This window comes from Microcebus murinus, chromosome 25 (assembly GCF_040939455.1).
Source record: "Microcebus murinus isolate Inina chromosome 25, M.murinus_Inina_mat1.0, whole genome shotgun sequence".
NCBI lineage: Eukaryota > Metazoa > Chordata > Mammalia > Primates > Cheirogaleidae > Microcebus > Microcebus murinus.
Window position 1 is genome coordinate 11,847,503 of NC_134128.1, and position 72,089 is coordinate 11,919,591.

At 35.4% G+C, this 72,089-nt stretch overlaps 1 protein-coding gene across 1 annotated transcript; it reads right to left on the minus strand.

Moving 5' to 3' along the window:
• Positions 1-2,897: 2,897 nt before the first annotated feature.
• Positions 2,898-59,197, minus strand: STAM (signal transducing adaptor molecule). Its single transcript, XM_012748669.3, has 14 exons — positions 58,908-59,197; positions 45,433-45,517; positions 32,116-32,191; positions 31,941-32,036; positions 29,685-29,831; positions 24,691-24,781; positions 22,701-22,893; positions 20,993-21,087; positions 17,302-17,390; positions 13,624-13,711; positions 13,132-13,186; positions 12,461-12,614; positions 10,208-10,383; positions 2,898-4,250 (listed from the first exon to the last, which is right to left on the minus strand). Exons 1-14 carry the CDS (start codon positions 58,945-58,947, stop codon positions 4,019-4,021), a joined length of 1,617 nt encoding a protein of 538 aa, XP_012604123.1. The 5' UTR covers positions 58,948-59,197; the 3' UTR covers positions 2,898-4,018.
• Positions 59,198-72,089: the final 12,892 nt, after the last annotated feature.

Here is a 72,089-nt window from a genome sequence, read left to right on the forward strand (position 1 = left end):
AGAAAATATTAAAATTTCTATTAATAACTTTTTCTCTTATCCTTTTAAGATTTCTATTTTTGGTGTGATTCACAACGTACAACATGCATTAGCACAGAACTTGTACAATTTGTAAATAAACACACATACATAATTTAAGGTTACACACTCAAAAAAAAATGGTTACTCATCAGGGTATCTGATCAAAGAAATTCGATATTACTACTATTCTATAAAATAGATAGAACTATTTTTTTAAAAGTCTCTGACCACTAAAAGATCTTTAAATCAGTCCCTTTTGCTTTTATCCAAGGGTTTACTGGCTTTTCATAATTTACTATCAGAAATTCTAGAAGACTAAAAGCAGCAGCAAACAGAAAATGATGGCAGTGGGAAGTGTTAGCAGATGCTAGGGAGTTAGAAAATCAGCAAAGTACAGTTTGACCACAAGTTACCACCCATAAAATGTTAAATTTTGTTCAGCAAGGAAATATAAGATTTTAAATAATGAGATTTAAAGTGTTCTAGAATGTCATAAGGAAAAAACATTTTTGAAGCTATGAAAACTTCAAAAATATATACTATAAAGTACTATAATTTCAAAAGAAGAGGATACTGAAGAAGAATACATAAAACTGAGATAGCTTTGCTTGAAAACCAGGTAGGCAAGTCATTATAAATAATACAGAAAACAATCTAAGTACTTGGCAAGAACACTTAACTGAATCATGATTTTAAAATAAAGGATAACTGATTTAAGGCTTTTGAGAACATATTTAGGTAAGTTTCTTCTATTTCTTTTATTCTAAGTGGTATAAGCAATCCATCAAACCAAAGAACAAAAACCAAAAAAACTGGAAAATGATACAAGAGCAAAAAATTTAAACTATTGTTTTGTTATTAAATGTTTAAAAACTGATATAACAGGAAGCAAGCTATATTATTAGTACAATTAGTAAGTAAACCAAAGAAATAGATGAGAAAAGGAAGATAGTTATTTTAATGTATATTAAACAGATGAAAATCTGAGCAATTATACCAATAAACCTCATTTTAGAAAATAATTTCTGTAATTTTTTTGAGTTGCATAGTTTATCATGTAGGACACTAATTTGTCTCATACAAACTTGAAGCTTTGGACAAAAGATATTTTCAAGCTGAATTATACATATGTCATATATGAAAGCTGTATCTATCAGAAAAGAATGATGCTGGTCTATTAAGCATTTTAAATGTAAAGACTAACAGGTACAGAAACAAAGTTCCAGAAGTACTTAATATGAAAAATGGAATCTCTAGGCACATAAAAAGGTCCCTCACTGAGTAGGGGAGATAGGTAAGAGTGAAGGAGAATGACAAGCAGAGTAGGAAAAAACCACAAAATCACATTAAATATGTGGTACAGATCACTCCTATTAGGTTTAGGGCACTGATATCTTATCACATCCAATTGGCCATGGGGCCTGTTGGGTATTTATGCTGGATTGTATCTGGATTGAATTTTTTCCATTTAGATGTCACTGTTTTATGGAACACATCTCAAACTTTATAAAAGAAATAAACTGAGAAATAAAATTTGCTTCATAGAAGTTTACATTATAGCTAGTTCATTTTATAAATAATCCTATTCCTTCAAAATAAGGACAGCTATTAATAAAAAATTTTCCAGAAAGTGCAACACACACAGGTTTCAGAACAAAATCATTTGTGATCCTAACTAGTCCCTTCCTATTTCCATCTGTGTCACGTTATTTGAAAGACAGAGAAGCCAGTGCTTCATTTTCATTGGAATTTTTCCACCTGGTATTTTCATTCTTAATAAGTAAAAGGCACAAACTAATATAATATCAATTTGAAGTACTCATCATTTAAACCTTTATAAGTTTAGTGATCAACGGGTAAAGAAAAATATATATGAATTATAAGGATAGTTTTTTTTCAATTCACCACTGACTTTTATAGGGCAAAAAAGCATACTAGAGAATATGTCATTGATTTTACAGCATGAAAGATACCAAAATTAAAATGGGAAAATGATACATTTGTCACTGGTAAATAGGAATTTATCAAAGGACAAAAAGAAAAATACAGTATGAGTTAGGGAAAAGTGTAATCAGTTAAACCATCATATTAAAGTGAAAAAGATTATAATCTGGCAATGTTTATCAAAATATTTAAAATGTGAAATCTGAATTCAAATTTTAAAATTACTATTTGAGGGCAACACACTCTAAACTAGGGTCCTCAAACTTTTTAAACAGGGGGCCAGTTCACTGTCCCTCAGACCGTTGGAGAGTGCAGCACACATTCCACACATGTGCACTGTGGGCCCGGGACGAGTAGGCTGCTAAGCAGGACAGGCAGCGGCGGCAAAAACACCCGGCAGGCCTGATAAATGTCTTCGGCGGGCCATAGTTTGAGGACGCCTGCTCTAAACTCAGGAAAGCACAACATTAGAGTGAAACACTTAAATTGGGTGCTTTAAATTTGAACCTGTGAAATTAGTCACCATTAAGATTACTTGCCACAGATGGAACTATGTGTCAAAAAGAAAACAAGCAAGCTACCTGATTACAATAGTCTTAGAAAATATATATCAAATTTTCATTTACAGTATGTTAGTTGTTAAATCAAGTCATTAAATATAGTGTTCAACTCAACTTTTCAATTTTTAAAATAAAAGTGTTAAAATAATAGTATAGCAAACCAGGGAAATCATAAATATGTCAAAGATTAAAAGTCAGTGGAAAACATTCTTCATAAGAATTAAAAGAAAAGCATTCATTCAAAAATACTCCTGAGTAGAAAGCCAAAATAATTCCACTGGAACTTTAAAAGTCAGGAAAGAACAGCCCGAAAATCCAGTTTGAAAGATAACAATAAATATATAAACTGTTAAGTAAAGCCAGGAATATAGATTACTTTGAAACAGCTACTTATATCCATTTTAATGAAGAATTAAAGGATACAATATGTTAAAGACATATTTAAAAGACTAGTAATGGGATAAGACAGATGAATCATATTTTGTTTATATCCTAAATAATTACAAGAGACTTTGAAAATGTAGTGTAATTCATGTTTTCTTTCCAGTTTAAAAATTTCTATCCATTGCCTCTATCTTTGGTGTCACTGCCACCAATAAACACAGTATACAGCTTAGAAACATAATTACTACCTTCAACTAGGAAAAAGTAAATCAACATTATTTTTTTAAAAATAAGATATAAAGAATGTGATCCTACTTAATTTTGTCTCATGGTCCCACAATATTCTGAAATATCATGCCAAAATGTAAAAGTTCAAAGGGAACATTATCATTTGCTACAATTGCACCAAAAATTTAGCTACTGTACGCTGGTGTGATGACAGCTAGTAGTATGCAGAGGCTACAGAAAGACATAATATATATATATATGTGTATGTTTAGCTCACAATTAGTAAAAGGAAAGTTCAGTTTAATGTGAAACCCAAACATGGACAACAGAAAGCCTTCATGTAGATATGCTACAACTTTGTTTTCTTGCAGTTTAAAAGGATAGTGTAATTATCTTAAATTTACACAAAACATTAAGAAACATGGTAGTTGTTCATGATTAAAATAAAATAGCAATGTAAATTAATTTAACACAGTGTTAAATATATTCACATGATCACCACTGTGATTCAAAATGGCCACTAATGAAGTTACATATCAATATATGTACATTAACATTTGCCACATCAGTTTTTGTAAGTTTGACTTTTTGCAGACCGGGTAATTTTATGAGACAAATAATCCTGTATCACTTCTTTCATATTATGAAAGGAATTAAATGTTGTAAGTAGTTTCATTCCTCTGGGGGAGGGGTGCGGGAGGGGGAGAACCTCTAAAAAGTCCATGTAAATTGAAGAGAGTTCTACCTTCTTGAATATTTGAACTTGCTGACCAGATAGATTCCTATAAACTGAGCATAAACGAATCGTAAGATACTAAACGAATCTCATAACACTGTCAGGGGCATTCAGCCGATATGTGCCAAAGGAGGAGTGCCAGGTCCTATAGCAGAGCCTTCTGTGAATATGGTTGCTGTGGCTGGGGTGGCTGCTGGCTGCCTCCTGGCTGAGGCAGGACTGAGGACGTTAAACTATAGTTTGGCACCTGGGACATATTAGTTCCTGCAGTCTGGTACAGAGTGACATCAGCAGTTGCAGCAGCAGCAGCAGGAGGTGGACTGTATACTGGAGCCTGGCTGGGATATGTATTTCCTTGCACAGAACTGACCATTGTGCTGTGGGGGGAGAAAAACATTCAGTTAGATAAACACTGACTTATAGAGCCAATTTACAGATAAACAGGAAAGCTATTTATTAAACATTTATTCGTACACTCAATTCATTTAATATATTTTTCTTAAATATCCATGTTTGCCAAACATTGTTATTTTAGGCACTGTAATACTATAAAAAAAATAGAAAAATAAATCCTCAACACCATGGAGCTTATGTTCAAGTATGAGGAAAAGGATAATAAATTTATAATGTGTCAAATGGTTATAATTGCTATGAAAACCTAAAGCATAGAAGGGAAGAACAAGAGTACCCAAGGCAAAGGATTCTAGTTTATGGCAGGGGAAGGCCTCTCAGATAAGGGAATATTTAAGCAGAGACCTAAAAATAGTGAAGGAGTGAACCAGATTGTTTATCTAGGAAAAGCACATTTCAGGCAAAGAAAAGCAGCTGTTGAGGACAGAAAATGCCAGGCGTGTTCAAGCAACAGCAAGAAGGCCGTGAGGCCCGTGGCAGAGTGAGCAAGGAGTATGGCACAAGATAAAGTGGCAGAATTAGAGGGGGTGGAAGATAGGATACATGGCGCTTATGCTGTGAGATGGAAAGAAAGTGGTTGGTTTTGAGCATAAGGTTTATGAGAATCATATGAGGCTCACTGTAGGACAAGGATCGAAGCAAGACAGACTAGAGGCTATTACGATCACCCAGGAGAGAGCTGACAGGCAGCAGAGCCATGGCAGTAATGGGGGAGATGAAAGAAAAGGGTCAGATTCTGGATATATTTTGAAGACAGTGCCTTCGAAATTTGATAATGGACAGAGTAGTCCAGAATGCCTGAGGTTTAGAAGTGAGTAACTGTTAGGAATAACTGGTAGAGTGGCCATTTGCTGTAAAGGAGAAGACTACAGATAGGACTACAGTAGACTAGGGGTGGGGATGATCAAAGTATGATCTTGGACGTGTCAAGTAAGATGTCTAGAAGACACACAAAAAAGATAATGCATAGGCCATCAGCTATTCAAGTCTGGAGTCTGGTGGGAAGGAGATGAGTGGAAATACACACTTGGGAGTCATCAGCATACACATGGCGTTCAGTCAGAGAGCTACAGGAGATCCCCTGGGGAGTGACTGCAAACGAAGAAAAGGGCATTCCACATACCGAGCCCTGGACCTTGAAGTCAGGAGGATAAAGAAGTACTAGACAAAGGGACTGAGAAGGAGTGGCAGTGAGGAAACTAAGAGACAATGGCCTCAGCCAAGTGAAGAAAGCGTTTCAAAAAAGAGGAGGAAATAATGAACTGTCAAATGAAGGAGGAAGAGAACTGAGAATCGATCATGGGATCTGGCAATACGGAAATCATGAGTTCCTCGATGAGAACAGTTCCGGAGGACTAGGGGAGATGAAAGTCTGATAACCTCATTTCTCTTATTTTCCCCAAAACATAAAAGCATTTACTCTCCTACCACATTTGTCAACTGTCTGTACCTACGCCCATTTGAACTCCGCTTTGCCTCTAGCTAGATCAGCTGTCAAGTGCTCCCACCTAAGGCCTCCTCTACTTGTGCACTGCTCCTATATCAAGAAAAAAACTCCTACAAAGAGTTGTCTTAATTCACTGTCTCCACTTCCTCTCTTCCTATTTCAAACCTGATATATGAGTTTCTACTGTGTGTAAGACACTAAGTTAGCTATGCAAAGAGAAATACTAAGATGCTTTAATATGGAGAATGTCCCCTACATTAGTAAAAATGTACAACAAGCTATATAATGGGCAATTGTACAAATTTTCAAAATATTGCCTATTTCTAAACTTTCCTTTGATTGCTAAATTGTTTACACATATTAACACAATTGTTGGTGAATTCAATACTCTTATAATTTATAGAAATTATATTAATTCATTATTATTAAATGGTAATTTAATTCTTATAAGAGATGGTAATTTAATGCTATATTCCACCAAGTAATGTGGTGACTTAACTAAGGCATCACCCATCATTATTCTCTACATGTGTGAGATGTAAAGCTGTACCACAAGAAGTCAAATTCCCTGCTGTAATTTACAAGAGTGGGCCACAATGTTGCAATAATGTAATACAGAGACTATATGCTAAGCTCCAGGGCTAGAATGCCTGGTTTTGAATCTTAGCTAAGCAGGACCTTAGGCCTCTCTCCATGTCTCAGTTTCCCCATCTGTAAAATGAGGAGAATAGTACAACGACTTCACAGGTTATCATGAGAAGTAAATGAGTTAATATGTGTAAAGCATACAACACAGTACCTGGCAAATACTAAACCACATAAATATTAGCTATTACTGTAATCATTCTCCATTTATACTATATTCCTCATCCCAGTTTACAGTTCTAACATCCACATATGGCCCAGGGTAAAACCTTACAATTCACCCATTACCTTCCTCTTATCTCTGCTCTGCACCGTCTCCCAAACACACCACCCAACATGCAATTACTTGCTAATCTCCTAAAAAAAACTCTTTCCCATTAGTATCACTGTATCTTACAGTTAGACATTCATCATTTCTTGCCTAACATACGCAGCCTCCTGGTTTCTAATCTTGCGCCTAGGAAGCCATCCATCCTACTTCCATTTAAAGCCTTTATGGGCTTTCTTCTTATCTTTACCTGACATCTACAGCCACTCATTCTTTTTTTTTTTTTTTTTTTTTTTTGAGACAGAGTCTCGCTTTGTTGCCCAGGCTAGAGTGAGTGCCGTGGCGTCGGCCTAGCTCACAGCAACCTCAAACTACTGGGCTCAAGGGATCCTCCTGCCTCAGCCTCCCAAGTAGCTGGGACTACAGGCATGTGCCACCATGCCCGGCTAATTTTTTGTATATATTAGTTGGCCAATTAATTTTCTTTCTATCTAGTAGAGACGGGGTCTCGCTCTTGCTCAGGCTGGTTTCGAACTCCTGACCTTGAGCAATCCGCCCGCCTCGGCCTCCCAGAGAGCTAGGATTACAGGCGTGAGCCACCGCGCCCGGCCCAGAGCCACTCATTCTTAGATCACTGTCAGTATTTCCAAGTGTATCTTTCACTGCCCTACCATATACATTAATCCTTTAGGAACAGTGTACTGTTGGTAATGCCCAACACATCCTATACCTTGCCTGCCCCTTACCTTTGCTCATTCTGTGGGTACCAAGCCATTCCATACTACCATATCTTTGTCGTGACACAACATCCTCCTTTCTCTTTTGTCTCCTAGCTAAGAATAACACAGCTTGAGTGTATTTTCTTGGAAAAATTCCTCAAACTCTAAGGCTCCTAAAGTACCAAGCTTTACTCCTTATTTGTAAAAATGTACCCCTTTTTGTAAATTATGTTGTAATAAATTGCATATTTCTTATGTGTTTGCCCCATTAACCAGTAAGCACCTTGAAGCTAAGAAACTCTAAACCATGCTTAAATATGAAATGTCTTTTCTGCCATTAATTTATAATCATAGATGGAAAAAATAAAAATAAAAAACAAACAAAAAAATATGAAATGTCTAGCACAGTGCTAACATACACTAAACATTCAATAAACATCTGTATAAAAGAAGTAAACTGAAATCATCACAAAAGAGCACATAAGCTTTGGTGACCTTATAATGTCATCAGTTACTATTACTTATTATTGCCTTATAATACTGCCATCACTACAGGTAGCTTTAGAAAACTGCGTGTCACCCTCCCCAATTAACAATAAGATTGTCCTAGGATAGAAGTCTAAAAAAGGCTTAACTCTAACACCAAAATGATATGTAAAAGAATAAGTAATAACCTTCTAGTTAGGAACTAAGGAAGATTCAAAAACATGCCTACCGAAAACAACAAAAATCCTCACTGATCTTGATTTGCAACTAGAAAGCTTCAATCAAATATGCAGTATACCTCTAGCAAGGAGACTTTTAACCCTGACTTTCACTCCTTCCAATTTTGTTATCCTACTTTTGCTCTGCCAACAATTTCCTTGTATTTCCTCATTTACTCATTTAAGCACATACACACTTTTTTTATGCATTTGTATACATATATTATTTACTGTACACTTACATAGATTTTTAAATGGCCTTAAAGCCTTTGCAAAGAATACAAAAATACACCAAACTGGCTCAATATAGCACTTGAAATTGTCATAAATAACACTTTATCAAATACTGATTGAGTTCCTATCCAGTATAAAACTGTGTGTTACACAGTGTGGCTATAAAGGTCAGAAAGTCTCAGTCCCCGCTCTCAAGATATCATACTGGAGGTGTGGACACAGAAAAGTAAATGGCAACTACCAGATAGGAAACAGGCAAGAGTACATACAGTGTCCTCTGACAGCACACAGGAGGGACAGTGCTGAGAGTTAGGGAAGCAAGGAGGGCCTCCTAGTGAAAATGAAACTAAGCCGAGAAGTAAAGAACAAGCAAGAATGTACCAGGATGAGAGGGCTAAGTATTTCAAAGAAATGCTCTTCAAAAGGCACCGGCTGAAATGAACATGCGTTCCTTGAGAGGTGACATTAATAGCTATACTGTATCAGTAGGGTAGGGCCCCACACCAGCAACTGCCTATCCTGACTGCAGACGCAGAGAGTGCAATCCCCAGAGGGCAGCAACAAAGTGCTGCAGCACTACAGACCTTCACAGTGAAAGCACCCATCAAAAGGGTATCTCATTTACAAGGATAATTTCCCCAGATCCTGACCTTCAAGAATAGGTCCCAAGTAATCTCTAGTAACAAGGCATTTAGAGGAGCATGTAACAGTAAAACAGAAGACTAGCATGGGAAACAAATACTAACATGGCTGAAGGGTTCTCACACAACTCATGAACACTAGTCATCTCAACGATTCCTACCTTTTACCCACTGTGTATCTAGCGTTAAGAGCAACATGCTACTCTTCTAATTAGGAATAGCTGCTTGCTTATTTTCCATATAAGCATATTCATTTTCACCAGATTCCAACTTAAAAAAGATCCTGCAATAGAGGGCACTACATTTAACATTTTTTCTAAGACACATACCCTACTAGGGAGCCCCCTGATTTCTGATGCTTATAATAGGCCTCCCCATAATCTTTTTTAAGGTCAGTTTAGAACAATTAGATGTGATCACAGAATAATGCTTGACAATCCCCAAGCACAGCCAACATGTGACTCTTTAAGGATGAATAACAAAATAGTGAGGGTGGTACAGGAGCATTCATGGGCATTCCTGACATTGATGGAAAGGTTTCTAGCAATTGTGTCTTTGCCACCTAGAAACTTCTATTGTGAGTCAGAATATCTACCCTGTATTTGCTTCAAGGGAAAGACTTTAGCTTAGATTCCCATAAAAGCATTAATAAAATTTATATAATTAATAATCATTCAACTATATGATAGCATGATGAGTAAATGCCAAAAGTAGACTGGCCTCTGCCATCACATGTTCAGCTGTCTGCCTGAGCCACAAGGGCACACAGCTTCTTGTATCTTCTCTTTTCAAATGGTGTACCCAGCTATAAGACAAATTCCAACACAGGGCAAAAATAAGAAAATATTTGTCTTAAAGAGATAGCCCAGAAGTATATATTCTAAAAACAATAACAACAGAATTTAGATTTTACATGAAATTTGTGGGAAAATGATAAGTTATAGTTACCAAATTTAAGTTTCATTAAAGACATTATCAAATAGCACCGTAGACTCAAATAAAAACAACAAAAAAACCTATGCTAAGAATATAAAAAAATTCAGAGCTGAAACCAAAACACAGGAGTAGAGTGAGTCGTGAACCAGCACTGGCTTGCCAGCTCCTGCACAACCCACGCGTGACCACAAAGAGAGTCAACTGTACGACAATGGTGAGGCTGCCCACCCCAGATTTTTCTTATCCAGATCTTATAGTTACAGATGACTGGGGGCACTTAAAGAGTTTTAGCAGTACTAACTCCAAACAATAGTCAATAATCAAATTACTTTGGGTAAGAAGCCTGAGTCTGCTGAGTAGGAAGGGCTGGGTTTGCAGCTGGTGGGACGACTCCTTGGCTGAGAGAAGACAGCTGCTCTGGGGGAAGACTGTAGCTCTGGAGATGGCTCATCTGTGCGTTCCCTGCAACCAGGTAAGCACCACTCTGAGGAGGCCCTGGGTACACCTAGAACAGTAAATGAAAAAACATATTCGATTTTACAATTTTAATAGGCATACCAAACTTTCTTGGTAGAGGCATTCAGTTACAAAAAGAACAAAACTTACCACTCTGGAATCTTTGTTAAAGTTACTTCTGTCAACAGGCATTTTAAAAAACACTTTTTAGGAAGTGGGCTGTTGATGGTTTTTGATTTTATTAATAGTTAAATATTAGTTAACCTTACATTCATTTCTTATCTTGAAACTTTATACTAATATAATCTCCCTTTCCATTAAATATATTAAATATTTTCCACATTAATATTTTAAAAGGAATCCCAAAGGATGTTTAGGAAGTATATTTGAATTGCTTTTTAGCCACAGACTGTAATTATCTATGGATACAATTCACGTTTCCTAAATTGCAATTACCTGAACTTTAGAGCAAGCTAACTTTCTAAAGCAGGGGTCAGCAAACTTTTTTGGACCAGAAAGTAAATATTTTAAGCTTTGTGGACCATATGATCTCTGTCACAACTATTCAACTCTGCTGGTATAGCAAGCAGCCATAGACAATGCAGAAAGCAAAGGAGACTGTTATGTTCCAATAAGAGTTTATTTAATAAAAACAGACAGCAGGCTGGATTTGTTTGCCTATTCTTCCACGTAAAAATGTATTTTCTTTTTATCCAAAAAGTTTGAAATCTTAAATACCCAAAGTCTGAAACACATAATGTTCTAATTTTCTGTAGTATTCATCGGATCCTTCTCTCCCCCATGTTTAAAAAGAGAACTTTCATTCTCTATGTTGTAAGACTGTTATTGTATGTTAAGACAGTAACACATCCTCTAAGAGATGAGGACAACAATCATCGTAGTATGTCTGTTAAGGCATAACAAACTCACCATACATCGAGACCCAAAGGACTAGCTATATTAGTCCTCATAACTGTACTTTATCATTCTTTGCAAATTGAACATGAAGGCTTTTTGTTTGACTTAAACCGGGGGATGGTCAAGGCCCCCGAGTGGGTGTCATCTAGCCCCAAGTTTCTCAGGCCTACCTGTTCATGTCCAGGGTGCTGGCCTCTCATTTCAGGGGAAATGGACTATGCTAAAAATTAATCCAAACAAAGTCTGTGCCCACTCTACATGGATAAAATGGAGTGGGCATCCTAGCTAATTGTTCCCTATACCCTGAACTTGCTGAGTTTGTGAAAAAGGGCTCTTGAAATAGTTGGTTGGGTGAAAAAATGGAAAAGAGCTCCATATTGTATTACATGCACATTCATGAAAAAGAGGGGAAATTCCAGATTAAAGCAACTGCTTTCTTTAAAATATGGAAACATATTTTGTTGGTTTATATCAGCTTTTTATTTTTCTTTCTTTGCATGTAAGTTTTCCTTTTAAGGAAGACTAGAAGTTCATTAGATGCTTAAGAGAGTTTTTCTAGCTCTGAAACATTTTAATTTCTGTTTTTTTAAAACTACTTTATGACTGACATACAAAAGGCTGTATATATTTAGGAGAATATGACTCGAGTCTGGAGATAAGTATACACCCATGGAACTACTGCCACAATCTATGCCATAAACATATCCATCACCTCCAAAAGTTTCCTCCTATTATTTTTTTTGTGTATGTGTGATAAGAACTCTTAACATAAGCAGCTCACTATATAAACAAAAACTGTAGATACTAAGAAGAATTTAGTAATAATTAGAAATTTGACTTGGATTCAACAAAAACTGAGGTTCTTAGCCAAATAATTACATATAAAGCTTTAAAAATATGGGCTTCAATCCTGAAGATTCTGATTGAATAGGTCTGGGGCAGGACCAAAGTATCTATATATTTTTTTAAAAGCTTGATGAGTGATTCTGCTGCAAACCCCTATACAAAAGAAATTATTAAAAAAAACAAACCTATTGGTATAATTAGTATATATTGTAATTGTCAAGTAAAAGGATTCTTTTAATTTGATTTTCATTGTAAACATTACTTTTAGAAAGTTTCACATTTCACAAAAACACAGCCTATTCCAAATAATCCCAAACATATATGAGAATTTAAAACAATACACTTGAACTTTTAAAACTTACCTGGGAACCAGAAACACCAGATGATTGCATATAATATTGTTGATTCTGTAATTTTGCATACATGGAATACATTGGATCTTCATTCATTAACTTGGTATACAATGAAAGTGCCTCCATCACTTTAACATTAAGTTCTGAGAGTTCTGAATGTTTTCTGAAACATTATATAATAAATTGAAACATAGTTGTTGCTTAAATGATACAATGCTTTAAATAATGACATATCAAAATAGGAAAAAGTAGTACCAGAAGACATTAAAAATTTGACCTATGACAAAAATATCCTGTATTTTCACCCCAAGGCAACCAATACTGTTTGTTAAGGTTTAGGTACTATGCTGGGAGAACTCTCGTTTATACTGTATCTGAGTTTCTCTAGTTATTGACAAATAGGTCGTTTGTGGGCTCTGGTAATGCTACTTTAGCAAATTAGCAGATTACATTAGTTAATCCTTATTTTTAAAAAGATGAATACAGCAAAGGTCAGTTAAATCCTCACTTTGACAGATGAGTCCAATTCTCCACATCTACTAGAAAAACGAGCAAATGAGCACTAGTTCCTTTGGAATATTTTTTTATTTTTTAAAGGCAGATATAGACCACTCTGCAGTTTACAGAGATAGTTTTAGAGAAGAAGGTATATAGTATAGATATAGCCCATGTTCTTTTACCTATCAATATCTTCCAGCTTTTCATCAATGAGAGGTCCCATCTGGTGACACATTGCTAAGATGACAAGATTTGAAGAAATGTAAGAAAACATAACAAAAGAAAGACTTTGACAGATATTCCTATCATGTAAGGAATAAAAGATTTGGGGTAATAAAAACTGTATTAATTAACCTTAGCTCACAAAACCCAAAAATGATTTTTCTTAAAGTATAACGGTGACGATCTAAAATGTAGATCTCAAAAATTTTAAACATCCTTTTCATTTTCTACAATTCTAAAATGTTGAATAAAATATTTAACCTGGATGGAAAAGTATAAGAATTCAAATTCTACCTAAGATTTAAGCTGCATATAAAAGTGAGCCTTCGTAAAGGAAGAGTGAGAAATGCTACATTTTCAATAACAGTCTCAAAAACCATTCTATAACATAACACTAGATATCAATCCCTAATTATTCTTTATTTGCAAGATAAATGGAAAACAAGTTTTACCCTCGAGATGAAGTAGCTCTGGTAGATCTGGCTGATCATCACTGGGGTCTGTACTTTGCAACATCTGTAGTAACTGGTCCATTTTATCCTACAAGAATTAAATAGTTAACATAAAAAGCAGCCAACTTTTATGCAACACTATGTTCTCACTTCATTAACTAGATAATGGATATAGAACTTTTGTAATTCATAGTAATGGAGATTCCAATTTTGCTTTTATGCTCTTTATTACCACGTGAAGTTAGAGCCTTGAAAGTGCTTCCTATGTATTTTTGAAACTGCTAACAAAGATTCTCTTAAATAAGAAGAGAGCCACATTTAAACTTACAACATGTGGGTTTTTCGATCTCTTATGTCATGCTAGAGGATTTCACTTTGGGAGCAGCTTTAGTTGAGCCACACCAACAGGTATAACCTCTCTCTCAAGAGGACACTACTTATGACTAACAACTCAGTCATTACTTCTCCCCCATGGTGAATACAGCAGCTGTTTCAGTAAGGCAGAGATCAGCTATATTACAGCTGTTCTTTTAAGTGGGGCTCTAAGGATTTAATCTACATTTTCTTTCCACCAGTGTTTCAGTTTGTCATGGAAGGAAGGAGGAAGACTTGTGGTTTCTCTATTCCATATAGGAAGAGCTGGAAGGTATCTCAAATCAGACTTAGATCTCTTTCAGAATCTCTTATTGTAAGGACCAAGGGAACTAATGAAACCATCGTTACATAAATACATCTCTATATCATATAACAGATCTACTCTACCAAAGAATACTAAAAACGTTACAAACCCTTCTCCCTACATGGTTTTTATGTGGTTATGCTACTATACATAGGTACATAGGTACATAGGGCAAATAATTTGAAGACTATTATTTCTAAGCAAAGTAATTATTTGAAACAAAAACTCTGTGCTCTGTGTAGAAGGGAAATAGTTTGAGAAATGAATTAATCATTAGAGAGTGAAAGTGACACAACTGTATTTAAAAAACTCTTCCCAAGTCAAAAGAATTCTGTATAATGATTCACAATTTTCATTTTAAGCAGTCTAAAAAAACAAAGGCACGTCAGAAAGTTTGCCTACTGCACAAAAAAAAGGTAAAATGAGAGTAACAATCAACTGACATGTGGATATTTTTTTGTTTGTTTACAGAATACTATGCACTGTTTAAAATTATTTAGCACCAAAGAAATGGGGTTTCTAACTAGTGGTTAAAGACCACTAGTCTGCCTCTACCTGCATTTTCTTATGTAACACAATTATCTACACGTAACTCCCTAGCCCAGTTGGATCCTTGACTCTCAGCACAGTTTTCTACAGTCTGTTTCTCTACAAGAGTGCTCTTCAAATTTGTTTCTGTCTCCAAAGGAACACTAAAAAACAAACCCCTTCATATATTTTATAGATAATTTCTCCTTTTTCAAAAGCTTTGTTACAAAGGATATGATTTCCAAGACATTAAATATTGACATTTTAAAATAAAACAGTCACACATTCTTAAACATATGCAAAGGAATTAAAATACCACAACAATCTGTACCCACCATTACCAAAGTCAAAGAACAGTCTGTCAAGAATTTCAAATTATTTTTCTCATTGAACTCATCAGATCCCCAATTTCCCCTACAAAATTTTATCCTAATATAATATATTTAAAAGTCTTCTACTGATAATCATATCAAATGTCCTCATAATAAACATATATAAACTGATAATGCCTTAAATGTCAGATAAATTCATCTATATGAGTTAATGATTACTATTAGTATATAATGAGTCAAAACAACATAACTGTATTCCAAATTTTAAAAAATAAAATGAGCTAGGATTCCGTATCGATTCTGTTCCTGTTTTTTGCTTTTACAGTTAAAAATGCAGAGAAAGCTTGTTCATATAAACAGCTATTATAGCAATATTATTGTTTCAGTATTTGGAGTTTTATGTCAGCAATCACAGTGGACTTTCATTAAAAATTATTTTTAATGAACTATTAGCAACAATTCATTTTGGTCCTAATTTTTGATAATATGTGTGTGTGTGCGTGCGTGTATATATATGAAGCCATTTCAGCTGTGTTACCTAGTTACTAGAGTCATCATTTTCTTAACAACCACCCCAATATTTGGAATTGTCCCTGGGGATTTTTACATTTTGGGCAATGCACCACAGTAAGAGTCAGTGTGGGCAAGCGGTAAGCCTTTCTTTTGTAATGTGGGAGAGGAGGACTGTAAAAGGAGAAGAGAAGGGAAAAAATAAAAAATGGTGGCAGAGAGTGTTCTCAGGCAGATTAATTTTAGGAAAGAGTACTTAAGGAATATGAAAATCTGAAAAGATTTCCTTAAAATGATCTCTATCAGGAATCAAGCAAACTTTTTCTATAAGGGCCAGAGAGTAAATCATTTAAGCTTTGAGGGCCATATGATCTCTGTTGCTATAACTCAATTCCGCCAAAGTAGCACAAAAGAAGCCATGGACAAATAATATGTAAACAAATGTAGCTGTGTTCCAATAAAACTGCATTAACCAAACAAGCAAGAGGCCAGATTTGGCCCACAGGTGATAGTTTACACTTGAAAAATCCTGTATGGTTTGCTAGTTTGTTTTACACTGTACTTTTAAGTTGATTCAATAATTGTGTTAATATTATTCCAAAATAGCAGCAATATTAATGAGTTTGAGTAGAAAAGGACAACCACTAACATGCTTGAAGATGAAAAAGGTAGCCAGTTTTAATCTTCTTTTTCCTTATATGTAATAACAGCAGAGATTCCTACAAAGCTTCTTAATTCAAGAAAATACCAAATTTAAATTCCAAAAATACCAATTTAGATACCACTACCTGGTTCCAAAAACTATGCTTTGAGTTACCACCAAGTTGACATATTTTCAAACATAATCACTGAAAATATGCATTGTTGCTTCAGATGTGACAATGAAATATGTACAAATTTAACATAAAATTAGCATAAGCATTTCCCCCAATACTATAATGTGTTCAATACAAGGAGTCAAGAATCATTTCTAATAATATACAATATATTAGCAACACTTTTATGAAATGGTTATGTAGAAGTAATTTAATGACAGTTTAATTTTTAGAGAGAGTAATTTGTTTTATTCATTCAACATATAGTCAATGAAGTGTTCTCTCTTGCATAGAAGTGTGCAAAAAATCTTAATACACTTGTTGAATGTATGGGGAAACAGGATCTCTCACATAGTATCAACAGGAGTGTAAAATCCCATTTTGCTGAACAATTTGGCGGATTCTATTAACCTGGAAAACACATAGATCCTTCAACTCAGCCATTCCACTCCTAAACAGCTACACTAAAGAAACACAAAGATAGACATTCAAAAAAATCTCACTACAACACTGTAATAGCAGTAAAAACCATAACCAACCTAAGTGTCCAACAACAGAATTAAATAAATTACAATAAATCAATTCTATAGAACATTAAGCAGAAATTTAAAATAATGAGGTACTAACATGGTAAAAATGAGATTAGGGAGGAAGTTCCAAGAACAATCTTTGCTTTATCTATATTGCTTAAATTAATAAAAAAAATAGAAAATTTTGCATAACAAAAAAATTCAAGTAATCGATTTTGTTAAAGAGAAAAACATTTAAACTTCAGTACAAAGTACCAACTGCTATCACCATGGAAATCACTTACTTCATCAATATAGGCTGGTTCCGGCTCTGGTTCTATTGTCTCTACCTGAACATCATCACTAAATTGTACCGTCTTCTTCTCTGTTTTAACTGTAAAATATGTAAAAATTATCTTTTCTTTATAATAAATTTAAAATTTTACCTTAAAGCACTTTAAGTTCCAAGAGAAAAGATGGAATTTTTCTTATATTCCCATCAAGCTAAGAGACTCACTTTAAGAAATAACTGGGCTACAGGTGTAGTTAGTAATGACAGAACATTACTTTATAAAACTCTGTCAAGATTTCTTAATTTTCTCTTGTAAAGATTTCACATTTTCCATAAAAGAGACTTCAGTAAAAATAAAGAGTTATATTTCTCAAAGATTAATTACCTACTGGTGGACAAAAGCAAAAGTATTTACAATGGCATAGGTGAATTCTGAAATTTAAAGTAAATCCTTTGCTGGGTTCAGTAGCTCACGCCTATAATCCCAGCACTTTGAGAGGCCAAGGTGGGAGGATCACACGAGGCCAGGAATTTGAGACCAGCCTGAGGAGCATATAGCTAGGACCCATCTCTACAAAAAATAGAAAAATTCTTTTTATTTTTAAATAAATAAATAAAATACATCCTCTTTTTAAACCAGTCATTTCAAAGAAAAATCTCATTTGATAGAAAAACCACATTATTTCAATGTAACGAATTGGAAATCAACTATATGTTCTCAGGCATGCCACTCAGATTTTTTACTAAGAGAATGGCATCCAGACAGGGAGAACTCTGCCAGTGGCCTTGGCAGGAAACTGAATCTTCCAACCATTCAGCTGGTATTTTTCAGTTATACTATACTTTCAAATAAAAAAGTGGTCATTGAGGGACCAGCAAACCATTGGCCAGAAGCACATTTTTCTCTTGTTCAAAGCAATCTTTAAAACCTATTTAATATAACATAAACTAGTAAATATAAGTTATTATTAACATAACAACCTCCAAATAATACTAAGAGGCATACATAGTTCTAAAAGAATAAACTTCCTTTCTGTATTTTTAATCCTTATATCAACATGGTTAATCAGAACTCATAAAAATATTAAGAATCAAGATGGAAAGGGAGATAGAAGAAAGATAAAATTAAGGAAGAGAAATAATATTAAACTATTTAATAAGCTTGATGGAATACTATATTTCCCCAATGAATCTCCAAAACAATCCTGTGAGATATGCCCAATTTACAAATAAGGTGGCTTAGAAAGATTAAAAACTGTTACACAAGAAGAGAAAGCTAATAAATGACAAAACCTGGATTTGAATGCCAATCTATCTTGCTCTTCCAAGCCATACTACTAGAATCTGGCCTGTGATTTTATTCGAAGAACAAGAAATCATATATATCACTTGTATACTCTGTGCTTTGTATTTCCATATTAAATAGAAATATTTTAATTTCCAAGACGAGGAATATATTAATCCCATTCAAAGCAAAATTCTACATTAAAAAAAGGTTTCAGTTGATTCATTTTCCCATGAAGGCATAGAGACATCTGCTATAGACAGTTTTGCCTTTTATATCTTGAGCTATTAAAAAGCAGAGAGCTGGGATAACACTGTACTGGCTGTTACCCATACAAGAAAGCATGGCTGACTTCAAAGTCTAACAGCTGACAATGCACAAGTTTGCAGCCTTTTTTCTCATAGGAACTAATACTATTACTATATATGTGTGTAAAAAATATTAATTATGTATACAACAAATTGTTTTCACAATCTCTTACTGTATCTCCAAAATAAGAACAAGCTAAGAGGGTAGATATTTCTACTTAATGGGTTAAGTGAAGTGGACTGCTATTTCCTCAAAAAGAATGATGTTACAGGGATCATCCTAGGATTTTATTTGCCAACCTTGGGAACTAAAACCCTATTACATAAGCTCTGATGCTCCTGTTTCTTTTTTAGATTATCCAGAATGAAACATATGAAAAGAACTAGAAAACTCACACTGAAGCTGCATTGGTCTATGATGGAAAAAAGGTGATATAGCTGCATGCACTACATGAGATCTTGAACAGCATCCAAGACAATTCTATCCTTTCCAACAGCTGATTCAGGGAAAAAAAGAAAAGCCCCCAAAACAACATCATCACCAGCCCAGGTGATTAAAAAGCCAGCACACTGTGCAATGCAATTTAAACAAAGTTCTACACATTTTTGAGTTCTAGCAAAAAAAGAACTTCATTAAAAGAACAGTTATCAGAAATCTGTCTCTATAGAAGTAACACAAGACAACCTGGCAATCACTATGAGAGGGCATCATTTTATTAGAGATCTGTAATTTTTGGTTTGCTGTTAAAGTCTGCACTTGAAAGAGAAGTATCTCTTTACTATGAACAAATATATTTATCATTTATTCTGTACTTATTTATGTAGTATGTATTATATGTAAGATTCAGCACTAGTTGCTGATGGAAATAAAAAGATGATTTAACCTAAGATCCTTTCTTAAAATTCTTGCAAACTAAAAAAGATCTAAGCATCTGTGGCTTCTAATTTTCTTTAATCGCCTCTACCTGGTGTTATATAAAGCTAATATGAAGCTGGGTGCAGTGGCTCGAGCCTGTAATCCTAGCACTTTGGGAGGCTGAGGCAGGACGACTGCTTGAGGTCAGTAATTCAAGACCAGCCTGAGCAACACAGTGAGACCCTATCTCTACCAAAAAAAAAAAAAAAATAGCCAGGCATGGTGCATGAATCTGTAAGTTCTAAGCTACTCAGAAGGCTAAGGAGAGAGAAAGGCTGAGTTTGAGGTTGCAGTGAGCTATGGTGATGCCACTGCAGCACTCATGCCTGGGCAACAGAGACCTTGTCCCCCCCCACAAAAAAAGATAAGATATTCTGACAGATGACTGTTACCAACTTATAAATAAAAACTCTTCAAAAATTCTAAGCATTTCAATCGCCAATAGAAACCTTTCTAGACTTTAACATATTTTTCTGCTTTCTTAAAACACAGGAAGATTATGACTTAAAAACTTTTCTTGATAACTCAAACTTATCATTATGAAGATTCTTTAAATTATAGTATTATGTAGAAATACAATGAACTGTCTCCCAATTCTTTTAACAGACTGCTGGCAGTTATTTCTCCTGCAACTATTATGCCTGTCACTAATAACACTTTTCCTCCATGGCCCCACTTTCCAGTTTATTTCCCCAAGTCAGCAAGGGTTTTTAAATCAAACAAAAAGCTATCCATATGATTGGTCAAATATCAGTTAATATGGCTCTTTCTGAATATCTGGCATGTTGCTCAGAGGCACTGCTTCCAAGCCTGTGGCTCAACACTAGAAAAATGGTCCTTCCTTTGAAAAGGAAGAATCCTCCATGAGGTGATACTGCACTTATCACATTTATCAACTGATAAGAAAAATACATAACGTATAAATTCCATTAACACCTAACACATCTGCATTTTTACCATGTTATCTGTATAGACGGACATATAAAGAAAAGTCTATGTCTAAAGATAATCTTGGCAGACAGACATTTCAATTCTTAAATTATTTCTGGTAAAGCACGCCTAGGGAGCTGCATGCTTAATAAACACCTTGGAGGTATTAACATTTGAGAATCACTGCAAAAAGTTGAGCTAAGGCATCTGTCATTAAGCTGAGGATAATAAATTATTATCCATTAACAGATTAAAAAATACTTACTCATTTCTGGTTCAGCAGTGAGATCTGCAGTCACAAAATTAGAAGGAAATAACCCTATGCCTTGATGGGTCTCACCTTTCCACCAGTTGGGATCACTATGATGAACAAAAAAGAATGCTTTACTGTAAGGTCAGTATTTCTATAAATCTTTATCTTTCGTAGTATTTAACTTACATTATTACCAGATTTGAATCTAACAATCCAAAGAAGGAGCCCATGAATCTCTATTACAAATAAGACGTCTCTGATAAGGTAAGAAGCTATTCTAAACACATGGTTCATGGTCTTCTTGAATGCTACTGAATGCTCTGAGAATCTCATAAAAAGTTGTGAACTCTTTCCCAAAAAAGAAGCCCTCACACTTTAAAATTGTCAACTTTGGGTGGATTATGGGCTCCAGCATAAAAACCCTTTGTAATAAGACATAAGGTAGGCTCTTAATTTAAATCTCTATTCCTAAGTCATTGCTCTTTCTAGCACACATCGGCACGTTTTTTTCTCTCAACAGAACACATACAAAAGATGGTACGGTTCACAGCACAAATCGTTCATAAGCAGCACACTCCCTGGTGTAAACCCATGTTCGCTACTGTATCCCCAGTGCCCAGCATATGGAAAGTTAGCAAGCACTCAATAAATGCTTAAAATCATTTTTTGAAAGAATGATCAAGGTTTTGTACAGTTTCCAGCTAACCAGCTCAAATTTTACTTCATTTTCTTCCACTCAAATATATATATATATATACACACACACACACATTAAAATATAAGTCTGAATGTTTGTGTCCTCCCAAAACTCACATGTTGGAATCCTAACCCTCAAGATGATAGTAACAGGAGATGGTGCCTTTGGGAAGTGATTAGGTCATGAATGGGATTAGTGACCTTACAAAAGAGACACCAGAGATCTTATTTGTCCCCTCTCTGCCATGTGAGGACACTGTGAAAAGACAGCCTTCTATGAACCAGGAAGTGGGCCCTCATCAGACACCAAATCTGCCAGTGCCTTGATCTTGGACTTAAGACTCCAGAACTGTGAGGAATAAATTTCTGTTGTTTATAAGCCTACCAGTCTATGGTAGTTAGTGATAACAGCCCAAACGGGTTAAGACAGTAAGCATGATACCAGAGGAATAACTTAAAATCAATTTTATTTTTAAAAACCACATTCAAATTTTAGTACTTTGTTATCAGTAACAAGGAATCAGTAACAATATATTTTCAAGCAAAACATCATAAAACTATAGTTAAAAACGAAAACCTGATGCATTGTTACCATGTCTCCTATGATAATGTAAGTGTATAATTCCATGTAAAATGGATTTGTTCCACATGGATATACTGTTCTGTGTAAATAAATTCAACAGTTTATGTATTTCTTACAAATTCCATGAATACACACACATACATAGTATATTTTCTAAGACCTTAACTTTTTAAATAATTTAACAATCTATATTTTTAGATGGAACCAAAAAATAAATAGATAAAGTAGGCTTCTAAAACAAAAAACTAATTAAATAACAAATGAGAAACAGTTAAACTACAAAGTCAGAATCCACATAGTATGACCAAGCAAACCAACCATAACTCAGAAAAAATATCTGGGTCAATATTTATTATTACATTTGGTAAGCGCAATTAACGAAAATACAAAAGTAATGTCACATATTTTCATATGAATGTTCAATTTAATATTATCCATTACCTGTCATCAAGAACTGTAATAATTTCTCCAGCTTTAAAAGTAAGTTCATTATCTTCAGCAGCTTCAAAGTCATATATAGCACGAACTTTTCGGCCTTCATGCTGGTGGTTAGTTAGGAGATTGGATGTGCTGGGATACAAAGTGGAAAGGGTGGTTGACTGCTGCCTTTGTTCCTTCAGGGACAACTCAATGGCTGCAAAATAATGAGTTTATAAACTCATTATATCCAAAAATCCAAAGAAGTACAAAAAATATCTCAAGGTAAAAAGTATTCTTCTTTCAGTAGTGTAGGAAACTAGGACATACTCTGATATAATTAACAAAAATTATTTTGTCAATTTTATTCATTCATTTATAACTGAAAGTTTATAAACAAATCAACTAACAAAAAAATTGAACAGCATAATGACTACTATTTTTACTGAACAAACACAACTGAAATTATTCTGGGTAATAAAAAGACAAACTCTTAGATCTACTTTTTAAAAATTTAAGTACAGATATTTTATATTTTCCTTCATCTTTTTAATATATTCCTATAGTTTAAGGAGTAAAAAATTATCAAAGTCACCTGGGAAGACAAGAGTACCAAGCCCCATTGTGGGCTTACTAAATCAATTCTTAAAGGCAGTATCTAAAAACCTAGATTTTATTGCTGCAAACTCTTTAATCAATGTAAAGACTCACCTGACAAATCCTCCAAAATAGATCAAATATGTCTCCTCTATCTCCACCACTACTCGCCCAGTACAGACTATTTACTGTATATCACTCACGCTCTGCAATGTGATCTTAATGCACTGACTATCCTGCTTTCAACTCAACCTATAGCTCCTCTGCTCCTCCACTTTTGTTCTGATTGATAAAAGAGCTAATATGAAAACAAAACTTTAAAATTATTAGAAGGCCATATAGGGAAATATCTTTTAGGACATCAGGGTAGGGAAAAATATCTTTAAATAGATATAAAATAACAGAAAAGCAAAAAATCTTAACTACCTCAAAATTTAAAACTTCTATTTGATAAAACACACCATTATCAAAGCTAAAGTGTAAGCCAAAAACCAAGAATAGGTATCTACAATAGATAAAACAGGTAACAGATTAATAATTAATATTTAAAATAAAAACTTATATATATCATTATTTAAAAAGCAAAAAGAAAAATAATTCACCTAAGAAATCAAAATAGCTATTTAACATACAATAATGGACTCAAACTCACTAGTAATCATGGAAATAAAAAATAAAATAATTGGACATCACACTTTGAACCTATCAGATTCACAAAAATTAAACTCTAACAATACCAAGTGTTGTCAGGAGGTTAAAATAATAATAATAATAGCTTTCATACATTGCTGATGGAAGAGGAAATCATGCAACCATTTAGCAAAGCTGAAAACATAGCTATCCTATGATCTAATAATACAACATTTAGTTACACATAATAGAGGCAGTAACACACATATATATATACACAAAACGACATGTGCAAGAATACTTACTGCAGCATTATTTGTTACAGTGAAAAAAATCAGAAGTAACCCACATGTCCATCAGTAAGGGGGCAGAAAAAGTATGGTATATTTATTAGTACACCAGAGTACTATATAGCAGTTAAAACAAATTTGATTTAAATGTCTCATCATAAATGAATAGATCTTAACCAAAATGTTGAGTGAAAAAAGCAAATCACAGATGGTACTTAGAGCATACTATTTATGAAAAAATAATTTGTTGGACACAAAAAAGTACTTGATATTGTTTATATAATAGATACATGGTATCATGACAATATAAAAACACACTGAAAGGACACATATAACAACAGTTGAAGAGAGAAAAGGTTGACACTGAGGAGAGAAACAAAGAAGGTTTCAGCTTTAGCTGTAAAGCCCTACTTATTTTATCTTTAAATATCTTAGAGAAAAAATATTCAGTCAGCAGCCTGTCTCCTTCCCACCATCAGGGACGTAAAAAAACGCACCTTTTGCTAAATCTTCTTCTTCTTTTTTGTTAGCCACAGTACCAGGATCCTTGGCTACTAGAGCTGGGCTTGCTTTTGCTTGTTCTGCAGCCTAACACACAAAAAAAGGAACACAATATTTGAAGGTTGGTCTCAAATTCTACTACTCTTAGCTAATCTAAGAATTTGCAAGACCTTTCTCATCAATCTACCATAGATTTCTGAAGAAGAAAGAAATCCGAACTGTAGCAGCTTCCACCTTGAAAGGAGAGGGAGAAGAGTCAGAACTGGGAGACACAGACTCAGAGTAACTGGACATTCAGAGCAGACAGCCTAAGCACACTCTCCCAGACTCATGTGTAAAGAGGGTAAACAGAAAGCAGATAATATGCAAATCAGAGACGACTAGAGGAAATTTAAAATTTTTGAAAAAAATTCTAATACCAGAAAAGGGGTTAGGAAAGAGAAGGAGATAATTACTTTAAAAACAAATAGTTTAAACTTTTTAAAAAATATCTATTTAGTAGTTGTATTTTATTGCTTCCTCCCAGATCAATAGTCAGGATGTTATCTTCAGGAATTCAAATTTATATATAATGATATAAATGCTCATAAAATCCTATTTTATGAACCAAAATACAAGCAGTTAATCCTGACAGTATATCACTGCCTATATTAACATATTTTGTAAATAAGGCAGTATACAAATACACTAATAAACTTATATAAGCTGATTCACACTTCTGGAACTACAAGCTTCTAAGCCTTAAGGCCTCCATGGCCTTTTAGTTTTTGCATAGTGTTCAAGGTATGTCAGAATCCAGCCTCATTTTCAATCGTCCTACCAGTTACCAGAAACTGGTAGCAGTTCCCACAGTCTATATATGGGTACTTCCACACCTCTGACACACGTTTGCTTCTGCTTTTGTTCACCTCCCTCCAGCTTTTTTCACTCCATCCACTTTTTTCCCCCTTGAGCTTCAACTCAGCAGTCACTAAACAGCTAAAATATCACTTTCTCAGTGAAACATTCCTCAATTCCTTAACTAAGAATTCTCTCCTTTTTGTTTCTCTGACAAGACTTTTAAACAAGTTCTCACAATATGGGTGGTTAAGAATGCAACTTGTAGAGTCAGGCAGACAAGGGTTCAAATCCCAGGTACTCCACTTTCTAGATACATGACATTGGGTACATCGAACTCTTGTGTCTCAAGTTCCTCAGCAATAAAATGAGGATAACAGCACCTACACCTCATGGGTACCTCCTAGTCTGTTTAGAGAATTAAATTAATACATGTAGCTTCCAAAATCAGAGGAGATGGGCCCCCCATTTTAAACCCCCCCCCCATTCAGAGTTTAAAACAAAAAGTATAAGATTATCTCCAGGGGTTTATAATGTATATAAAGGTAATACACATGAAAACTATAGTAAAAAGGATGCTGAGGTGGGGAGTAAATGGCCTTGTACAGCTGCAAGTTTTCTGTATTTGACATTAAATATTAACTCAAAGTAGATTGTAAAAAAAGTTATGAATATATATTGTAATCTCCAGAGCAACCAATTAAAAAATGGAATTCTAAAAAAATATTTAAATTATCACGTGTACAGCACTTAAAACAGTGGTTGGCACAAAGTAACGGGCAATAAAGCTCAGCTTTTATTACAATATCTAGTTACATGTCTGTCTCCAAAACCATCTACATATTTCTTGAGGGACTGTGCCTAAATATTACAATCAATAAATGTTTGTTGAATGTATGAAAGGCAAAATATTCAACATTATAGTAAAATACAGTTCTATATTCTTCACTTACTGTATTTCATGCTTTCAAACAAAAGCATAGCCATTTCTTTTTTTAAAAGCTGATAAGAAAAAGGTTTTTTGGAGCTCAATAAATACAACTTTAAGCACTCTCAATTCTGATCCATCTCTAGTTGTAACCTTCTTTAGATAATGTTTTAATTACCACACACATCTAAAAATTGAAGGTAGACTTAGTCAGAAACAACTTTTATCATTTATATGAATTTTTGTTCACAATCTGGTGGATTTCACAATAGAGACATATAGATACTTTCTGGTATCTGAAGGAATCTCTATCAATCAAAAGGGAAGTACAGAAATACGCTGTATTAAGCCTTCCATTCCCGAACTGTACTTTTCAAAGTCCCTTTCTACATCATGTTCTGAGTGTAACAATGATACTTGCTTTATTAACTAGTCAAATACAGTAGCAGTGCTAGCCTCACTTCTATCTCTACATTTGAACTTGGCGCTAATAGATGCTAACAGAGCTATATCGGCTAAGTCAGGTGACTGAAGTATAACTTTTCTTAATATTTTTACATTATTTTATTCTGTACTTGGATGAAAAAATATACTTAGAAAAATCTTTCTATTTTCAGGAGCTTTTGTTGAGTATACACTGACAAAAATCTGATCTGATGAAAATATAGGGGACAAGTAAGTGGCTTTAAAATTTAGAGGGAGTTCTGCAGTTAAACATTGATATTTATTTTTTTCATTAAACATGAAGCTTTTTACATATAGGGTTTCCGATGATAAGATTTTCAGAAACCACTAAAAAAAATATCACTCTATTTCATCCTATTTTACTTTATATATGTTTTATGTATTTCGTGTAGCTGAAAGATAGCAACTATAACAAAATTAGTTTTTACGTATTTTATAACATCTAGTTCAAAAGAAGAGAAGTCAGTCTTGCCTTTACTATTGCTCCTCTGTGTCCTGAACCTTTTGAAGAGAATAACCTAACTTCTCTACTAATCAAGAAATAACGCTCTTGCCAGTGTTCACTCCATGTCTTGTCCTTTGAAGCCCAGTCTGGATAGACACATATCCACTATGGATCCGCTAACCTCTACATCAAAACAGAAGGCAGGATCCAGTAGTGAAAAGAGCACTAGACTGAGAGCATGCTTGTGTTCCAGTTCTGTCAACTAGCCCTGGGCAAGTCACTTAACCATTCTGAGTTTGTTTCTTCTTCTGTAAAATGAGTGGATTAGATTAGAGGATCCTTAAAGTTGTTCCCACAGCTATCCAAGATTCTAGAGTAACCAAACAAGGCTACATATGGAACTGATCATTTAATTCTTCTTTCTTCTTCTATAAAAGCAAGTTCCTTTGTGGACTGAATGCAGTTTTTACTTGTACTGAAAGCTGTACTCTAGAGTGGTCTTCTCAAGTTTCAGTGTGCATACAGAATCCTTTGAGGATGTTAAAATGGAGATAATGAATCTAGAGGTCAGAGATGGCACCGGAGATACTGTATTTCTAACACGCATCCAGATGATGCCAATGATGTTGGTAAATGAACCACATTTTAAGTAACAAATTCTAGAATAGGTAGAGAAAATATTATTCCACTAACTATCTATACTCTTTTGTTCTCTACAGAGAACAGAAGTTTACTCTTTGATAAATGAACATTTTTTTTCTGTTCTCAAAGAATTTATAATATCTTGTATTACTCTGCATAAAATTGTTCTGTAATTATACAGATTCTAGAAATTATTCTGAGAGTAGTAAATGCCAGCTATCAATTATGAATGAATACTTCTCAAAGATAATTTGTAATTTATCATTAAAAAACTAATCATAAACCAAAATTTTTTCAAGTAAAAAAAAATATCCTTTGTTTCCTTCCTTCTTTCTCCCTGATATTGTTTTCGGTATTCACATCTCAAGAGCACTAAGACAAACTGGAAATGCCCTGGGAAGAAAATCTAGATAGGTCTGAATGAATGTAATAATAATTATGAATTAATGAATTATGAATTAATGAATTATGACTCCTTGAAGTGGTCAAAAGACAAAACGTAAGAAAACCCCTCCACACTGAGAGTTTTCTGTTCATGGTTTCACACCCCTCATTATACTCTGCCCCAATCCATAGGGTGGGGAAAGATAGTAAATTACCACATATTTGAAGCCTCTTGATTAGTTGGGCATCCTAAAGGATGGTTACCCAAAATACTAATAGAAAAGGAATTAAAAAATACAACTCTTTGAGTTTCTTTCCCATATGACACAGAGATTTACTGCATTACATAAATAATCTTTTATGGGGGCTGGGGATGGGGGAAGTCAAGCCTTTCAATCAAATCTGCTGGGGGAACGGAAGAAGATTTATGTACTGGTCAGCTCTTATTAAGGAAAAAGGTGCTTCCTGTGTTTCTCTTCCCATTCACTCCTTATATCTCCTTCCCATTTTTAAAATTTTTTTTTTTTTTTTTTTTACTTTTTAGAGACAGAGTCTTGCTCTGCCATCCAGGCTGAGTAGAGTCCAGTGGTGTGATCAGATAGCTCACAATAGCCTCAAATTCTTGGGCTCAAGCAATCCTCCTGCCTCAGCCTCCAGAATAGCTGGGACTATAGGAACATGCTACCACATCTGGCTAATTTTTTTATAGAGATGGGGTCTCACTATTGTTGTCCAGGCTGATCTCAAACTCCTGGCTTCAAGCATAGTGATCTTCCTTCCTCAGCCTCCTGAGTCCTCGGAATTACAGGTGTGGGCCACTGCACCCAGCTTCCTTCCCATTTTTAATACATGTATTTATAAATTTCCTAATCAAAAGAACCTCTAAACTCATCCCTAATTTTCAAGGATATCCTGAGTTTTGAGTCATCATTCTTTGTAGATAAAATTATAGCATTAAGAGCATGTAACAATATTGTCAATGTTACCTGATATAATACAGCTATTTTGTTGATATTATTAAAACTATATTAAAAAATTTAAAAATTGCAAAAGGTTAAATCCATTTACTTATAAAGAATGACAGGGTGAAAGTGGAGGTTAGAACACATTAATATTTCACTATAATATTTTTTTGGCACCACTATTATTATGCACAACTATTATTATGAACAAAAATTCCTCTGACCTAGTAAAAACTACCCAAGAATAGAGGAAAAAAAGAAAAATTCAAATAAATGTAGATATTTTATAGAAATAAACTGCAGCACATACATAACTTTACAAAATACCTGTGAGCCAATAGCTGGGAATGTAACTCCTTGTTCCTTAAGGTTCTTAATCATTGCTGATATTAGACTAAGCTGTGGATCATTCTTAAATTCATCTGTCCATTCAACCATAAGAGCCTTTAATTTTTCACATACTTTAGGATGACCCTATAAAACAGAAAAAAAAAATTTAATAAAAAAGTACCAATTTCCTGACTAATGATTTAATATAGACACTTTTACTAGAAAAACTTATGTTATCTTCACACTATGAAAAAAATAGAAGAACACATCATATATATCTAATTTCAAAATTAAAATATCAAATATGTAATAACATATTAGAGATCAGAAAGACAGGACTTTTCAGAGTATTTTGCAGCTAAGCAAGTTTTGTACATTAGGAAGACAAAAAAAGTAGTTTGCTTTGCTTTGCTTTTTGCAGATCAATAAAAAATATTGAAGGGAAAGAATAAAAGACATAGTTCCTTTATTCCTAATTCCTGACTTTTTAATGGAATTAAAAGTCATGACTGTATGTTTTTCCCATGATGCTTAATTATCTGAAGTCTGGTTTAACATACATTGCATATTAATCAACTTGGAAACTTCATTTCTTCAAAACAGCATCCCTTAAGTAAAAAAACAATATGCTTATTGTAAAACATTTATAAAATAAAGATAAGTCAAAGAGAAGTCCTCTCTCCTATACGTAGTTGTTGTTCAAAACAGTTGTTTACAGTATTAAAGTTTTAATATTGTCTCTTCTCTTCACTTAAATTATAGAAACTATGATATTAGTATCTCTTCATGAACAGTTGTACATCTTGATGGACATTCAAGACATTGCTTATTAATTAGTTAATTAATTATTAAAAAGAACGCTTATTAATTAGTAGAAATTAACTAAATGTAACTGAATAAAGCAGAAGAGGAAAAGAATGACCACATAATCATGTTTGAAAAGTACATATTTTTAAATTTTCATCACATTTCTATATTGCTTTTCTATTGAAACCTAGAATTACTCATTTTTTCCCCAAAACACAAGAGGCATTTTCCTTTTTAACATCTGAAAATTTTTTCTTGATACTCCTCTCACCAAAAAAGCCAGAAATAATTACCTCTACAATGTACAAATTTTACCTGGAAAAACTCACATATTATTTATTTAAATTTTTTAAATTCTTTTTTTTTTTTATTTCGGCATATTATAGGGGTACAGATTTTAAGGTTTCAATAAATGCCCATTTCCCCCCCTTTTTTGAATTATTTGATTTGGATTCTTTATTTCACATGCAATTAAGTAGATGGTTGTAGAGTCCCCAAGTCCCCCTACCCTTCTTTTTTGTGTCCTAATCAAAAAACAGAAAGTGCAGCCAGCTGCATGTTTTCCCCTACAGGTTTGAACCCAACCCAGGGCTTTGAACATTCCTAGGCACTGATAAAGTTGTTCAGGTTGTTCCTGAAACACTAAAAAATGAAATATGTTGCTAAACATGTAAAAACCAGCTGTAGCCCTAAACCAAATTCCTTAAGCCCTCATATAAGCTGCATAACCCAACTCTTTCATTACAAACATACCTGGGCAGAACATCTCTTTTTTCACTGTCCCTCATGAGGACACTGTAGCCCTCCATATGTAAGTTCCCCTAATAAATGCTTTGGACTGATCACCCTGGTATTTAGTGCTTCTTTTTTTGGCATCCCAACTGGCCCCATCTGGGACGGACTGGGGAAGTCTCTTGCAGGAACTCCCTTGCTGTCAACTTTTGGGGCAACTCCAGCTGTGGGTTCAGCTGGTAAGAAAAGCAGGATAGTATTAAAATCCTGTGATGGCCAGGTAGCGGCCTTATTTGTATCAAGATAAAAACTCAAAGTGCCATATTCTTTCAGCAGTATTTCTGAAGGGTTCTATAATAGGAAAATACCTCTGTGGCTATAAAACAGTTACCAAAAAAATGTGTCTAAAATGAACTGATATTATTTAATTACATATAGAAATACATGGTTTTTATCAAATGAAAGAAATGTTGGGGAAAAGAAGTTAAATATACTCTAATATATCTTGAAAAACTCAACTCTCAAAATTATGGGAATATGTATTCTCTTCACCAAAATATACTATTTACTTATATTGAATAGATATAGCCTAGAAAGGGTTTTTTAAAAAGGTACAGAATAGTCTTTCATGATTTAAAATATGAAGAAATGAACAATCAAATACATGAAGAAAGAAGACTGCCTTAATTAATTTCTGGAAATAATGTTTCTTACCTTATTTAATACGTTGCTTACTTCACTAGCAAAATCTCTTGAACATACTTCTAAATGAAAGATTTTGCCGCAATTTGATACACATGCTCCTAAAAGCTAAAGTATAAAATGACAGGTTAAAAGGGCTCAATTATGGCAGATAATTTTGTGGTACAGCTTAAATGAAACCACTTACAGTCAAAGCTTGCATAGCAACATGAGGATCTTTATGGTTCACCCTCCTCATAATAGACCGAAGACAATCTTTAGGTCTAAAAAATGAGAAATGTAACAATTAATTAATAGCACATCTAACTTTTCCCCCTTAACTGTAGGCAACAGACCACCATACAAAAGAGAGAATACAGTAGAGAAGATTAATTTTTATTAATGACACAGTTGAAAAACTGCATATTAATTGCTTTAAAATTTTCAAACAAAATTAACAGGCTCTCTGACTTAGCAATCAGAGATTAGGAATTTCAAGCAAATTCTGGGTGAAAAAAATGTTTTGAAAATAAAATGGTAGGCTACTTCCAAACATGATGGAATAACTGGAACCAGACTTATACTGCTGCTGTAAGTAATTAGAAAACTGGAAATATATTTAAAAGACGTATTGAGGGAACTATTTGGGGACATTAGGCCACAGGCAGGACTGAAAGATGATCCCCAAGAAGAAAAATAAATTAGATAAGCCAAAGGTTGCCTCAACTTTCTGCCTAAAGGCACTTTCCAAATATCTCTGCAGATTTTCTGCCTAAAGGCAGTTTCTCTATCTCACTGCAAGGAAGGTGAAACCAAGAAGAGCTCAGTGTAACTTCTGAAAGAACAAAGTTTAACACTCTTTAACTGGAACACAACAAAACCTGGTGATCAACAATATAAAATTCAAAATACCAAATATTCAACCAAAAAGTTACTACACATGATACAAAGAAGAAAAGTAACACGTAACAAGAAAAAAATTCACTCAACTGAAAATATAGATATAACGAAGATGATGAAATTAACAGTCAAGGACTTGATAAGAGCCATTATAAGTCTGTTAGAAATCATCAACATAATAATGAAAGAAATGGCATATAAAAACGAAACATAAAACTCTAGAGATGAAAAATATCTAAAATAAGAAATTGAATAAAATTAGATGTGAAAGATCAGTAAATTTAAAAACATGCTGAAAGTATGTGAAGTACAGAGAGAAAAAAAAGACCAGGGCAACCACTAAAAATATTTTCGAAAGAGAAATGAAAATAAAACCACAAAAAATATAATTGATAACATAAAAGACAAATAGAAATTTTTAAAAAAGAAGAAACATATATAAATCATCTAGAAAAATGACAGATTAAGATTTTAATCCAACCGTATCAATACACTACTTCAGTAGTTTTCAGAACATGGAATACTAACGGGGAGAAAGAGGGAACATTACATATTAATAAAAGGGTTACCTCCCTCAAGAAAGCAAGATTCTAAATGTCTATATATAACAAAAAAAACTGTAAAATATATAAAGGAAACACTGATCAAGCTGAAAGGAAAGACAGACAAATCTATTGGAAACTTCAACATACCCCTCTCAATGATTTGATAACACAAGAATATAAAATATGGAGATAGAATACATGAACACTATCATGCAACTTGACTTTGCTGACATTGTAAACAATCCATCCACCAATGGCAATAATACATATTTTTTGAACTGCATGGAAAATTCACCAAAATAGACTACATTCTGAACTATAAAAATGTTGACAAATTTAAAAGAACTCAAGTCATATAAAGTACATTCTTCGACCACAACAGAATTAAACTACAAATTGATAAAATGATATCAGGAAAATTCCCAAATATTTGGAAATCAAATAAACACATACCTAAATAACTCTTATGTCAAATGAAATTATAAAACCATAATTTCACTTAAGGACAAGAAAATCAACTACTCTGTATAAGAATGCTCACAGCAGCTCTATTCATAAGAGCCAAAAACTGTACACAACCCAAATGTCTACCAACAGATGAATAGATAAATTTTAATGTAGTAATACCTTTTTTCTTTTTTTCTTTACTTTTGTACAGATGGGGTCTCACTGTGCTGCCCATGTTACCCAGGCTGGTCTCAAACACCTGGTCTCATGGGATCCTTCCACCTCAGTCTCCCAAAGTGCTAGGATTACAGGTATGAGCCACAGCACCCAGCCATAATATGTTCACTGTGGGTTTTTTTTTAAAAAAATAAAATAAATAAATAAATAAATAATAGAGATGAGATCTTGCTATGTTGCCCAATGTGGTCTTGAACTCTTGGCCTCAAGTGATCCTCCTGCCTCAGTGCCCCAGTCTGGGATTATAGGCACCAACCATTACAAACAGCCTCAATACCTCTCAGTAATAAACAGAACTACTCAAACACACAAAACCTTGACTATATCTTAGAAAAATATTCAGTGCTTGACATAAGAGTACTTACTACATAAATTCATTTTATGAAGTTCTAGAAAAGGAAAATTTAATCTATAATGAAAGAACACATATTAGTAGTTGCCTACGGTGGAAGAAACTTTTGGTCGTGATTAAATGTTATCTTGATCAGGTGGCACTTACTTAGGTGTATATATTTATCAAAACTCATCAACTATATACTATACACTTACAAAAGATGCATTAATGATACCTCATTAAAACTGATTTTTTTTAAATAGCAGACCAAGTATGTCGCAAACATCTATTTCATAGGTATGCCAAAAGACAATTAACAATAGCAGTAATGCAAAGTAAACTACAAGCTATGAAACATCTATGTGTTTAGGTTCTCAAAAATTTGTAGAATAAGGAACTCACTATTCAAAACTTTCACAGTAAACTGAGTCTTAGAAAAGTTCAGTTCCTTGCCCATGATACCAGTTACTAGGTAGTAATAGGCACTAACAAGATTCAAATCTGTCACTCTAAACACTCTACTTTCTGACCACAGATTTGCCTTTCAATGAATTAAGATAACATAAGCAGGGAGATGTTTGTATAAGTCAAAGGAAGATAGCCTCAAAATATCAAATCACCAGATTGAAATGATATATATTTTACTCTCGTAACTCAACACAGCTATATAATATTCTACCCCTAAACAGTCTTCTCCAGTGCATATGGAACCTTATGCAGGATAAACAATATATTTGTCCAAAAAACAAATTTCTATAGATTTAAAAGAAGAAAAATCATAGAAAATACATTCTCCAACACAAGGACATAAAGAAATTTAGAAAGTTATAATATGTGAAAATTAAACAACATACTCCTAAATAGCCAAAAGATCAAAGAAAAAAAAAATCACAAAGGAAATTAGAAAATACTTTGAGATGAATGGAAAGAAAAAAATGACAAAACTTTATGGGATGCAATAAAATTAGTGCTTAGAGGGAAATTTTTACCTGTAAACACCTCTATTAAAAAATCAAAGAAGATCTCAATACCACCTCACATCCATAAGATGGCTACTATCAAAACAAATAACAATATTAATAATAAGTGCTGACAAGGATGTGGAGAAACTGGGAACACTTACGCACCATTGGTGGGAATGTAAAACAATACAAATGCTGTGGAAAACAGTATGATGGTTCCTTAATTAAAAATAGAATCGCATATGATTCATCAATTCTACTTCTGGGTATACACCCCAAAGAGAAAGCAGGGTCTTGAAGAGATATCTGTGCACCAATATTCATAACAGCATTATTCACAATAGCTAAAAGATGAAGCAACCCAAGTGTCTACCAACAAATGAATGGATACACCAAATGTAGTATACACATATATGAAATACTAATCAGCTTTAAAAAGAAGGAAATTCCAACATATGCTACAACACGGATGAATGCTGAGGACATTATGCTAAGTGAAATAAGCCAGTCACAAAAGACAAATATTGCATGATGCCCCTTATATGAGGTACTTAGAGTAGTCAAAATCATAGAGACAGAAAGTAGAATGGTGGTTGCCTTGGGCTGTGGGGAGGGGGAATGGGAGTTATTGTGTAATGGGTGTAGAGTTTCAGTTTTACAAGATGAAGAGTTCTGGAAATAGATGGTGATGATGGCTGCACATTACGAATGTATTTAATGCCACTGATCTGTACACTCAAGAACTATTAAGATGGTAAATTTTATGTTACATGTATTTTACAACAATCTAAGAAACCAGACAAAGAAGATCAAACTAAACCCAAAGCAAGCAAGGGAAATAATAAAGATTAAAGAGATAAAAGAAAAAGATGACAGAAAAACAACAGAGAAAAATCAATGAAACCAAAAGGTGGTTATTTAAAAAGATCAACAAAATTGACAACCCTTTAGTTAGACTGACCAAGAAAGAAAACCAACTCAAATTATTCAAATCAGAAAAGGGAGAATATCACCTAAACTTACTGAAATAAAAGGGATTAAAAAATCAAGGCGGGCAGATCGTTTGAGCTCAGGAGTTCCAAACCAACCTGAGCAAGAGTGAGACCCTGTCTCTACTATAAAAAAAAATAGAAAGAAATTAATTGGCCAACTAATATATATAGAAAAAAATTAGCCAGGCATGGTGGCGCATGCCTGTAGTCCCAGCTACTCAGGAGGCTGAGGCAGAAGGATCACTTGAGCCCAGGAGTTTGAGGTTGCTGTGAGCGAGGCTGACGCCACAGCACTCACTCTAGCCTGGGCAACAAAGTGAGACTCTGTCTCAAAAAAAAAAAAAAAAAAAAAAAATCACTAGGAATAATTTTATGCCAACAAATTTGATGGCCTAGATAAAATGGACAAAATCCTACAAAGACACAAACTATTGAAACTGACTCAAGAAACAGAAAACCTGAATAGATCCATGTAACAAGTAAAAATACTGAATTACTAAACAAGAAAATTTCCTACAATGAAAATCCCAGGAAGAGATGGCTTCACTGGTAAATTCTACCAAAATGTTTAAAGAAGAATTAAACTTCATCAAAATTAAAAACTTTTGTGCATCAAAAGACATCATCATTAATGAAAAGTCAACCCACTGAATGGAAGAACATATTTTCAAATCATATATATGATAAAGGATTAATAGAATATACAAAGAACTCCTACATCTCAACAACATACCCCCCATTCAAAATGGGCAAAGGACATGAATAGACATTTCTCCAAAGAAGATATATTTAATAAATGGCAAATCAGCATATGAAAAGATGCTCAACAGTACTAGTCATTAGGGAAATGCAAATCAAAACTAAACTGAGATACCACTTCACACTCACTTTTTTGGGTGGGGGGAAGGGGAAGGAAAATACCAAGTGTTGGCTGGGATGTGGTAAAACTGGAACCCTTGTGCGTCGCTGGCAGGAATGTAAAACGGTGTAGTCACTGTGGAAAAGTGTGACAGTTACTCAAAAAGTCAAATGTAGAATTATCACATGACCCAGCAGGGACTCCAACAGCTATCTGTACACCTATGTTCAGACAGCATTATTCAAAATAGCCAAATATCCATCAACAGATGAATGGATAAACAAAATGTGGTATGTACATACAATAGAATATTATTCAGCCTTAAGGAAAGTCTGATGGATGGACCTTGACAATATCATGCTAAGTGATACAATTCAGACACTACTTATAAGGAAAAATTAGGATAAAAGTTAACATTATTGTCTTTAAGGATGTCCAATTGCCTGTTGGGAAGCATTCCACCTACAGAGCATGGTGAAATGTGGAAAAACAGTAAGCAAAAGAAGTAAGATTACTGAATCTCTTTTATGTGTCAAGCAAATCCAACTTTAATTCTAAAACTCTTTTCTTCTACCTTACTGATTTTGTATGATGTCAAATTTTTTTGATAGCAGCATCATTAGAGTGAAGAAATAACACACTATAACACTATTTATTTATATTTTGCCTTTTTCACAGTAGGGTTTATTTTAGGAGCCAGAATCTGTGACCCCAAGCCAATTTTTGCAGTTGTGAAAACCATACTGACACACAAAACACAAAACTACCATTTCAAAGCACTGCTAAAGGCCAAATATGAAAAGAATTATCTGAATACTAAAATTAAAATCAGTAAAAAGTAATAATCCAAAGATGATTCATCTCAATGAATACACATTTTAGAAAACAATCCTATATACTTGCTTTACTGCAAAATTTTTTAATAAAATTTCTCATGTATTTTGTTTGTAAACCACTTTTTTTTCTTTTAAGGTAAGAAACCTAAACTGTGATAACTGCTACAAATCCAGTTAGAATGCTTATAAGTGCTGATGAACCCTTTTTGTATGCCAACACAGCAGTATCTTTTTAGATATAAAAAGCTGCTCAGTATCTTCTTAGCCCATCAGCATTTGGTTATTTATTTCTATCTTCAACCAGTAGACTATTATATTAGTACTGTTCATGGCAAAGGTTATGCATGCTTTATTGACCACTACATACCCAAAACATGATATCCAATTAGTACTTAAAAGCGTTTGGCAAATAAAACAAAAAAATTATTGATGCAAAGAGAATGAAAACAACTAAAGAAATTCTGCTATGTTAAGAAAGTGAACAAAACGTGGAAATCAGGACCATGCTTTACCAAAAAATCTTTAATTTTATTCTCATTGGAACCCTTCACCTGGTTTAAATTATACAAAAGAATCCTAAATATGAATCGGCTTTCTCCTCAGTAAGCTGAGAAAACCTACAGTTATTGACAGTTGCTGTGATGATTATATAAAATGTTTATAGGGCACTTTAACTGGGCTTGGCAAATAAGCAGTCAATAAATGTTGGCTATAATTCTTAAAAGAGCACTTACAAGACTTTGAAAATTAAGGCTTCAAATCAAGGATATGATTACAAAAAAAAGAAAAGAAAAATAATTGAAAGAGGTTTGTTTCTCTATGTGATGCTTCCCTTTGAACTCTTAAGATGTCCAGGTCAGAGATTATTTTCCCCTAGAAAATCAGGAAATAGTCTATCAACTTCCAGTTGAAGGTCACAACCTACTCCAGTATAAGACAATACAATGCCAACTGAAAGCATTTTTATCAAACTGCTTCCCAAAGGCTTACATTTATATTTTTCACAAAATATCAGTAATGATTATCAAACTATCCTTCTAATTCTGTTTGAATAAAAAAGATTAACTGCCTAATTATATCCATCAAGCAAGTGAAGAAAAGTTACATGATTTTTTCAATCTTCAGTCTTTGCTTAGCTTTGGCTAAGCAAAACATTTTATGTTTACAGTTAACATATAAAATAACAGCACAAATTAATCTAGAGGTCAATTATAGAACTTTAGTTTTAACTTATTGTTGTGGATAATTAATACCTACCCGCACATCTATTTTTACAAATCATAATATAAGCAAACCAATGAAAACTCACAGAAAAATTTTTTATTACGTGAAGACATGTTAAAGAAAACTATTACTATCATTGTGAAAGTTCTCTTCATTTCTAAACAAAAGGAGACTGTTCAGCCCATCATATGACCTACTTGGCTGGGCATTCTTCACCACTTACTCATACACTGGAACTGCACACTACAAATCATGTGAATATCTTGAGAAATCAGAAAAAAATTTCAGAATGTTTTCTAAAGTTTTAAGTTCAGCACAAACATTTCAAGCTTTAAAAAAAAAAGCACCCTATAACCTATATGAAGCAAATAGGGATTATGTCTAGTAGGTTTTCTGAAAATGAGATAATTACTAAAAATTATTAAATAACTTTTATTCAATAACTATTAAAGTGTGGCAAATATTCTACATGCAACCAAAATTGATGTTAAAATAGAAAATGATTTCTAAATGTGTCTAATACTAATAGACATTAAAAGAAATATATAGTTCTAAGACAGGATATATTAAGAAACTAATAACAAATGCAGAACAGTGTATACAACATGCTTATTTTATTTATATATTATATATATTTCAGACTAACACCAATGGCAATAATTTTTTTAAATAATAATTTTTTTTAAATCTTGATTGTTCCCTAATACACAAATCATCTTATAAATATCATTCCAATCTACAATATCTCTCTACTTCAAACTACTTTATCTGAATTTGTCTCAAGAAAACTTATGTCCCCTTTCCCTTCTCACCCCTATATGTCCCAGTCTTCTCTAAAGCACTCAGGTATTTAGAATATCTCACTAGCAGCCTACAACATTGCCCAATATTCTTATGCTACCATTAGCAACCTATATCTAAACACATTCACCTAGGCTCCTGCAAAACATAAACCATATTTCCATAAGTTTTCCATATACACTAATTATAAAATGATTTCAAAGATTAAAAACAAATTACAAGCGGTAAGAGGAGTTAGAGAGAAGGGGAATGAGTTACTGTTTAGTGGACACAGGGTTTGAGTTTAGGATGATGAAAAAGTTCTGGAAATGGACAATAGGAATGCCTGCACGACAATGTGAATGTACTTAATGCTACTGAACTTAAAATGGTTAATTTTATATATATTTTACCATAATAAAATAAAAACAAATGACATACCATGTTTCCCTGAAAATAAGACAGAGTCTTATATTTACTTTTCCTGAAGAAGACACCCTAGGGCTTATTTTCAGGGGATGTGTTATTTTTTTTAAGTATGGTACAACAATGTACATTATTCAAATATAGTTATCTTCTTCTGGAACATCATCCAAACCCCGAATCCATCCCGAATTTCTTGTAACTCTATTTCCTTTAGAACCATTGGCCCCAATCTCTCATGTCGAGCAACAGAGCTCTCATGGAGCAAATGAGAAGGGCTACTGGTCTTCTTTACCACTCTGCGACGAATGCATGGGTTGTGCAGATATGTAGCCACACTCATCACCAGGTCTTATCACCAGGAGTAGGGCTTCTATTGCACAAATGCTTAGAAATCCTGCTAGGGCTTATTTTATGGGTAGGTCTTATTTTCACGGAAACACAGTATTCAGATTGCCACCATAAGTATCCCAGTTTATTGCTCACCTGTAAAGAACCTTAATAATTTTCTATTACTAAGTTGATCTTGGAATACATAACCCAATTCTGTAATTCTTATCCATCAGACATGTAGGCACAGCGCCTTGGGCTCACAATAATTTTAGGGGCATGCAAAAATGTTTTAATTTCTTTTAAAATAAGAAAATAAAATGAACCGGCCAGGCGTGGTGGCTCACGCCTGTAATCCTAGCACTCTGGGAGGACGAGGCAGGCGGATTGCTCGAGGTCAGGAGTTCAAAACCAGCCTGAGGAAGAGCAAGACCCTGTCTCTACTATAAATAGAAAGAAATTAATTGGTCAACTAATATATACAGAAAAAATTAGCCAGGCATGGTGAAAAGAGAAGAGAAAAGAAAAGAGGAGAGAGGAGAGAGGAGGGAGGAGAGGAGGGGAGGAGGGGAGGAAAGGAGGAGGAGAGGAGGAGAGGAGAGGGGAGGAGGGGAGGAGGAGAGGAGAGGGGAGGAGGGGAAGAGGAGAGGGGAGGAAGGAGGAGAGGAGGGGAGGAGGGGAGGAAAGGAGGAGGGGAGGAGGAGAGGAGAGGGGAGGAAGGAGGAGAGGAGGGGAGGAGGGGAGGAAAGGAGGAGGGGAGGAGGAGAGGAGAGGGGAGGAGGGGAGGAGGAGAGGACAGGGGAGGAGGAGAGGGGAGGAGGGGAGGAAGGGAGGAAGGGAGGAGGGGAAGGGAAGGGAAGGGAAGGGAAGGGAAGGGAAGGGAAGGGAAGGGAAGGGAAGGGAAGGGAAGGGAAGGGAAGGGAAGGGAAGGGAAGGGAAGGGAAGGGAAGGGAAGGGAAGGGAAGGGAAGATGAACTTATAGATCAAAAAAATATCTTAATATACAATACTAATATATTTTTCTTTGTAACAATGCATTAATAAAATATTTTTAGTTTTTTATGGAGAAAGGGGCCTTACGAAAGTACTAATGTGGCCCTTATGCTCACCATTTCCTAATATGACATTATCAAAGTAGAGCAAGAAAGTAAAAACATAACTGGACATGGATGCAAAACAGTATTCTTAAGGAGAAATCACATACATGAGCAACTATTGAGGCCCTGACATTTTTTAAAACCTCAAAAATATTAGGATATCTCAATTATTATTTAATCTTTTTAAAAAAACTTGTTATTAAGAAGAGCTATACAGATATTCCATTTATACAAACAAATAAATAAATGCGTGGAAAGTAATTCAATGAGGATGTAAAGGAATTAGAGAACCATAACTGTTAAGAGACAAAAAAATAAGTAGGAGAAAAAAAAGAAGTGAAGGAAGGAAAAAAGGAAAAAGCATTGATCAAAAGAACAGAGCCACCCCTCATTATTGAATTTACTAAAGCTGAAAATACTTCCTAAAGTAAATCCATAGATTCAGAACAACGTCAATGAAAATCCCCAAAGGGTGACTCAAATATTAAGGAATATATTGAAAAACAGTATGTGGTCCAAAAATAAATTTGAAAGAATTAAAAAATGAACATGTATCTACAGACCTATTGATATTGGATAAAAACAAAAAAAACAGACAAATGAAAAATATTTTGTAAAGCTACTATCAGTAAATTTCAAATATGTAAGAAAACAATAAAATAGGAAAAAAAACCTAATAAACAGTTCTGGTACAATAATGTTTACATGAAGAAAAATAAATTAATCTCCATGCCTTCATAATACATCATTCACAATTTCAGATAGGTTACAAACTGAATTTTTTAACTAGAAAAATATGGAATATTTCTAGTAGTGAAAGGGGGTTTATCTTTTGATTTCAAGATACTGATCAGATTATTATAAAAACTGTCTACAAAATGAAGAACACCAAAGTAAAGACAAAAAGAAAACCAACAGAGTGAAAAGAGAGAGGAGGGACTTTGAACTGGAATGGTAGATAAAAGCTTTATCTCCAAAATACACGAGGATGGATCTTGGTCCATATCCAGTCTTCAACAGACAAACTGTCACAAAAAATGACTTCAAACAAAAGGAAGAGGAGTTGCACCCATTTAACCATGTACCAGGTACTATTAGAAACACTATATGTATTAAATGATCTTATAGTCACAACGACCCCTCTATGAAGAAGATACAATTTTATTCTTATGTGGTAAACTAGGAAAATAAAGCCCAGAAAGGTAATTTACTTATCCAGTGTGACAAAGCTAAGTGGATAGAGCCAGGATTTGAACACACACAGCCTCACTCCAGAACCCATAATCTCAAGCACTAAGCTATTTGCTTCTTTCCCATGCAAAGCAAAAATTCATAGACTGTTCATTCTACAAACTACTAGATTTATTACACTTGGTAAATTTAAATTTACTAGATATAAATTACTAAAATAAACTAAAATTCAGAACAAAACACAAATAAGAATGGTTTTGATAGCGTGCATTTGAGAATTCAGAGGACCATGATATTATTGTCAGTAAAGGGGATAAGAAAAGGCTTTGCGGAAGAAATGATTTCTAAATTGGATTTAGAAGGAGATGAGACACAGAGATAGGAAATGAAAGAGGAAAACATTTCATACTGAAGGAATAGAAAAACCAAAAGCATTAAACTAAGGTAGAAGAGCACAGGCAACTCAAATAGTTGAGCTAAAATGAATGGAGAGAAATGATTCAGAAGACTAAGGAGTTTAGACTTAATTCTGCACAAAAGGTAGGTAAATAACAAGAGCACAATTGTTATAGGGCAATTGGGTATAAAAATTAGAAAGAGATGGGAATGGAAAGGAATGCCAGAAGGTAATTCACTAGCCTACGCAAGGTAAGGAATGTCACTAGTAAAGTGAGGCAAATAAAAATGGAAAAAAAGGCCGGGCGCGGTGGCTCACGCCTGTAATCCTAGCTCTCTGGGAGGCCGAGGCGGGCGGATCCTTTGAGTTCAGGAGTTCGAAACCAACCTGAGCAAGAGCGAGACCCCGTCTCTACTATAAATAGAAATAAACTAATTGGCCAACTAATATATATACAAAAAAATTAGCCGGGCGTGGTGGTGCATGCCTGTAGTCCCAGCTACTCGGGAGGCTGAGGCAGAAGGATCGCTTGAGCCCAGGAGTTTGAGGTTGCTGTGAGCTAGGCTGACGCCACGGCACTCACTCTAGCCTGGGCAACAAAGTGAGACTCTGTCTCAAAAAAAAAAAAAAAAAAAAAAAAAAAAAAAAAAAAAAATGGAAAAAAAGGATGTATATGCAGCACGTGGTAGTTACTCAAATTTCAATTAAATTAATTACCCAGGTCAGAAAGAATAAAACTTAACATATTAAAATGTAAAAATGTAAAGACAACAAAGGGGATTGATGGGGCCACATTTGGGAGGGTCTTAGAGAACCTAACATGAGGAGCACATGACGGGCCATAAAGTGAAAAGGTAGACAGGCCCTGAAGACAGCTGCCCCTGCATGATTTGGCCAGGCTCAAGATCTTGATTTAGGAGATTTTATGACATCAACATTTTGAGAGAGATTTGTGAATGTAGATGGACAGAATTAGGTAACAAAATAAATGTGGAAGTGACTCTGAGGCTTTAAGTGCAATGAAAGGAATCCTCTTGTCATTTGCAGAAACAGGGAACAAAGTAAGGAAAGTAGGTTTAATGCAAAAGAAGACAGGAGTTCTGGTTTCTAAATGGTGAGATTAAGGTTTTTATAAAATGATATCCAGAAATGATGTGGTGTCCATAGGACTAGTGCTTGGGTAAGAAGAGTAATAGCTAAAAATATAGATGTCACCCACATAAAGACACCTGGAAGTTGTGAGATTTCAAAAAATATATTAGAAATCAAAAATGGATCAAGGAAGTTTAAGGAACATCTATATTCAGCGGGGAAAGAAAGCCAAAGAAGGCACTGTCAGAGTGTCAAGATTACCCCCAGAAGATTCAAGTATAATGCAGCCGTCTTAATCCTTTCCACATGAAAGTACACATATAAGACAATACTCTTTATGTAGCGCAATGCAGTAAACAAGACTGCTAATATCTGAATGCTATCAGCCCAGGAGTTGAGGAAATCATTCATATCCATAGCAGTTAATCCACTCTCTAAACAGTTTGGACAGCTCTATAATATATGCCCAAAAGTTTAAGACTCTATTTCCCTAATCTGTCTTTCAATAGTCACTGATCAGATGGGTGGAGTGTTGTATATATGACAAAGGAGAAAAGAAATAACCATTCAGAAATAACCATGAAACTTAGTAACTGAGAAATTACTGATGACTCTAAAATAATCAATAGAAAATGTAAGATTTCAGAAGGAAAATATGGAAGAGGTGGTCAATTAAAGTATCAACTTTTTACTAGTCATATATACTAACTAGATATAAAGAGTAACCTAGATTATAGTATGATTTTTCAAATCTTTTTCGTAATGACATTCCATTTTTTAACCAAATTGGAATTGCAATATGCTTTACCTGCTAACCCTCCTTTTCTTATTTAAAAAAGGAAGAATTAATAAAAATCCTTTGAAACTTCGAACACTTACCCAGTGCGAGACTGACCAACTTTATCACAAATATCCAAAATGAGGCCCCAGTCCTCAGCTGTATTCATCTCACTGGTTGCTTTCTCTGTAGATTGTAAAAGGAATTGCAGAGACATTATTTTAAAAACCTTTAAAACATATATTTATCACATTCAAATCACCAAACTATGGTATAATCAAGTCTCAACAACAAATCAGAATGGTTGCCAGCACTCTGATTAATGAGATTTTCTTGTCCATCTTTAAAAGAAAGAAAGATACCCTTATTATCTATTGAGATTATTTTCCCCATTCACACCTCAGCCTCTTTTTACTTAAGCATAAAAAAAGCCATTGATTTTTCTTCATAAAAAAAGTTACATATCTACAACCAACTGTAAATAGAACGACTAAAATAAGAAATATTATTTCATCATCAAAAGATTCTTAGCTTTACTGGCTAGTGAAGCAACATGAGCTAGCACAGACTTCTATCAAAATGTTTTGAGTAATTAAATTAATTATTTAGCTAGTTTTGATTTGGTTTTTTGAGAATACAGAGGGAGTAATGGAAAGGAAACAAAGCTTTGACTGAATATTTTTCTTTAATTAAAACCTTGACATATCAAAAACATCAACTGAGGTATGGCAGATTGAACAGAATCATCTAATCTAGCTCCCTCAATTACAGTAAAATAATTTTTTAAGACAAACACAAAAGGACAAGGAAAACATGATAACAATAACAGCAACAGTATCTCAAAAGGTATATAACAACATAGATAGAAATATGTTGGCAGTAAAAAAAAAAAAAAAAAAAGAGGCCGGGCGTGGTGGCTCACGCCTGTAATCCTAGCTCTCTGGGAGGCCGAGGCGGGCGGATTGCTCGAGGTCAGGAGTTCAAAACCAGCCTGAGCAAGAGCAAGACCCCGTCTCTACTATAAATAGAAAGAAATTAATTGGCCAACTGATATGTATATAAAAAAAAATAGCCGGGCATGGTGGCGCATGCCTGTAGTCCCAGCTACTCGGGAGGCTGAGGCAGAAGGATCGCTCAAGCCCAGGAGTTTGAGGTTGCTGTGAGCTAGGCTGACGCCACGGCACTCACTCTAGCCTGGACAACAAAGTGAGACTCTGTCTCAAAAAAAAAAAAAAAGAAAAGAAAAAAACCTTAAGAACCAGCCTGTTTTACACTACTGAATTCTCACAAGACTCAAGAACTGGTAACAGAAGGAATGTCTGGAATTAAGAGTGAAGAAGAAAGAGGATTTAAGGTCAGGAAGAATGAATAAAAGCTGTTTGAAATGCAGGTAGGTTGCTACTTTGCCTTCCTCACTCAAAGGCACTAGCAACTACCTCTCCCCAGCTGAAGCAAAGGAGTGAAAGTTTTGTTTTCTGGAAGTCAAGCAAAGCTTTTCTAGACTATGAGCAACTCTATGCCCACATAGATGAAATGAAACAATTCCTTGGAAGACATAATCTGCCAAAACTCACATATTAAGAGATAATCCCAATGTGAGTAGGCCTAGACCTATTAAAGAAATTAAACCAATAATTAATAATCTTCCAAAATAGAAAACAACAGGCCCAGATGGGTTCACTGGTGAATTCTATCAAACATTTGAGGAAGAAATTACCATATAAATTCTCTGTGATCTCATGCAGAAGACTGAAGCAGAAGGAATACTTTCTAATTGATTCTATGAGGCCAGCATTACTCTAATACCAAAACCAGACAAAGACATATGGAAACTATAAACCACTATATCTCATGAACATAAATGCTAAAGTTCTCAGCAAATTGAATCCAAAATCCATTAAAAAATATACACCATGACCAAGTGAGATTTATCCCAAGTATGTAAGGCTGATTCAACATTTGGACCATCACCCTCTGAGAGAATATTAGAAGACTCTTCTCTGGAGACTCCAGGTCAGCCCAAGAGGAAAGCTCTGAAGATAGTGCTTTGAGAGGGAGGGGATTCCATAGTAAATGGCCCACCAGACCAAGCTATAATGAAGTTCAAAGTCAACAAGACCTAACCACACGATCGGAGCTTCCAATGTGTTTTTGATTTCTCCAGTGTTAATCCTGGGCAGCCAAGGATTATCAGCTATCTCAGAAAATTTTCATAGAAAATAAAGGTTTCTATCTTCAGGATTTGGAGGAAAAAATAAATCGATCGATCGATAGATAGAAAAATAAGACAAAACAGAAAAAAGAACTTAGGAAAAATGGAACCTATATAGGAGGAAAAAAAAGTTAAAAAAGAATAAAAAATTATCATGACCTTCCAAGACAACAGCTGAAGAGAAGCACAGGATATCCAGTCTTGACTGGAGCACTGCAATTCAAAGAACAGATATGCTCAAAGAAAACATCATCAAGATCCTCAATAACAGTTCACATTTTTTAATCAGAGAACCAGGGACAGATTTTGAGGGGTGTAGAGGACTGAGATTCTTATCTGTAACGGTTGGTCTTGATCATGTGATAAATGAAATTTCTACTTCCACCCTCTCCTCATGCCCTGCTGCCTCAATCTACAGAGAACACTTATTTCCCCATTTTGACCTACTACTGAGAGCTGAAGGTAGGTCATGTGAATTTACTAGCTAAAGCATAAAATATAAAGCAGACAACAGTGTCCAAATTCTTTGCAGGCTTATGATACCTGATATCTATCACAGCCCTGAAGGAATTAGCATCACCTACCAGGTAGTCATTATCACTGAAGAAGTAACATAAGCATCCATGAAGGAGGTAATGAGTGATAACAAGTGAGTACTTACTTATAGGTATCTATGCCTAGCCATCCTACAATCTTCTAACAGGGAGAATAACGAAAGCAGGTTGTTCACATGATTTCTTGTGTAAGAATTAATATAAAGTCCAAAACATCTACGATCACAGTAAGTGATTTCCGTGCAGGAAATCATAAAATTTGAATACATATTCAACAAAATGGAATACGCTTCTAGTCCATGCCAGCCCCTATCCAATTGGCTTACAATCTAAAAAAGGAATTGAAACCAGCACATAGAGGCATAAATAAATGATAGAAAAAGTGTCACAGAAATAATGTAAAGCACAAGCAAGATGAAAGAAAGGTAAAGAACCTGGAAGGAGCAAAAAGAAGAATCAGGAAAAGCTTCTTGATAAATTTATAAACTAACAACAGAATAAATAATGAACTCTTTTGTTTCTATTTAAGTAAATAAAGAGCAAAGTTATAAAAACAGAAAAGAAGTAGAATACAGAATCTAAGCTGGCTGAAATACAGACTACTTTCTGAAAGTTTGTAGTAAGATATAACTACACTAAGACCTAAGATACTAGATGTGCATTTGTATTAATTCCAGAAACATCTGAGTCAAACATAGTGTTGCACCTGTATTCTCAACCACTTAGGAGGCTGAGGCAGGAGGATCCCTTGAGCCCAAGAGTTCAAGGCTATAGTGTGCTATAACTGTGCCTGTGAATAAGCACTGCACTCCAGCCTGGGCAATACAGTAAGACCCTGTCTCTAAAAATGAATGAATGAATCAATCAATCAATCAATGAATCAATTAATCAAACAAACATCAGAAAGCCAGAGTTTTGAGCAAAAAAATAATCCAATCAGAACTGCACTCTTTGAAAAGAATAAATATATTGCCAAAATGTAAAAATGGTATGGAAGAGAGAAAAGAAAAAAACATAATAAGAAACTAACACTACACTGGTAGCTAAACAGGTTATTTTGAAAGCAAATGTTGAAATGCTGTTCGATTTTGTTCTGGCCAGAGGATATGCTAAGAGGAGAAGTGACTCAAATTTACCTGTCATTTTTCAAGCTTCCATAATAAACTGTAAATCTCCTGAAAATAATAACTTCTACTTTGGGCAATTCTTTCAATATCCATGCTCTCAGTCTAAGTGCTCAATAAATGCCAAGATTAATCATGTATCTGCAATATGAATCCATAAAAAGTAACAGAAACACAGAGACTTAAACAGCATTTAGTTCAATGATTTTCAGACTTTACTTTTAAATGCAGAAATCCTCTACAATGCTAACTACCCAGAGGGTTAGCATACTTCTGATGCTAATATCTGGAGTCAGCACAGACTTCACAGACTGAGGGCACAGTTCTCCAAAAGACTCTCCCCACTTCAAATACAATGCACAAGCTCTAGGGATCCCAGGCCACCCCAGGCACTTCTGACTAACTGGCTACAAATTCAGGGGTTCCTACTAAACTCTCAGGTTCAATAATTCACGATAACTCACAGAACTCTGGAAAGCATTATACTTATGATTATAGTTTCATCAAAAGGACAAAAATCAGGACCAATCAATGAAGAGATACATAGTCTCTTGGTATCCATGGGGGGTTGGTCCAAGGACTTCCCGAGGATACCAAAATTCAAGGATTCTCAAGTCCCTGATATAATAAAACGGCATTATATTGGCATAGAACATAAGCACATCCTTCCATATTCTTTAAATCATCTCTGGATTACTTATAACACTTAATTCAATGTAAATGCTATGTAAATAGTAGTTATGCTGTACTGTTCAGGTAATGATGACCAAAAAAGTCTGTACATGTTCAGTACAGACACAATTTTTTTTTTTTTTTTGAGACAGAGTCTCGCTTGTTGCCCAGACTAGAGTGAGTGCCGTGGCGTCAGAGCTCACAGCAACCTCAAACTCCTGGGCTCAAGCAATCCTTCTGCCTCAGCCTCCCGAGTAGCTGGGACTACAGGCATGTGCCACCATGCCTGGCTAATTTTATATATACATATTAGTTGGCCAATTAATTTCTTTCTATTTATCGTAGAGACGGGGTCTCACTCTTGCTCAGGCTGGTTTCGAACTCCTGACCTCGAGTAATCGGCCCACCTCGGCCTCCCAGAGTGCTAGGATTACAGGCGTGAGCCACCGCGCCCGGCCCAGACACAATTTTTTTCTCAACTATTTATCTTGGTTGAATCCGCACATGTGGAACTCATGGATATGAAGGGCCAACTGTACAGAGATAGGTCTGGGAAAGTCCCAAACATGAAGCTCCTGCGTCCCCAGGAGGCATCACCATCCTGGCACATCAATGCGTATCACCACAATGTAGATCACCAACCAGGAAGCTCAGCTCATTGTCAGCGTCCAGAGTTTTTATTGGGGTTTCACTATATATGCATGATTTATTAAGCAATTGGCCACATGGTGGAACTCAATCTCCAGGTCCCTTTCCCTCCCAGGAGGTCCCATGATTCAAATCCCAAATTTTTTGATCACATGGTTAGTCTTTCCAAAGTGGCCAACCCCCACAGTGAGTCACAATGTTAACATAAACTAAGGTGTTATTACAGGGGTCCACTACGAATAACAAAGATGCTCCTAGCACTCAGGAAATTCCAAGGATTTAGAGGCTCCCTCTCAAGAAACAGGAACAAAGACCAGGCAAATTATTTATTATTCAACACTCTTTATAAGAAAATTTTATCTTAAAAGAAATCCAATATATAAAGCAAATCTAAGTGGAAATGCTCTGATGAGGAATCCCAGAGCTCTGCCCCATAGGCCCTCAACCTCCCTGAAGCCCAAGACTGAGTGAGTCATTCTGAACAATATCCCTCAGTCTAACATTTGCTTCATCTTAGAAAAGGAAAGCAAGTTATTATTCTGATCTGGTAGTGCATTTTAATAATTAATTCATCATTCTTACTTGACTGGTAGCCAAGCAGGCTTTTTTTTTTTTAAATACCTAAGTGCATTTTTTTAAGAACACACTGAAATCTTAAAACTTACCACCTTATTTAAAAATACAATAGTAAGAATTGTGTTCCCAGCCACTGCTGCACTGCTGTGGCTCTCTAATGCCAGCACTGCATCTAGCTCCCCAAGCTCCAACAGAAGGAGAAGGGGGAATAAGTAAGGAGGTTCATACAAAACAAACTACCTGCAAATCAACTGCTGGAAAAGTACCGAGACAGCAACTGGGCTACAAAAGCTGCTTACAAGAGTGCACTCTCTACCAGAGGGGTAAAGAAACATCATAACTACAGACCTGGTACCAAAAGACATCCAGCTAGCACGCTGTATACGTGGAGAACATGCTTAAGAATCCACCTGTGATGGGAAATGTTTCATTCTTTTTAAAAAAAAGTCTCTACTTCCTGTTATTGGTAGTTCTGAATGTTAGATATTTTTTTCCCATGGGGTCAAAAAGGTATCTAAGTATATGGCTGTGAGTGGAAACATAGGGGACAGAAGTCAGGTATTCACAGTTTTTCCAATTTAATATATGTGTAAATTTTTAATATAAGTGTGGGAGATGTAAAGCATTAATGTAAATCAAAATGTTTCAGTGAACAAATTTCAGCAGTTCAACTTTATAACAATTATAAATAAACCTATTAAATTTTTCTGGACAATGTCAGCATTTGGATATTTTTTTAAAACAAATACATTTCTTATTGATGGCAACTAAAAAAATTTTTTTAAATAACTAAACATAATAGCTAAGCACATTAAAACATAACTTATTCAAAGTTAATAGTTAACTGAAAAAGATAAGCCTGTGTCTGATTAAAATATAAATTGCCTATGATCATAATTAAGTATGATCTTACAGTTCCTGAATTAATGACATACCCAAGAATGTGTGGTACAGTGATAAGCAGATATTACGTTGAACACTCAAGAACTACCTTCTTCACTTTCCTACACATAAACAGGATCAGCATCTGACTCAAATTTGTAGGTACAGATCAGAAATGCAACTCATTTCAGAATTCTAAAATTATTTAACATCATTTATTGATGCTGCCTCAAAATCAATAGCACAATTCTTCCCAGTTATAAAAGAAAAAAGTATTTTTAAATCACAAGAATATAAGCTACTAGTAGCAGTTGTAAATGGTTCTGTGAATAGCAAATGAAGTCAAAACTATTTATTTTCTAAGACAAAAACTGGGTTTGTAGGAAAGGGAAAAGCGACAAACAAAAATAACACTGACTTGCTTTTAAAGAATTCAAAGCTTCCTAATGATCTCATTTTATACTCAGATTACACATACACTAATACTCAAAAAGAAGAGACTGAGAAATGTGCCCAGCAGTACCTATAAAAATCACACACAGAGCCTCATTTGAATTTCAACAGTCTTCTGAATGGATTGGAGAACTTTTTTCTGACAAGCGGCTACTTTTGATTTTCTCAAAATATCTTGATTGTCAAAGATTTGGGGAGGTAAGAAACTCTAACAGAATGATTGCTCATCATGTTCAGGCTGTAGGGAAAAGACTGTCATTCAGTCAGCTTGGAGAGGTGACAGTTCATCAAAAATGGCCAATAGAGAAAGCAAATCTGAAAGAAATTACACTCTTTTTGCAATTAGGGGAAATCGATTCTTTGAAAATGTTTCATCTAATGTCCCTGACCCTCCTGACAATTGGAAATTGTATCTGTAAAGAGCAATCTGAAGCTCTGCTAACCAGAAAGGGAAGTAGGTGTCAAAAGAACAACATGGAAGCATTTCAGAGAAGAGCACAAAATAGAAATGATAACCTAAAAGCATTAGAAAGAACAGCTTACAGGAGAGAGAAAATAGGAACAGAAAAATCAAAGAATACAATTTCTTAATCTAATGGATATCAGACCTTTAACATACTTGTATTCTGATTTACACATTTCTCTCCTTTGTTTTGACAGTAACTGATTGCAGCCCTTAGAATCCAACAGTCACCACATTTGTTTCTAACTATATTATAAAAGGAGACAATCTATGGCTTACTACATGTCAGGTGCTGTGAGAAGTGTTTTACACGCACCATCTCCTTAAAACAACTCTAGAGGAGACTAATGAAGAGAAAGATGTGTACGGCCATTAGACCCACACCTGAAAAGCATAGTGGTATAACACCAATAAGAAATGAAATATGCCTTTAGGAAAAAAGTGGAAAGTGAGGGTGAAAAGTTAAAAAAGAACCAAATGCTAAAGAGGTCTTACGTATCATGCTGAGAAGTTCAAATTACTGTGAAAGCTATAGATTTGTTGAAATATTTTAATCAGAGGATCCATACGAGTACATCTATGTTTTTAAAATATCACTATCAGCCACCTGGAAAATGAATGAGGACAGACTGAAGGCAGGAAGAACAACTAAACGCTACTGTATTTATCGAAGAGCGCAGTGATATAACCCTGCCTAGCAGTTGCAATGAGAATAGAAAGGATGGGAGGCATTAATGGAGGGATGGATGGATGGATTCAAGAGCTTTTAGGAAGATCATGCAGACTATAGCAACACTGGAATCTTTAAAGGCATGTTCAGTGTGTCTGGCACACAGTATATATTTGTTGCTTAGAATGTAGAGAATTACAACTACAGAAGTCAAGAATGACTCCCAGGTTCTAAACCTGTGTGACTAAGTAAATTGAAGTATCAATTATCAAAACTGAAGAAAAGCATAATTAAGGAGAAAAGTTTCAATATGGTTTTGAACATGCTGAATTTGAGATACCTAAAGCATATTCAACTCCAACAAAGAGTTAGAATGTCATGTTTTCTCACAAGTAATCCTCATAGCAATCCCATAAGGTAGATATTCTTATCCCAATTTACAGAGGTATAAAATGAATTCAAAGAGATTCTGTACCTATCTAACTACATATTTTGCCCATTTACTATTAGTAAATAGTGCAGTTGCATTTTAAACTCTAAGCCCAAGGTCTTTCCATCAAATACTTCAGGAGAATGATGTGACATTCACATTTAAGATTAATCTGACTATGATTTATGATATTACTGACTACACTAAGCAAAACAGACTAAAAACACATCCAAGTCTGTAAGATGTGGACTGGTCCAAAGTTGTCTGACTAGGAATGCAAATGTTCTACTATAAAAAACAAAGTCATGATGATTTAGCACAGCAGAATAATTCAAAGATGCTGCTTGAGTTTCAGGTCAAAATAACCAGAACTCTATAATATTTCCAAAAAATGAATTAAGAACCAGACTGAGAATGATACATTTGGTTTTCTGGTAGATGGATAATTTTAGGTGATAACAGAACACCACAGAGATACATGACTGATGATCCAGAAAAATGTCAATAATTCATTATTCAATAAATACTTATTGAGTGCTTACTATGTACCAGTAGCTAAGGTATCAGAGATAGAAAAGAAAAGTTCTCATCCTTATGGTGTTTACATGCCACACAAAAGACAATCAATTAATGTCAGGTAGTTAAGTGCTACAAAGAAAAATAAAATGTAACAAAGAAACAAAGTGGGAGTAAAGATGGATATTTTTTACAGAAAGTAATCAGGGAAAGCTTCTCTTAAAAAGTGACTTTTGAAGAGAGTCCAGAATGATGTGACATCTAAACCTTCAAATACTTCGGGGAGGAATATCCTAGGCAAAGAAAACAGCAAAATACAGCTAAAACAGCAGGAATGAGCTTGGGGTGTACAGATCCAAGAAGCACGGAATGCAAGAGAGAGAGTTTGGGGATCAGAAACATAACAGAGACATAAGAAGAGGCCAGACTGTGGGCCACAATAAAATACTGGCATTTCCCTTTAAGTAGGATGGGAAGCTACCAGAAGGTTCTGAGCAGGTAAGTGACATTAACATTTTTAAAAGATCACAGGCCTTCTTAAATGAGAACTGATTATAATAGGGGCAAGAGTGGCAGCAAAGAAGCCTACTGGAAGGCTCTTGCCATAGCCTATGAAAAAGATAACAATGACTGAAGTAGGATAATAGTGGTGAGATGGAGAAAAGTGATGAGATTCTCGATATATTTTTTAAGTAGAGCAAAAAGATCTTGCTGATAGAATGGATATAAAATGTGTAGGAATAAGAAGAATCAATGATGAAGCCTAGCTATTAGAGCCAAGTGACTGTAAATATTAATGGTGTCATATACTGAGATGGTCACGGATGAAGGAATGAGCAGATTTGGGGAGAGAACTAAAAACTGAGTTTTGGACATGGTTGTTTTTAAACTCCAAGCAGAATACAGGTGAACATGCTGAGTAGATGAATATCTAAGTCTGGAGCTCAGGCCAGATGCTGAGACTAAGAACATACATTTGGGAGTCACCAGAATACACATGTTATTTAAAGCTAAGAAGTTAGATGAGGTTCTTTTTTAAATCTTGCTTTATAAATAAAAAGCAGAGAAATTTTTCTAAGTGCTTTACAAATATGAACTCAACCCTCTTAACAACGCTCTGGGTTAAGAATTATCATTAACCTTGCATCCCATATTAAACATAAGGAAACTAAGTCACAGAGTATCTAAGCAACTAGCCAAAAATCACAGTGCAGGTAGGCAGCAAATTTGGGATTTGAATTCAAGCAGTGTGGCTCAAGAGTTTGAATTCTGAACACTAAGCTAAGTTGCCTCCTAAGACTCTAAGGGGAAAAAATGTCGAAAAGCAGAATAGGTACTAGAACTGAGCCCCAGGGCATTCGAAGTTTGGAAGTTGCAAAAAGAAGCAAAAAAGACTAAAAAGAGAGCTAAGAAGAAAATCAGAAAATGTTTGGTGTCCTGGAATCCCACCAATAAAGTACTGTGTATCAAACAGGAATGCTTAAGAGATCAACAAAGAAATGGACCAGAAATTGACCACTGATTTGGCAAGATGGAAGTCACTAGGGACTACGAAATAATAACTTGAATTTAGAAGAAATACAAGGTACAAAATAAGATCCATTTATTCCAGTGAATATTCACTGAATGTTCATCAGTACCAGGCACTGGTCTACATACTAGGGACACAGTAGTAAACAATTCAAACAAAAATTTCTGTCCTCATGGAGCTCATTCTAGTAACATGTTTACACATTTCTTCAAGGGAAAAGCTATCACCAGCATTTTGCTTCTTTATAAGAAATGTTGTATTACATAAATCAGTCAGTGAATTTCTGATTCATTTGCAGTGTATGAACAAAGCTAAGGACAATTAATTCTGAAGAAATGCAAATATATACAAATGTTAAGTGATTAATAACAATGAATGAGTTAGTGGGAGTACTTTAATGTCACTGACATACTCATTGATGGACAAGGTAAGAAAGAATATTGTTAAATGTACTCTACATACTGTATTCTATATGCCATAACAGGTAAAAAAAATTTAACATGGGAGTCTATTGGATACTGTGCAAGGATTACTTACTGGGAATCTATGAAGCGTTTTCTTAGCTAGATTAACCCTTCATGATATTTTGACACATGGATTGTGAGGGCAGAATTGATCCAAATACCAAAACCTAACTTTAAAAAGTAAGCTTTTCTGGAGCAAAACAATGTCCCTATACTCAAGAAGATTACTATCTAGCAGGCTCAACTGACGTATTCTCAACAAACATTTACTAAGCACCTCTTATGTAGCAACCACTAATTAAGGAGCAAAAAACAGGATATAACTATCTTTAATGCTAAGTAAGTTTGTAAAGACAAAAAATACTAAAATAATTTGTAGGAGTTCGAAAAAGGGTGGAAATTACAGTGAACTAGAGCAACTGGGAGCTATTTTATCCCCCCAGGGAACAGTTAGCACTGTCCAGAGATTTTTAAAATCATGACTGGGGGTTGGGTGCCAGTGGCATGGGTAAAGTCCAGGGATGAAGCTAAACACCCTACATTGCAGAAGATAGACCCTCCATAACAAAGATATTGTATCTGTCCAAACTGTCAATAATGTTGCTACGAGAAACCCTTGGCTAGAGTGAACAGAAAATGATTCTGGTATAACAAGTTGGATTCTGAGCTGGCTTTAAAACATTAGGATATGTTGAAAGATAGATGAAATAATAGAGGCAAAAGTAGAAAGGCAAGAAGGCGCCTATGTTTGAACTGCGTGGTGTAGGTACTAGGAACAGGTTTGACATTAAGAAATTTATCTGAATCCAGTGCAAATAATGTGTTCAAAAAGTCACTAGGATATAAAGGTGACTGGGTAGTTGGTATTTAGATCATACAAGACCATGAAAACTAGACAAACATGCTGGAAACAGAAGAAGGAGGTGTTAAATTGTTTTATTTTAAGCATTTGCCCTACAGATTGATGTAATAGGTTGTAAAACTGCTTGACAACAGCAACCAGGTGTTGTTCATTACAATCTCTTATGTCACTAAGCACTGTGTCCTGTAAATAGTGTGTGCTAAGTACTTATTAAATTAATTGTAATTTTCCAATTCATTATTTATCAAGTATTATTGGTGATCTCCAAAGTTCCATGCCCTGCTAAGATTCAGGACATTCATTTAAAACTGGAACAAAAAAGCTAGCCTTTAGTAAGTGTCTACAACATAAAAGCACTATAGTAGACCCTCAACACATTTTATTTCATTTAATCACAGAACAGAATGACTTGTTTTCCCCTCTTTAAAGATGAGGACACTGAAACTTCAAGAATCTGATTTGCCTAGGATTTCACTGTGAGCTAGGAAGTGGCACAGATAGGACTGAACCCTTTTCTAGTCTTAACCCAAACCTCCAAGCTTCAGGGACATGCTGTAAGAAAGAGCTAAAAAAACAAAATTCAACACCTACCTTTCATAATTAAAATACACGAAGAAGTAGAAAGTAACTTCATAAGGTTGTCTTTGTATTCCTTTACTAGAATAACCATTAAATTCTGCCTTAGGATATTTGGATATGGTATTTGACTCTCCTTCATTCCACACTTCTGTGCCTAAGTGCATTCAAATTACCCCAAAATTCTCTTCCTGGAAACTCAAATTCCCTTAATTATTATCCTCAGACCAGGAAAAAATGAATAAACAAAAAACTAACCTGTTGGATGGATATGATCAGAACCAAATAACAACAAAAATTCAGCATTTCAAACGCCTTTCCAGATTCAAGGTCCTCTTCCACACTTCTCAAAGAGCACACACCTAACCTAAGGAAGGCATCCCAAGCCTCAGGTCCTCAATCGGTTTCAGCTGTTGCCAGGTATTTCATCTTCATCCCTCCCAACATTTCTGAAAGCTTACCTTTAACCAGAGCTCTCCTCCAGCTACCGCTACAAGGAATTTTACGACCCTAAGGAACCTTACCTAAAACATTCTTGCAGCTCCAAACGCTGAACATTTGACTAGGAAAACACTTTGGTTAATGCGGTTTATAATCCTACTCTAGCCTAGATACGCCTCACTCCTTCGCTGTTCTTCCAGAAGCACAGTCCCAGCACCAGATGCTACACCAGCTGCTCCTCCGAGGCCCTTTACAGCAACCCCTTCAGCAGTTCTTTCGAAACCCACAGTCCAGCTCAGGGGCCCTTACACATGCTCCCCGAGTCCCATTTCTTTCAAACAGGATGCGCCAAGCCCTCAACCTTCTCCCAGCTCCTAAGGAAGGAGCCTCAGGAAAAGGGAAGAGCTTGGCCCTGGCTCGGGGGCCCGGAACGTACGCCGAGAGGGGCAGAGGGGGCTTGCAGTCCGGCGGGGAATGGGCAGGGAGCGGCAAAAACACTTACCAACATCCTGATCGAAGGGATTGGTGGCAAAGAGAGGCATCTCCACTGCCTGCGAGGTGTCCGCAGGGACTCCCCCTCGACACCACGGGATTCAGGGTGCGACGTAAGAAGGAAGACTCCTCAGGCAAAAACAGCAACAGAGACTGACTCCACAGGGTCCGTGACGGCTCCTCCTCTCACCCACCCCCAGCAACCGCGGCGGCGGCGGCAACAGCAAAGGAGCCGCGAAGGCCCCCGCGCAGAGCATGTCGGGAATCTGGGCGACCTTGGCGCTGCCTACTCCGAATCTGCCCCGAACCTGCCCTGCCGGTAAAACATCAGCCGAAGAGTCCCTTCTGCCTGACTCCTCTTTTGATTAGTCACACATGAGAGTGGAATTAGTGCCTGTGTTTTCTGCTTTTCCCTTGGCCAGGGACCTCCGGAGGCCGTGGTCCTCCTGGCGTGCCGAAGACTACTAAGGACCCCAGGAGTGTATGAGGGTCGGGGAGAAAGAAAACGGGTTGAGTGTGGGTCGAGCCAAGCCCCTTTCTACCTCTCCCTGGGTGGGTTGTTTTAACTTGCAGTTCCCCCAGGAAGGGGACGGACGCTCCTTTGGGTCACCTTCTAAGTAAAAGGGCTGTGAGTCCCACTTGCTGTCTGAGGTGACGAGAAACTTGCTTGGATGAAGTCATGTGAGCTGAAGGGATTAGCTCGAATCCCTAGAGAGGGGAGTGTCAGGCGCGCGGCTCCTTCGGAGAGGCTGAGGTAACGCTGGCACCTTCCCGGGCGTCCCTGAACGCCCGGCTCCGGAATCTCTGGGGACGGCCCTTCTACTAGGGCGTTGGCACCCACTGACTAACCGAGCAGTCACCGAGCAGATGTGGGGATTAGAAAATGAGTCTTTCACAGCCCGACGTAGCCTCCCTACACTGAGCCCAGAAGGAAAACTGAAACTTGGAGCTAGACATTGATTAGTGATTCCTAGCAACTTAAAATGTTGCTTGAATTATTTTATTTATGAATAAGTTTATTTAACAAATACAAATTATTCTCTCTGTCATGTAGAAATTTTAAGGAGCATCTACTAGAGATTTTGCGTCCCACTTGGAACAAATTTAGTAAACTCATCTTGCTCGTAAATTGGAATTATGCAAATGATACCCAAATTACAGCACTTCCAGATGTAGCATGGAAACAAATATTGACATGTCAACAGGACTAGTATCATAGTATACAATAAATGCCTGACAAAAAATCCATTAAAAATGAAGTTCCACTTCTGAAAGTGAAATATGCGAATTAAGTAGCAGTTAGACAATGTGTTTTGTCATTCAGACAAAGATTAAAAATCGGGGATGTGGGGAATCTGACACTCGCATATTGTTGGATGAAGTAGGTATTAATACAGTATAATCTTCCTTAAGGAAATATTTGGAAGTATGTAACAAGCTTTTACAACCGCGGATATCTTTGGACCCAGCAATTCCATTTTGGAGAATTTATTCTAAAAACATTGTTTAAAAACATGAGCAAAGATATACATGGCAACATTGTTTATAATATCAGCGCATTGATAACCACTAAAATGTCCAACATTAAGATATTGGACAAATTGCTTCACCTCTTGGTATCTCAGTTTCCTCATCTGTAAGAAACAAATAATAATAGGGTTGTGAGGACGGAACAAAGGGCCAAGGACCAAGCAAAACCCTTATATCAGTGCCTGGCATATAGTAAGCACTAAATAAGTGTAAGTAATCATTATAATTAGTATTGACCAAATAAATCATAGTATACATGATGTAAAAACTATATAGCCATTGAAAGTGGATAATATCTATATTTACATAGAAAGACATCTGAATACATAAGTTTTTAGGTTACAAAACCCTGTAAAATTGCAAATACAACTTTAAAAGTCTGAAAGGAATACATGAGAATAATATGACATGATTATCTCTGGTAAGATTCTAGATATTTTTGTTCCTTATGCATTTTATAGTTTCCAAATATTTTACTGATGAGCATGGATTTCTTAAACAGAAAAAATAAGTTAAAACATAACCATGTAAAAAATGTGATATGTTAGTACCACTGGGATAGGATATTAATAATTTGAGGGGCCTATACCCAAAGCTTGCTTGTGTTTCATTATGACAAGCATAAAATTCTTGCAGAACATCACTATTGACATGGAAAGCAGAGCATTCTCTCTCAAAAACCTCTTGATTGCTGGGCTGACAGAATCAGGTGATGATTTGTCCACCTTAGGTTCATAAGCAGTATCTTGGGCACATTATCATAATCGCCCTGTGTCAGAGCCAGATATTTATGAAAATGCATTTGGATATGCTTTGTGGTCCAGACAGAATTATTCTATTGCCAGCAATAAGCTAGTGAACAAACTGTTCAAGCCTTACTTATCAATATGTGTGCATTGAGAGTAACACATATTAGTATAATAGTGATACCCATGTATTCTGACCTAGAAGAATGATTATAGTTTCAAATTGAGAGATTTTGATAATTAATATTCTATATAAATAATATTTTTAAATTATGAAATTTTGGATATTGTTATATTTAACATAAAATCCAAATATAAAAAACAAAATGATTTATATTTTGAGCTTAGCTTCCCTTGTTATCCCTTCAAAACATTAACATTCTACAGGAATTTCACTTTTAGTATTTCCATAGTTTTTAAAACATTTTAAAGACTATCAATTTCACATTAAAATACTTCTGTAATATTATGTGTTTAATAAATTCTGTGGTTAATTTCACAATGGTATATCCCTTTATTCTCAGTTGTTTTTGGAAATTTTTCTACGTTAAAAACAAAGATACCAACATACAAATAGAATTACTCCAGGAAAAGATCTGTCATTTTAAGGTTCAGGGAAAGGAATATCTCGGAAAGGTTATTGAAGTTTAATAATTCCAACCCAAGTAGGAACGATTACTATTTCTCAAATTTAGCCCTTCCTCTCCAGCCTCATTGTCACTACTTTAGTTCACACTCTCATCATCTCTTAGACAAGTTATTACATTCAGCTCCTGCTGTGTTTTCTGCTTTGTTACTGCTAAGGACTGAATTTTATCCCCCAAAATTCATATGTTGAAGCCTTTAATGCATAATATGATGGTATTTGGAGATGGGGCCTTTGGGAACTAATTAGATTTAGATGAGGTCATGAGGCTGGGGCCCTGGCAATGAGATTACAAGATGGACGCCAGATTGGTTGCTCTCTCTCCCTCTTTCTGCTGTGTGAGGTCACAGTGAGAAGGCAGCTAGCTATCTGCAAGTCAGTAAGAGAACCTTCACCAAAACCCAACCATGCTAGTACCCTGATCCCAGACTTCTTCCAAGCTCCAGAACTATGAGAAAATTGATTTCTGTTGTTTAAGTCACTCACTCTATGGTATTTTGTTATGGCAGCCCAAGCTGACTGATATGCCTACCACCTTCAAGTCATTCACACTACTGCCAGAATGATTTTTCTAACACACAAATCTGATTGTATCATTCCCTTAAAATTCTTATATTATTCTTCAGTCACTCAGTCATTCAATAAATTTGTATTAACTCCTTAATGCATGCCAAGTACCATTGCAGATGCTGGAAATATTATATGGATAAAGGCTTTATGTGTTTAACCTTTTTTGGAGTACAGCCTATAGCGAAAACAGTTGTAAATAAACTAATTACGCTATTACAGGTGTACAGAGTAGTCTTCTGCCTTTGGGTTTAAACCTAATTTCTTAGTATTATCTACTTAATGAACTGGCCCCTCAATACCTCGTCTTTTCACAATTTTTTCTTACTTTAGTCTTTCTGAACTACTGGCAGTTGTCCAAATGCCACCATACTTCTTATATATTCAAGCAAGAAACTCTTCTGCTTTTTCTGCTTTTATTCTATTTAGATCCTAGACCTTCTCTAAACCTCCACTTAGATTTCACTTATTAAAAGCCTTTCCTGACTCAGTACCTGACCAGTAATAGACATGTAATAAATATTGGTTAATTAATTGGTTAATTGTCCACCTCTATCATAACACTTAATGGTATGATACTTGTTCCAGATTTCTCTTACTATGTAAAAACAGCCCCAAATTTAGCATCTTAGGGCAAAAACAATCACTTCTTTTGCTTACAAACAGAAATTTGGTCAGAGCTCAGCCAGGACAGCTTGCCACTCTTCCACAGTGTGAGCAGGAGTGACTCAGAGGCTGGGATGACTCTACAGCTAGGGCTGTGATCATTTGAGAATTTGCTCAGTTTTATGTCTGGCAATTGATGCTAGCATTTGGCTGAGCCATTGGGATTATGGGCCAGAACAACTACATGGGACTCCTACGTGTCTGCTTGGTTCCTCCCAGCATATGGGATGGTCATGAGACTGAGCATTCCTAGGGGCAGAAAGAGGAAACTGCCAATTTCTTAAGACCTGGGCTAGAAAGTGGGCATAGTGTTATTTCAGTCACATTCTATTGGATAGGCAGCCACAGCATCTGCCCTTAAGGGGAGAGGAAATAAAATTTACCTCTTGGTGGAAGGAGTGTCATGGAATTTGGAGGTCTTACTAAAAAGCTACCAAAATAGTATACCTTTTTACTTATTTTTATAAGCATTAGTCTACAAATCATTTTTATATTTCTGGGCTCTTCACAGTAGGTGCTTCATAAGAGTTTGTTAAATGCAGTAAAGAAATAGAATATGCTATGATTAAAATGGCAAACTTCCATTACTGGCTGTGAGAGAGTAATAGGATCCAGACTTATCTTTTCACCATAAGCAAATAGAACACTGGACAAAATATATGGAACAATCGATTTCAAACATGAGACAACAGGCAGCACTGGACTGTGATTCCAGGAAGAAAGGAAACATATGCAATGAACCGTATGATTGCATCAGCTCTCTGCCTGTCATCAGTTTCTGGACTATGGCATGAGGAAGGGGGAACCCCAAAAGAACCAAAAGATCTTATTGTAATGAAGAGAGAAAGGCAGGGGTTTATGGAGACCAAGAGACTAGAATTTGGAAGACAGAATATTAGGAGTTCACATGAAGCCAAGAGTGCTTATTCTCATCAGACAGGGGGAAAACTCTTCATATTTCAGAGAACATTAGGGAAAAACAAATACTTTTTCTCTGTACTCACACTAAACACAGAACTATTCTATGACCAGATATGTGGGGGTTTTCCACACCAAGAAATTCTTCAATTCTCTGTGGACACCAATTGGGTATCCTACAATTTAACTCAATTCTTAATACTCTTTGTGGAGATAGCATCAGATCCCACGAATTAAGGGCTCACTCCCACAATACTTCCCCCACTTCAAGCAACAATCACAAGTCCAAATTGTCACGTGTGCTTCTGACTGTGAAGAAAGTCCAATAACTCTCTTCTTGGATTTAATAATTTGCTAGAATGGCTCACAGAATTCAGGGAAATGCTTTACTTGCATTTACTTGTTTATTATAAAGGATACAACTCAGGAACAGCCAAGTGGAAAAGATATGTAGGACAAAGTATGAGAGAAGGGATGTGGAGCTCCCATTCTTCAGTGAATTCTTACAATTTTATGTTGTTTGGGCATCCATTTTGAATGTAAATTGAACTTTCTATATCAAAAGCAGGGCTTAGTCACCCTTGACACAGTTTCTAGTTCTCTGCCTCCTCCCAACTCCCCAGTGTGGCTGATCCAGAAATCTGTCTTACACAGCCACCTCCTGTAGGGGACAGCTAAATGCAACCTACTTGACTTGCCCCACTAACCCTGACGACACCTTGCACGGACTGTGTGGATATGTTGCAATGAATACCTCTTAGTCACAATGTGACTCCACTAAACTTGTGCCTACTGTGTTTCCCCGAAAATAAGACAGGGTCTTTTATTTATTTTTCCTCAAGAAGATACCCCAGGGCTTATTTTCAGTGGATGTGTTATTTTTTTTTTTTTAAGTACGATACAACAATCTACATTTATTCAAGTATGGTTAAGTCATCTTCTTCTGGAACATCATCATAACTCTCCAAATCCCAAATTCCATCCTGAATTTCTTGCAGCTCTTATTTCCTTTAGAACCATTGGCCCCAATGTCTCATGTAGAGCAATAGAGCTCTCATGGGGCAGATGAGAAGGGCTGCTCATCTTTTTTACCGCTCTGAGACAACATGCATGGGTTGTGCAGATGCGCTGTGTAGCTGTGCCCATCACTAGGTCTTATTTTTGGGGTAGGGCTTCTATTGCACAAATGCTTAGAAATCCTGCTAGGGCTTATTTTATGGGTAGGTCTTTTTTTCAGGGAAACATGGTACCTGCTCTAAACCCACCTATTAGAACTCCCTATGGGAAACCTACTTGGATAATGCCCTGAATCCCAAAAAGGCGTCATCCCACACGTCTCTTGCTCTCTCACTGCCTCTTTTGCTTTCCACCCACTGGTTGAGCTTTGTCCCAGACAGCTTCCCATTTCCCATGGGCCCCGTGAGGCACGCTGCTCTCTTCTCTCTGGGATCTGTGAGCCACAGACTGGACTGTGGCACGAGGAGAGGGAGCCTCTCTTATTTGACGTGTTTTCTTGAGTTGCCTTCTCTGTGTCTCACCTGACCAACACACCCTAACCTAGCTTGTTTCCTGATCTGGGCCCTCCTAGAGAGCAGCTATCTTGGTAGAAGGAAACTGGATGCAAGTCAGACAAGAGCTACAAGTGTGTCTGCCAGTATAAACAAGTTTCTGGTGAGAGGGATACCTAGTCATGAATCAGACACTTATGCATTAGTCTGCCAGGAAAATGATAATAATGTGTGAAAGGTGCATTGTAAACATCCACGACCGAGTTCCTAATGTCCAGTCAGGGCAGGGCTAGTGTTTATAGCCACTGTCACAAGAGAGACCTCAAATCCAAAATGTGGACAAAAACAAAACCCATGGGACATGTTCTCTCCAGGTGTGCCATCCCACAACACCTCTACATGTTCAGCAACCCAGAAAGCTCTCCAAATCCTGTCCTTTGGTTTTTTACGGAGGCTTCATTAAGTAGGCATGATTGATTAAATCATTGCCCATTGGTGATCAACTCAGTCTTCAGCCCTTGTCACCCTGGAGGTCGTGGGGTAGGGATGAAAGTTCCAAACCTCTAATTGCATGGTTGTTTTTTTTCTGACCAATAGCCCTATCCTAAGGTTATTCGGGAGTTCCCAGCCACCAATCATCTCATTAGCTCCAGAAAGACACACCACTTCAGAAAGTTCAAGGATTTTAGGAACACTGTGCTAGGAAAGCTCAAGAATGTTTATAGGAACATAAAAATATTGAGCACCCAACAAGATAAAATATATAATGTCTGACATCCAATAAAAAAATCACCATACTATCTATAAAAAGTCCACTTGAAAATGTATTAGGGCATAAAAGATATACTATGTTAATACTAATCAAGGCTGGAGTTGTTATGTTAATGTCAAAGTAAATTTCAGAGAAATGAATATCACTGGGTATACAGAACATCATTTTATAATGAGAATAGTGTCAAATAATCAAGAGGATATAGTCCTCCCATACATTTTTGCATAAAATAACAGACCTTCAAAGTACACGAAACAAAAACTGATGGAACTTCAAGGAAAAATAGACAATTCTATGATTATAGTTGGAAATTTTAACTTCCCTGTCTCGATAGGACAAATAGAAAATCAGTACTGTAGAAGACTTGAACAATACTTTCAACCAACTTGTTTTAATTGAAGTTGATAGAACACTACATCCAATGAAAGCCAAGTACACATTCTTTTCAAGTGTACACAAGATTAAGATAAATTCTATTCTGAGAATAGGATTTTACTTACAACATCTAGACTTTCAACTGTTAGCCTAGAACCAAATTTATATGATTGATTCTGTTCTAAAGGAGATTCTACATAAGCTAGAGTACCTTCACTGTGCCTCAGTTTTCACATCAATAAAAGAAATAAGGAGGCCGAGTTAATAATAAATTCTGATAATAATATAATAAATTCAAAAATAATAAATTCTGGTATTCCTTCCAAACCACAATGCTCGATTTATCATTTTCTAGATTAATGCCTCTGCTTAGAGATTTCTCACTCTTCACATTTCAGTTCTCATTCTCTTTCTCTGTGTTTGCTCTTAATTGTGCTACCACTACTCACTTCTGCTACATTTCACAAGTACTCTCCTGAATCCACTACCATTATTCCTGATGTTCATTCCTGTTATGATACCTACAAATAGAAAAACTGGGTACGTTTTTAAATTGTTTTTTTCTTTTAAGTTAATGATACCACTTCTCACTAGGGATATCATTGCTCTTATCCTGTTGAAATAAACACACCATGGCTAGTCAAGTTCTATTAATAGCATGATATGCAAAGAACATACACATTACAGATCACTAACATCTTTAGCTGTCTTTAACTGTCACTAACACTATCACAAATCACTAACACTACTTGATTTCAAGATTTGTTATAAAGCTATGGTAATCAGGACAGTATTGTACTGGCGTAAAGATAGACAAATCAATGGAACAGAATAGACATAGAAATATGTTTGTGTTTTTGTGGGCAACTGATTTTTTTATAAAGGTACAAAGGCAATTCAGCAGAGAAAGGATATGTTTTCAACAAATGGTGTTGTAATACTTGGATATCCATAAGCAAAAGTATGAACCTCATTCCATACCTCACATTATATACAAAAATTAACTCAAAAGGGATCATAGACCTAAATGTAAAACCTCAAACTATTAAATTTCCAGAAGAAAATAAGACAAAACCTTTGTGACCGTGGGTTAGGCAATGATTTCCTAGATAGAACACTGAAAACACAATCCTTCAAAGAAAAACATTGGTAAACAGAACTTCATCAGAATTAAGAATATCATCTCTTTGAAAGACGCCTAAAGAATGAAAAGCAACCCACAAACTAGGAAAAAATATTTGCAAATCATATATCTGATAAAGGGCTTGTATCCAGAATATATGCATATAGTACCCCCAAAACTTAATAATAAGAAAGCAATCCATTAAACAAATGGGCAATAGATTTGAGTAGGTACTATAGCAAAGAGAATATACAGTCGACAGATAAGCACATGAAAAGAAGCTGGTGAGCTTCTAATTAGTCATTAGGGAAATGAAAATTAAAACCACAATGAGATAACACATCTATTAGAATGGCTAAAATTTCAAAGACTGACCATACCAAGTATTGGCCAGGACGTGGAACATCCGAAGCTCTCGTACACAGATGATGAATGTAAAATAGTTCAACCACTTTAGAAAAACAGTTTGGCACTTTCTTAAAAAGTTAGACACACACATCTACCATGATTTGTTTGACTTCTCAAAGCATCTTATTATTTTCCCAGTCTAAGGATTAGCTTAGTCATTCCACATGTAAGTATTTAGAGAGAAATGAAAACACATTTTTATGTAAAGACTTGTACACAAATGTTCATATATACTTCATTTGTAACTGGAAAAAAAGAGAATGAACTATTAATACACACACCCACATGGGTGAATCTCTTACTCCAGGACCAGCTACATAATTTGTGGGCCCAGTGCAAAATGACAACATAGGAACACATAAATTAATAAGAATTTCAAAACAGTGACAGCAGAGCATTCAAGCAAACATAGAGCCCTTCTTAGCACAGGACTTACTCTATGGGACGACCCAGGTCACATGCCCATGAAGCTGGACCGACTGAAAATAATTATCCTGAGTGAATACAAAAACAAAAACGAAGAGTACAATGATACACTTTAAACACGTGCAGCTTACTGTATGTCATTTATACCTCAACAAGGCTGTTTACAACTACAAAACATTAATGAGCCTTTGAGAAGGATTTTTCAAAATGTATTCATGATTTCTGCTATGCATTTCTTCTTCATAGACAAAACAGACACAAGTGTAAAGTAAATAAAAGAAGAAAACAATACATAACGAAATACTAAAATGAATGACACACCATCAGTACAAACTGTTGGAGCCAGAGAAGAATAAGAAGATGGTATGAGTTGAAGTGGTCAGGAAAAGACATTTAAAAAAATTGCTATTGAATGCTGCCCTAAAGAGTGAATGAGATTTATACAAGCAAGAAAGAAGGGAACATAATAGTTTGGGGGGAGAGCAAACAGAATGAAAACTTAGATTAAAATCTATCCAGTTCAGTTTATGGACAATGAAAAGACCTGCCTAGCTGGATCAGAGGCTTTTTTAAAAAGCAACTTTTATTTATTTATTTTCCTTAGTGACAGAGTCTTGCTCTGTCGCCCAGGCTGGAGTGCAGTAGCCAGATCATAGCTCACTGTAGGCTCGAACTCCTGGGCTCAAGGGTGGATCAGAGAATTTTGATGGCAGGTACTAGGAGACTATGTTCCATTGGTACCCCAGAGGCTCAGGTTATATTAATAATAAAGAGCTGTGAATTCTTTTATCCTAAAGGCAAAAAAACTAGTCCTTAGACTATGAAAATAATATGATGTTTTGAGGAGTCAAACGAAGTGATTCATAAAACGCTATTCCAGACCTTCTTTGCTTTCAGAACACCTTATTCTCAGAGAAGCTACCTACCTCAAGTTTCTTCTCCCTACCTGTCTCTATTTTCTTTATTCCTGTCTGAGAAAGAAGTTTCTTTTTGAAACCTAATGTCACCATATGTATTCTTAATCCCTTACCAACTATCAGCAGGATCATGCTTCATAAAATAGCCTATCTCAAATAGGTAATCAATCTCTCCCTCTTTTATAACGCCTTCAGCAAATAAACGAACAACAACAAATAAAAAACTCCCTTTGGATTCTCTTATTATCTCAAGATACCTCCTTCTCCAATTACCTCTAAGATTCTGTCAATCCGTACAACTCACTTTTCCTCAAACTTGTTTGTTCTTTCTGCCTCTTATGTTCACGATCAGCTTTTAGCCTGCAATGAACGCCCTCTTGCAATGTGAGTGTTGGAATCACACTCATTCTTCAAGTATTCAAAAGTGATTTCTTGCATGAGTCGTTTTCCAATTCTCCAAACAAGCTGCATTTTCTGACAGCTCTCTAACTCCCATAGCGCTTTGTAATTCTCTTTTCAATTTTATTTTATTCTGCATTTGGTAATAGAACATGGGCTTTGGAGTCCGGCAGACTTTTCCAAACCACTGCTTATTAGCTTACAACCTTGGGCAAGTTTCTTGGCCCCTCCAGACTTCAATGAACTCATATGTAAAATGAATGTAGATAATAAAAACTACCTGAAAATATTGTTGTCCAGATTAAATCAACTGCAGTGCATGGCACATGAGGGGTGGCATGTTACTGACATATCTTGGAATGTATTAATTTGCATGATTTTCTTATCCACTATATAACACTGTTAGCTTCATGAAAACAAAATCCATTTTTTTTCATTTTGGTATCAACTATTTGTACATAGTACATAGTATATTATTTACTTTTTAAAGGGACAGTTTTACAAATCAGTTGACATGTTATTTATTCCTAGGATATTTAAAAGGGCTTTTTTCCAAAAATTTTGTTATATTGAACTTTGTAGAGAGCATAATCATTGGGAAAATGAGGTACATCTTATGTCAGATTCAATGTTTTAAAGGAATAATTGGAAGGGAAACCATTAACTGCAAAACACAAGCCCATTTTGCCCCAATGTTTGGGTTTTATGTTAGATATGTCAATAATATTATAAATTTTACACTTTAAAGCATTATTCGTGGCATTTAAAAATCAACTCTACTAATTTATACACAAAGAAATGCATCCATTTTATGTGTTCAGTATGATGAGTTTTGACAAATGTATATACCTGTGTAACCACCACAACATTTACATTACCCCAAAAGGGTTCTGATGTCTATTTTTAGTTTATTCTCACTACTGACTTCCTGAGCCCTAGACAACAGCTTTTCTGATTTCTGTTACTATATATAGATCAGATTTTCCTTTTCTAGAGTTTCATACAAAAGTAATCATATGATATGTACCATTTTGTGTCTCGCTTCTTTTGCTCAGCATAAAGTTTATGAGATTCACTCATGTTGCATGTACGGTAGTTTGTTCCTTTTTATTGCTAAGTAATATTCCATTGTATGAATATGCTATAATTTATTTACACATTGATGTGTTGATGGACACATAGGTTATTATTGGAATTACTATGACTAAAGCAGCTATGAACATTTGTTCTTAGTCTTTGTATGGATATATGTTTTTATTTATCTTGGTTAAATACCAAGAATGAAATTGCTGGATCATGTGGAAAGTAAGTATATGTTGATCATTTTAAGAAATCGTCAAATTGTTTTCCAAAGCAATATTTCTTTAGCCCTGTATGAGAAGGCCAATTGCTCCGAAGCCTTGCCAACATTTTGAAATATTAGCCACTTGAGTGGTTGTGTAGTGGTATCTCATTGTGGGTTTAATTTGCATTTCCCAAATGACAAATAAAATTAAGCATCTTTGCATATGCTATTGGCCACTTCTATATCTTCTTTTGAAAATGTCTATTCAAATCCTTTGCTCATTTAAAAAAATCTGATTTTTTGAGTTGCAAGTATTCATTTAATGTTCTGGATGCAAATTCCTTGTCAGATACATGTACTGTGAATACTTTCACTTCTTTAGTGTTGCCTTTGAAAGAGTGAACATTGCACATATTATGAAGTTCAATTTGTCTTTTTTCCTTTTTTATTATTAGTAATTTTTTTTTTTTGAGACAGAGTCTCGCTTTGTTGTCCAGGCTAGAGTGAGTGACGTGGCGTCAGCCTAGCTCACAGCAACCTCAAACTCCTGGGCTCGAGTGATCCTTCTGCCTCAGCCTCCCGAGTAGCTGGGACTACAGGCATGTGCCACCATGCCCGGCTAATTTTTTATATATATATCAGTTGGCCAATTAATTTCTTTCTATTTATAGTAGAGACGGGGTCTCGCTCTTGCTCAGGCTGGTTTTGAACTCCTGACCTTGAGCAATCCGCCCGCCTCGGCCTCCCAAGAGCTAGGATTACAGGCGTGAGCCACAGCGCCCGGCCTAGTAATTTTTTTTGTACCTAGGAAATCTTGCCTTCCTCAAGATCACAAAGATTCTGCTATATTTTCTTGCAAGTTTTATACTTTTAGCTTTATATTATAATCCATCAAGATAATATTTG

What these genes read in the sequence shown, in the direction of transcription:
- STAM (XM_012748669.3), bottom strand. Translation starts at nt 58,947, where the DNA reads ATGCCTCTCTTTGCCACCAATCCCTTCGATCAGGATGTTG. An exon ending in TCCCAGCTATTGGCTCACAG is followed by an intron (nt 24,782 to 29,684) that starts GTATTTTGTAAA and finishes TTTGTGTGTTAG; the next exon opens with GCTGCAGAACAAGCAAAAGC. An exon ending in AGAGCTACTTCATCTCGAGG is followed by an intron (nt 13,187 to 13,623) that starts GTAAAACTTGTT and finishes TTGTCATCTTAG; the next exon opens with CAATGTGTCACCAGATGGGA.